Genomic DNA, 72,089 nt, shown 5'->3' on the forward strand with positions numbered 1-72,089 from the left:
CAACCCTTAGAATTGAGTCTTTTTTGTTGTTTCTTGCTGTTTTTAGTGTTTTAAGTCAGTTTTGAGTCTATAGAGTCTAGTTTAGTGTTTTTGAGTCTTATTTGTGTCTATTAGCATCCCTACTTAATCCCCAGTCTAGAATGACCCCTACTTGCTTAATACTACAATTGTCATCAATAGGGTTTAATTTGTGTGTCAAGTTAATTTTCACATCAAGCAGCAAGTCTTATCTCTGCTCCTTCCTGCAGTCTTTCTGCGAGCATCATACTGCTTGCAGCAACATGCTGCTGCTCTTAGAAACTAGGGTTTTTAGGTGACTTTTTGATGTAAATCTCCTTAAATCATGGAGTGCCTTGTAATCAGTCAAAATCCTTTTGTTTAGTCCTTAAATCAAGGAGAAAGTGGCGTGGCCCTTCTGCCTTGTGTTTTGTTTGCTGCTTTATATTGTACTTTTGCTGTAAACAAAATCATTGATTGGAAATATATCAAAACTCATTTTACCACATGGTATCAGAGCAGTGTCTTTCTTAGGCTTGACTCTGCAACCTTTTGCCGTGATTTTCCATTCTTCTCAGCCAACAATATGGCAGAAGAAAATTCAGTCAATCAAGAAGCTGAGAGCTCTCTTGCCAAACTGGCTACAAATTTCTTTGAGGTTGATATCAACCCAAATCAAAGACTCAGTTCAGATTTGCTGAATGAGTTTAATTATCTTCCTTGGTCAAGGGCAGTTACTTTGGCTTTTGGTGGAAGGGCCAAGCTCAACTTCATCAATGGAGTCATTCAAGCACCATAAATTTTGGCTCCAAATTATGATGCATGGCTGTGCAAAGATCAATTAGTTATGTCATGGTTGCTAAATTCTATGGAGAGGAAAATTGCTGAAATTTTCAACTATTCTAATTCCTCACAACAGTTGTGGAACCAAGTGAAGGAAATGTATGGCAATCAAAACAACTCGGCCCGTGTTTTTCAACTCAAGAGAGACGTTGCAGCTTTTCAACAAGAAAACAAGTCATTTGTGCAACATCTTGGCAACCTTACCACTATGTGGAATGAGTTAGATGTCTATCGACCTCACACCACAGACGCGACCGTGTTGTTAAAAAGAGCCGAGGAGGACAAAAATTTTCAACTACTAGCAAGCTTGAGCTCGGAGTATGAAGACTTGAGAAGTCACATTTTGATGACTTCAGAGCTTCCGTCTTTCTCGAGCATGTGTGCCACCATTCAACGTGAAGAGTTTAGAAGACAAGTCATGGGATAGGACACCAAAGTTGTCGCGTGAGAATCTCAAGCGTATTCCTCGAATTACCAGTCACCTGGGGTGAAGGTTTACAAAAGTAAGCGCCCCGACTTGAAGTGTGATCATTGTCTTGGAATTGGCTATCGCGGGATTGGTCATACCAAGGATCGGTGTTGGATACTTTATCCTAAGCTAAAACCAAAGTTCAACAAGAACATCAAGGGACCATACAAGGTTGCTACTAGTTCACCATACAAAGTCAGTCACATGGCAAACCTCGTAGAGTCTACTTCAAATCATGTCTCTACAAATGGGTTGTTGGATTTTACTTCAAGTCCTGTTGCTCTAATAAATGAATTTGCTTCATTTCTTCAACACAAGAAAAGGAATGGAAAGGTTAAAGAGGCTGCGGTGACTAAATCCGAGAAGCATTCTGCGATGCTTGGCAAGTTTGCGAGATTTTTAGCAGAGGCTGAAGGTGTACCACATGATGTTGTCCCATGTATTTTCCATGCTTTTTCTACTGCTCTAAATAATAGTTGTATGCATGATTGTTGGATCATTGATTCGGGTGCTACTGATCACATGACAAACCAAAGAACAAACTTGCATGAATTTTAAAATATGTCATCTCAAGTGTCTGTTGCTAACGGAAAAGGAGTCTCCATTATGGGTAGTGGAAAAATTAGGTTACTTTCGAACCAAGTTGAGTCCACTGCCCTATATGTCCTTGCCTTCCCTTTTCAACTTCTTTCTGTCGGAAAAATTACCAAAACTTTAAACTGTCTTGCAATTTTCTCACCAAAAAATGTGATTTTTCAGGACCTAGTCACCGGGAAGATGATTGGTGAAGGTTTCTTTCTTGATGGTCTCTACTATTTGCCAAGAAATGGTTCACTGTCCCAAGGCCTCCAAGTTAGTGTAGTTTCAAGTTCAAAACAGCCCCAAGATCCACATTTAAGGCACCAACGTCTAGCACATCCATCCACACCTATTTTGTCTAAGTTATTTCCTACTATGTGTCAAACTCTTATCAAGTGTGACACTTGTAATTTTTCCAATTTCGCTAGACTACCTTTTAATTCTTCCTTGTCTAGAGCTAGTAAGCCTTTTGAAATTGTACACTCGGATATTTGGGGTCCAATTAATGAATCATTTGATGGCTACAAATATTTTGTGACATTTGTTGATGATTTCACAAGAATCACTTGGTTATATCTCTTGAAATTCAAAAGTGAAGTGTTTACTATGTTCAAAGATTTTCACAATCTTGTTACTACTCATTTTGAGTTCAACCTTCAAACATTAAGGTCGGATAATGGCACCGAATACATGTCTAACAACATGACACAATATTTGAGCATGCATGGCATATTTCATCAAATAAGTTGTGTTGGGACACCCCAACAAAATGGGGTGGTTGAGAGGAAAAATAGAGACGTCCTAGAGAAGACACGTTCTCTGATGCTTCACATCAACATTCCTAAAAAGTTTTGGTCACAAGGCGTACTCACTGCCACATATTTCATAAACAGGCTTCCAAGTCGAATTTTGGGGTGTAAATCACCTTATGAAGCTCTTAAAAGTGTTTGGATGTACATGTTTTGTGCATGTTCAAACCTCTCATCGTGATAAGTTGGATCCCCGATCCATTAAGTGTGTATTTTTGGGCTACTTTTCAACTCAGAAAAGGTATAAATGCTTTAATCCTGTTACTAACAAAATTATGGTGTCTCGAGATGAAAATTTTAAGGAGTCAATTCCTTATTTTCACAAAGGAACCATAGATTCAAGTAAGGGGGAGACTTGGGAGGATTTGATTCTGTTGCCTAATCCTAGTGGGGATATTAACTTGGACTATCTCCAAGTTGATGTCGCTCATGCTCCTGCATTTGATGCCTCTCATTCTCCTAATTCTTCAAATCCCTGCCATGTGCCACAGTCCCATGACAAGGCCATAACAACATCTCCCAACCGTCAAGAGGTTGACTCACTTCCAATTAAAAGAAATCCTCCAAGAGCATGCTAACCTCCACCTAAACTGCTGGATTATGTTACCTTTGCAGCACGGCATCTAATCACTCTTGCATATCATCGCTATTCACCTTCTCATGCAGCTTTTCTCAGTGCTATCGCAAACCAACATGAACCCAGTACGTTTCAAGAAGCCAACCTTCATAACAAATGGAGACAAGCTATGGACGAGGAATTGTGAGCCCTTAACGACAACCACACTTGGAGTATTATCCTTCTCCCTTGTGGCAAGAAAGCCGTGGGCAGTAGGTGGGTCAACAAGCTCAAATTCCATTTGGATGGCTTTATTGAGCATTATAAAGCACGATTGGTGGCTCGAGGCTTTACTCAAATGTATGGGGTGGACTACAAGGAGACTTTTGCACCTGTGGCCAAGATGAATACAGTTTGGGTTCTTCTTTCTGTGGCAGTCAACCAAGGTTATATTGGACATATGCCCTGAAAGTCAATCTTTGGAAGAAACCTTTCAGGACAATGTCTGTATGTATAGATAACTCTAAAACAAGAAAAGGCAAAGTCACTCATTATGACTGCCTCAATAAACGATATACGTCCAAAATAGTGAATCCATAGACAATGGATCGATGGAAGAAGTAATCTAATGATGTTAGATTGTAGTGACCTTATTCACATAACCATAATGTCCAAAAGGTTCTTGGTCATAGGATTGTCAGAGGGACACTGACAATACATAGACCAGTACATACTATGTTCCCTTCAAATGGAATGATGGAAAGTCTCATGCCATTCGTATAGTGACACTAAGACAAGTATGTAGGTGCTCATTAAGGGAATGAGTTCATTAAACACAATCAAACGAGAGTACTTGCATGGAGGTCTACTCACATGTCAAGCAAGTAACTCTACTAGTTGGAATAATGTAAGTAATCCTTTGACCTAAGACATCATAATTGTTTTGGGGATACGTTGTTGATCATTTGATAATGAGACGTGACCACATCTCATCTTGGATATGTTCTATGCATTGTTGGGGTCAATGATTTATTCTCAAAGGCATGTGAATGATCAATAAGGGATCTCTAATCCTCGTTAAGAGAGGAATAATACTCTAAGATATGATTCGGGGATCTTCGGCCAAAGTCAATTGAATCATATAACTTGGTATAATCACATTAGGGGTTTGATATTAAGTATCCATATCCTAGTAATGTGATTGTGAGTATTGTATTAGAGAAGGATTGAATTACATTGTAATTCCAACTCCAATCAAATTCTACATTAGCTTGGGTAGCCATGATATATGGTTAGATGTCACTCATGGCTTGTGGGTTCTTCTAGATGATTAAATAAGTAGTCATCAAAGAAGAAGGAGAATTAAAAGTAACTTTTTAATTCACTAAGTGATTGGATAAATACTAATCAATTGGATTGATACCAATCACCTCCCTGCCTTGCTAATTAGATCCTAAAATGATTGTACACCGATACACTCTTATGGTGAGACAACTCAAGGATGATGGAATTAATTAATTGGATTAATTAAGTGTTATGATTAATTAGAAAGTCTATAGAAATCATATAAGCGATAAAAGATCGTTTCGGGCTTAAAGAAAAGTTCGGGTTCATTCGGGCCCATTGGGTATTTTTATTCAAGCATAGAATGACTTGAGATGATAAAAGCCCAAAGTCCAAACCCACACTAAGGGGCCGGCCATTGCTAAAGAAAGAAGAGAGAGGAGTCAATTTCTTGACTCACTTCTTTGACATTTATAAAGGAAGTTTAATGAAAAGGTTTCATTAGGGCTTTTTGTGTGAACTTTTCAACAAGAGAAAAGCAAGTCTCTCTCTCTTTACACACAGACATAGCCGGCCACCAAAGGGAGATATAGCTAATCATCTCTTCTCCTTTTGGTTATTCCAACATCCATCTCACTACACTAGTGGGTGGATCTTTAGAGGCCTTCTACTTTGGAGACTAGAGGAGAATCAAAGGAGTTCCAAATCTAACAAGGTGGAGGAGTCAAGGAGGGAGCCTAGACTCAAGGAGTTCCAAGAACAAAGAGCTTGGAGGTGGTCCATAGTTGGTCTAAAGTCTAGATCAGGAGGTATAAAACTCAATGTTCACTTTGTTCTTCAATATATTGTTAGATGCATCATATATGAACTTATGCTTCTTTAAGGGGATTTGCATGACTATAGCTTTGATAATATGTGATAATATGCAATAATATGCTTCTATTGCTTATGTATATAAATTTGGAATTGTATATACATGCTAGTCACTAGAAATCCCACTATAAATCTTATTATTTCCCTTCAGGTTGGTTCTTATTCCAAATGGACGTGAAAAACACATTCTTGCATGGGGAACTTGAAGAAGAAGTACATATACAACTACCTCTTGGACATCCTCAAGCCTCCCAAAATGGGCTTGTTTGTAAACTTCACAAAGCCATTTATGGGTTAAAACAGTCTCCTCGAGCATGGTACGCTAAGTTAAGCTCGGTTTTGGAAAAGGTAGGCTTCTCGAGAAGTAATGCATATTCATCCTTGTTTATTTGTATAGGTTCATTGGGTAAATTGGTGGTGTTAATTTACGTCGATGATCTTATCATAACTGGCAACAATATGGACGAGATTGTGTCCTTCAAATGGTCTCTTCATCAGAAGTTTGCTATCAAAGATCTTGGTAAGCTAAACTACTTTCTTGGCATTGAGATGGCAACTTCCCATAATGGACTATTTTTTAACCAAAGAAAGTACGTGTTGGATTTTCTTCAAGAGGTCAGTATGCTTGATTGTAAACCAGTCACTACTCCCTTAGATTGCAAGCTCAAGTTGGACACGGCTGGGGAACTTCTCACTAAAGTAAGTTATTATCTACAAGTAGTTGGTAACTCATTTATCTTACTATTACACGACCCGATATTACTTATGCATGCTCCCACTGTTGCACATCTTCATCCTGTTAAGAGGATACTACGGTATCTCAAGGGGTCCATTGGGCATGGTATTCTCATGAGAAATAATTTCAACCCAAATACAAGGCTATACAAATGCAGATTGGGCGGGCAATGCTCTCGATCGAAAGTCAACCATGGGTTATTATACTTTCGTGGGTGGTAATTTGGTCACTTAGAAAAGCAAAAAACAGAATGTCATTGCTCGCTTTAGTGCTGAGGTGGAATATCGGGCAATGGCTTCCACTGCGTGCGAACTTATATGGCTCAAGAGTCTTCTTTTTGATTTGGGGTTCCCTAGCAATGCACCAATGCCCCTCATATGTGACAACCAAGCCGCAATGCGCATTGCTTCCAATCCAGTCTTCCATGAGCGTACCAAGCATATTGAGGTGGATTGCCATTATGTGTGAGCTCAAGTTCAGTCTAAAGTTATTCAAACTCTCTTTACTCGTAGCCATAATCAATTGGTTGATTTTTTTACCAAGGCATTGCCAGCTACTCATTTTCAGCACTTTCTTGGCAAGCTTGGCTTCATTAATCATATGGATCCAGCTTAAGGGGGAGTCTTGAACGAAAAGCCACAGCAAGGAAACCTGCAACCACCCTAGTTTTTAGTAGCAGCAAGTCTTATCGTTGCTCCTTCCTGCAGTCTTCCTGCGAGCATCATACTGCCTGCAACAACATGCTGCCATTCTTACAACAACATGCTGCCGCTCCTAGAAACTAAGGTTTTTAGGTGACTTTTTGATGTAAATCTCCTTAATTCAAGGAGTGCCTTGTAATCAGTCAAAATCCTTTTGTTTAGTCCTTAAATCAAGGAAAATGTGGTGTGTCCCTTCTCCCTTGTATTTTGTTTGCTGCTTTATATTGTACTTTTACTATAAACACAATCATTCTTTAGAAATATATCAAAACTCATTTACCACAAGGAATAAGAAGATCCATCCAGCAAATTTTCAAGCCCCGATCGAATATCACTGGTTTGGTACGTAGAGCAGAGGTAGCTGACAATATTTAATTAAGCTTTATATAGTTATGACTTATAAATGATCATGTTTGTGCTGTCTTAATTTACACTGCTGCAAGTTTCAGCTGGTAGCAGTTTTCCACTTAGCATGGGCTCGCTTATACGTAGTTATTGATTTTCAAATTTTAGGGAAATTTTATATAAACCAATCATCAACTCAATCGAAAAAACCCTAGCTGTCTATAAGATAAAAAGCAAAGAAAATTCTCTACTGTTGTCGAACCTTGCATACGGGCCATGACCTTGGTGTTCGGTGGCAACCATTCTAAATCTGAATAACTTTCTTTCTCTTTCCTTCCTCTTAATTTGTTTTCTTTTAATTAGATTTAATTGTTGTCGTGAAACACTTATTGCGTGAGTTATTATGTAGAAAGGGAATGTAAATATGGTGTAAATATTAGAGTCATGTTTTAGGAAGGTTATATTTGTGTCCTTTATTGTTTCCTAATGTACCAAGGATTGTATGTACTTATATTGAGAATTATGGAATACATAAAAACTAAGCCGTAAATTTCTATTTGGCATTTGAGCCTAGTTACCGGAACCCTAACCAAAAAAATATCCATCTTATGCCGCTACTACAGAGAAATTGCGAAGGTTGTGCTTGTTGTCTTTGCCATGAGTATTGTTGGGATACTGCAGTGTTTCTTTTGCTGCTTCTTTGCAAGAAAATAACCATTGTCGTGTTGTTGTTCTGTGCACATGAATCACAATGGTTGGTGTCGAAGAAAACTCATGGCTGAAGTTGGAAGGTGGTTCACGTACGACCACCGACAATTCAGTTGTGAGCCCTATGGTGATACATAATGATGCTTCAAACTTACCAAATATCATGAAATTAATGGATCAAATTATCCTCTTTAGTCCAAAGTATTGGAGATGCGTACTGATGGGCATGGTAAGAAAGGGTTTGTGACAGGGAGCATCAAGGAGCCAAAGGAAGAGAGTGCGATGCTTGGGAAACTAGAAATGCAATTGTGAAATGGTGGTTGATTAATTCCATGGATCCTACCATCATGGGATTTTTCATCCATCTTCATACTACTAAAGAGGTGTGGGAGGAAGTTGCTTGGACATATTATGATGGCTCTAATATCTCTCAAATTTATGAATTGAAGGTAAAGTCTTATCGACTCCGTCATGAAGGGCGTCCTATTGGTGTGTACTTTGTTGATCTCAAGGCAGTATGGCAAGAAATGGATCAAAGAAGACCAATTAAGATAGAGTCTGCTCTTGACTTGAAGATACTTCGACAAGAGATCCAATTAGACATAGTTTATGCCTTCCTGGCAGGACTTGATGATGTAGGTACGTAGTGATATTTTGAGAACTCAACCCCTACCATATGTCGATGAGCTGTTTTATGTTATTAGGCGTGAAGCCCAACGTCAAGCTACCATGATGGGAGGAAGTAGTGTCAGCAGCCAAGGAGGAGTCCTCACACCGACAGTAGCCATAGTGTCTCGGCCCCTCCCTGCTAGCCGGCCATATGTCTCAACTCAACTTTTTGTCCTTTTACTTAGGAGAATAAAGATTATTTAAAGTGTACTTTCTGCAGTCAAACCCGTCATACTGAGGATACCTGTTTCTAAAAGCATGGAGTCCCTAAGTGGTTCCTTAAATTAAAGAAAAAATTACGTGCCAAGGCGTAAGCTGCTAATGAAGCAAGTGGAAGCCGTGCATCCGTTGCCACTACCGCACCTAGTACTAAGGAAGTCGTGCCTACCCCTAGAGATCCAAGTCAAAGTTTGTTGAATAGGACTACTCCTAGTGAATCATAGTCCAATACAGGTAGTATGGGGTGTGTTCTTTTAGCCTTTAACATGGAACATCATACAGGTTGGATTCTGGACTCTGGTGCAATAGATCATATGACGTTTGATAAAAAATTGTTTACTTGTATGACAACGACTCCTCGGAAGTGTATAGCAACAGCAAATAGCACCATGCACCGGTTGTTGGGGTTGGCATCGTGGACCTCACACCGGCCCTCTCTTTTCATCATTGCTTGCTTGTTCCATCGTTGTCTCATAATTTGTTATCTATTCCTCAACTTACTGAGCAATTAGATTGTGTTGTACTTATGTATCCACTGTTTTGTTTACTTCAGGATATTCAAACCAAGGAGATCATTGGGCGTGGCACTAAGAGAGAGGGGTTATATTATATGGATGACATTGTTCCTGGCAGAGCTAATGCAGTTTGAGCATCTTGTACCAATAATTTACAAGAAGTTTGGTTATTGCATCGTCGGTTAGGACATGCTTCGTTTGGTTATTTAAGGTGTATGTTTCCTAGTTTATTTCATGAAATAAAAGAATCAGACTTACATTGTGAAGTATGTATTCTCGTGAAGAGTCATCGCGCTTCGTTTTCTCCTAGTAAGAATAAAAGATTGCTTCCGTTTGATTTTGTGCACTCTGATGTTTGGGGTCCTTCCCCTATCAGTACTCTTTCTGGAATTAAATGGTTTGTTACTTTCATTTATGATTTCACCCATATGACTTGGATATATGTGATGAAGAACAAAAGTTACGTTAGTATGGTATTTCGGTCTTTCTCTTAAATGGTTACAACATAATATTCCTTTATTATTAAAGTTCTCTGTTCTGATAATGGAGGTGAGTATATTGGTTCCGAATTGTCTGGTTTTCTTCGGGATCAAGGAATTCTCCACCAAACTATGTGTCCCCATACTCCGCAACAAAATGGGGTGGTGAAAGAATCGTCATATCTTGGAAACTACTTGTGCCTTTCTTATTGGTGCATCCGTGCCTAAACAGTTTTGGCCTGAAGCCATTACCTATGTCGTGTATGTGATTAATTGTATGCCATCTCGAGTTGTGGACTTCCGTATACCTCTCCAAGTATTGACAGAACATGTTCCCGTAGTATCCACCAATACCTTAACGCCTCGTGTGTTTAGGTGTGTAGCGTATGTTCATATTCACAAGATTCATCGTAGAAAATCGGATCCATATGCCCTTAGGTGTGTTTTTGTTGGGTTTTCATCCCAATAAAAAAGGTATAAGTGTTATAATCCTGACAATCGCCATATGTATGTGACCATGGATGATAATTTTTTTGAATCTTTATTCTTCAATCCCATCACCTTTCGATCCCCATGGGGGAGAACACTAGTGGGGATCAGGGTGATCTTGGGTGGTTAGAAATATCAAACAATGTGATATGTGGTTCAGAGGGAGCATGTGTTGATGATGTGATAAATGGGCCTCGGCAAAAAACTGTCGAGAATGAGATAAATGGTGTTGGATAAGAAACTGCCGTGAGTATGACAGAGCATCAACTGCTACCTACCGAGATAGACACAGCAGATCAGCATGGGTCTACCGAGGAAACTGGAACAGCCCAGCTACTGCCGAACCTACATCACTCTCTCTCTCTTAAGCTCTATAGTGCCACCCAATGTGTCTTATCTGAATATCCCTGAGGTAAGTACCACTGATGCTCATGTAACTAATCCAAATAATGTTGTGAGAACATATAAGTTGCTGCCAAGGCAAAATCGTGGTGATCCTCCTAACAGGGTTTCTCCCAAAGGAAAAGTGAAGTATCTAATAGCAAATTATGTGTCATGCAAAAACCTTACACCGAAACGTGAAGCATGGGTAAATAATGTGGAAGCAATTTAAGTACTAACACGAGTTGAAAAGGCCTTGAATGATCCTAAATGGGCTGCTGCAATGGATGAAGAAATGATGGCACTACATAAGAATGATATGTGGGAGATAATAGAACTACTGAAAGAAAAAAAACCGGTTAGGTGTAGATGGGTCTTTACAATTAAGTACAAGGCCGACAAATTAATAGACACGTATAAAGCAAGGTTAGTAGCAAAAGGTTATACTCAAATGTATGGTGCTGATTACCAGGAAACTTTTTCTCCAGTAGCCAAGATGAATATAGCACGGGTTCTTATTTCTTTAGCTACAAATTTGAATGGCCACAGAAACAGTTTGATGTAAAAATTTCTTTTCTTCATGGGCATTTGGAAGAAGAAGTATATATAGACTTTCCTCTGGGGTATAATACCGGAGTATATAGGTTGCAAAAGTCACTTTATGGGCTTAAGCAATCATCTCATGCATGGTTTGGTAGATTTACTCAAGTTATGAGGAGAATTGGATATTACCAAAGTTACTCCGACCATACATTGTTTGTAAAATGGAGAAGTGGTAAAGTGACAACCTTAATTATTTATGTGGATGACATGATAATAACAGGTGATGATTCGGAAGAGATAATGAAACTGGAACAGAGCCTTGCCCCTGAATTTGAGATGAAGAATTTAGGAGATTTAAAATATTTCCTTGGAGTTGAAGTAGCTTAGTCATCTAGAGGTATTTTCTTGTCTCAACGTAAATATGTTTTGGATTTATTAAAGGAGACATGCATGCTTAGATGTAAACATGTGGACACTCCTATTATAGAAAAGCATTATTTAGGGATTTATCTAGATAAGAAGCCGGTCGACAAAGGTAGATATCAGAGACTGGTAGGGAGACTAATTTATTTATCTCACACTCGTCCGGATATTGCCTATGCAGTGAGTGTGATTAGTCAGTTTATGCACTCACCAAGTGTGGATCATATGGTGGCAATGATGACGATTTTGGCGTATTTAAAGCTTGCCCTGGGAAAAGGGATTTTGTATAAACACCATAGACATATGAGGATTGAGGGAATTACTGATGCTGATTGGGCAGGTGATGTGACTGATAGATGGTCGACATCCGAATATTTTACATCCGTTAGAGGTAATTTGGTTACTTGGTGAAGCAAGAAACAGAAGGTGGTGACACGGTCTTCTGCCGAAGCCGAGTATAGGGGTATGACATATGGTGTGTGTGAGATTCTTTGGCTACGGAAGTTGCTTTAGGGTCTTGGTTTTAAACAAGATGAGGCAATGAAATTGTATAGTGATAATAAGTCGGCAAGAGGGATAACCGAGAATCCAGTGCAGCATGATAGGACTAAGTATGTGGAGGTTGATCGACATTTCATTAAAGAGAAGATTGTGTCAATTTCGTTTGTGAATCAAAAGAGCAACTTGCAGATGTTCTTACTCATGTTGTTTGTAGTAGAAGTTTTGATGACTCACTTATCAAGTTTGGCATGTGTGATATCTATGCACCAACTTGAGGGAGAGTATTGCGTGAGTTATTATGTAGAAAGGGAACGTAAATATTAGAGTCATGTTTTAGGAAGGTTATATTTGTGTCCTTTATTGTTTCCTTATGTAACAAGGATTGTATGTACTTATATTGAGAATTATAGAATACATAAAACTTAAGCCATAAATTTCTATTCACTATAGTCATTGGGATAAATAGTTTATATCTTTTGGCCCATGTACATAGCCAAAACAATATTTTAGCTGCAGCTGACACAACTGATATGGATTTGGAGTTGCATGTCGTGGAAATTATTGGATTGATTCAGGTTAGGGTTTTGGCTAGTATGACACTACGAGTTTAGTCAATATGACACTAGGACTCTCTTCAAGATTGTTGTGTTACTTCCAACTGCAAATACAAGGTTAGTAACTCATTGGACCTTTAGAAATTTCTAGCTTTGAGGAAACTCCAACTAAACCATGAAAGCAACAAAATGAATGTGATTTTTGTATTTTAAACAAAAATAACTTAAAGGGCAAGAAAGATATAACAACGTATGATATATTGATTTAGAAATAATGGAGATCGGACTAGGGATTTTGAATTCACCATTATAAAGTCAATTCCTTGTTTATTAAGTTAATATGTATTCAACTATTAACCTATTTTCAAAGTCATTTTACATATATATGATCAACCATAGGATGTGTGGTTTTGATCATATTCTCCTAATCTACAACCTAATTGGGATGTACAACTTCAATTTCAAATTAAGAATCAATAGCATGCAAGTAAACTTCAATAACCAAAGAACATACACATCAGGATGTTTGCATAGCATTATTTTCATTCATTCACATATCCACCATGATTGAGCATGATGTGTATGGTAGCAAAAAATCCTCCGTCTTCAGGCTAGATGAATTTGTACCTACAAAAAGATTAAACACCTTTGATAAAAAAATAAAAAATAAAAAAACACCAAAGCCAAGCGCCAAGGAGTAGGGTGGGAGGAGGATTAAGAGTTTAAGGCTTAGCTGCTTAACAAATGCTTACCAAAATTTGGTGCAGAATGTGGTACTTATAAAGAGAGTCCGCCACATGTGTACGGATTTTCATGTCATGTTTCAACGTCTAGTTGGCCAAGGTGTGTCATCTGTTGGATGAGGAAGAGAATTATCCTGAAGATATTATTAATTAAATCAATAATATCTTGGGATTATGTCTTGGTATCCTTGCAAATTTGATTGTGATTCCTTGCTTGATTAAGTTGGTCTTCAATAAGAAAAGATTAAAATAGGGATTAGTTATTATTCATATCTTTAATTCCTTCGAATTTTCTCCTTGCCATTAGTAGAGAAGCTTGGAGAAGTTGTACTCAGCACTTCTCAAGGGTTGAGTTGTGTGTGGAATGAATGTGAATCTTGCCAATTTTTTTAGAGCATTCTCGTCACTTATGAATAAAAGTCCATGTATTAGTTCCAAAATTTTGTGTATTATTTTTGGTTCCACAAATGCCCCCACACATGATGTGATGTGGGTAAGAGGTGCAAGAAGTGAAGAAGTCCAAGTTGAATAGGCCTACCAAACATTGGTTCTTCGACTGCATTGGATTTTGAGCTTGACTTATAGTAAAAGTTTTTTGGGAGATGGAGTCCAATTGGCTACAGAATTTAATTTTTTCTAAGAGATGGAGTCCAATTGGCTACATAATTTATTTAACTCTACCTTAAGTAGAAGATTAAATAAACCTAGATAACAGTTATTTTTTAAACAAGAAAGACAGAAAATAAGAGGATTTGTGAACCCTCCCCCAATTTTATTCTTTGCTTGCCTTGTGAAGAGTTAATCATCGTCGTCGTCGTTGTTCTTGTGCCTCCAAGTTAAGAAGTAGAAAAACATTATCTTCTTCATGTTGTTATGGCGGAGCAGCCTAGGATGAGTGGGTTAGGGCCCACGTGAATTACATAGTAACAAAGATTGCATACTGATGGAGATTAGTGCGGCCAGCTGGAGCCTAAGAAAAGAGACGTTAGGGTTAGGGGTGGCCAAACGGGTCCTGGACCCGCGGTCGGGGCGGATCCTTGCGGTTCGGGGTGGGTACGGGGTAGGTCTAAAAATTATAAATACAAAACGAGGCAGGCCGGGCCGGTTCCTTGTAAATAATGGGGCGGGCTGGTTCTAAAAATTAGAGAAAACTGGTACCTTGCCTGGACCGTTCATTCCAACTGATTAAATCTCTACCGTTCATTCCTACTGATTAACCTTTCTCACTTATTCTCAGAGTCAGACCTAATTTACTCAACCCTCCCTTCTCATTCTCTTTCTTATTCTCAGACTCCACTCCGAGTCTCCTCCTCTGGTCCTCCCTCGATCTCTCATCTCTCTCTATCTCGAAGACTTGATCTCCTCTCTCCCGATCTCTCTCTCCCATAGTCTTTCTCACTCTCTCCCATCTCACTCGCCCTAAACGCAGCTTAACGGGTCCTGGACCCAGCCATCAACACCACTTCATAACCGCCTTTTAAACCACCTTGTTCCATGGAGAAGCTGTGCCGTTAGTCGCAGCCGTTGAGTCGTAACTGTCGCATCATCGTAAATCAATGGCCATGGAAAAACTAAGCGGAGACAGCGGACACTAGACAATAGACTAGAACTCATCATTGTCGTCGGTGAGGAAGACAACGTTGTCCTAGCCGTCTTGGATCCGTGAGGAAGACGACGTTCCCAAGCTCCTACTTCTCTTCTTCTCAGCATGTAATTTCATTTTTGTATTGAATTCGAATTTGGGGATTTAGGAATTAGGGATTCAGTTAATTTGCTTGAAAAATTCATAAAAATGTTTGGGATTTAGCTTAATTAGGTATTCAATTTAATTTTATTTTTTGATGAATTCGAAGTTTTATATGAAGATTTTTTTTTATTTATTAATTTGTTATATTTGGGGATTTAGGTTGGGGCGTGAGAATGCTTGAAAAATATTGGATTTTTTTTTTCTGGGAAGCCTGGCCTTTGATCTCCTGCATAACCCAGATCAGAAGGGTTGCAGTTGCAAATCTAATTAACTGGGAGTTAATTAATTAATTTACTTCCATTTATAGAGAGAGGAAGTAGAAGATGAATTGCATGTTTTGGAAATTTGTGGTTTGTTGATCGCTGAGATGTGGCAAGCAGACGGTGGCGATGCCTTTACACAGCGGACTTTGCGATGAAAAATTGGGGTCACGGGTTGATGGTAGTATGCCTAAAATCGGGAAAAAAAAAAGTAGTTGGACCCATGGACCCGGCCCAAACCGGCCCGTTTGGAACGGGCTAGGTTAAGTCCGGTTCCTAAACTCAAAATACTTATACCCAGCCCGACCTGCCTCGTTACATTTTAAAACGAGTAGGGCCAGGTTCCTCCAAATTTGGGCCCAGCCCTAGTTAAGGTGGTTGGAGCTGCGAACTGAAGACTAGAGTAGGCCAAGTGTCGCGAGAGAGATTAATGAGTCATATGGCATGTTGGGTTCCAGTGGTTCTAAGCTTGTGGACCTAGTGTGTTGGGCCGCTAGTGATGGTAGATTGGGCCTGGCACCAGTTACGGTTGGGAGTACGGAGCAGAAGTAGGCACGGTTGGGAGCTATGAACAGTAGTCAGTGCAACTAGGAGTCGTGGGAGAATCGTTGGATGGAGACACAAAAGAGGAGCGGGTTAAAGCTACGAGAGAGGCGTGGGGCCTTACTAGTAGGTTAACTTGCTTGCTAGACCTTCAGTAGAGAAGAAATAAAGGACTTTCTCTGCTATTTCCAAAAAGCTTGTTATCGAGCTATCTCCTTCAAAAGATAAAAAGGGAAGCTGATGAGCTTGTGAAACCCATTAATCTGAAAGAAGCTGAAGTCTAAGAAGATTGTTTAGTGAGAGAATTTTGTGCTTCCCCCAACATCTGGGTTCAGAGATAGAATGAAGTCTCTATCTATGGCTAAGTCTAGATTGACTTTTGGAAGGCTCACTACTATGAAAAGCGGGAAGGAAAGTTTGTCACTTGGGAAAGTGGATTTAGTTGCTCAATAGAAGTTAAAGCTCGATCCTTCTACTGTTGACAACTTTGTGCTGCTTGCCAAGAAATAGGAAACTGCTTGAGTTTGATTTGTAAACTACTGTAGATGTAGTTGTTGAGGGTGAAGTTGTCGAGATTAGAGCTGCTAAAGATGAAGTGGTGGAAGTGTAAGCTGCTGAGTGGGAAGTGGCTGCTAGACAAAGGGTGGTTGCTGGAGGCAAGGTGGCTGATGAAAAGCCAAGATCTTCCAAGCTACTAATGAGTAGTCTACATTATTCAATTAACTTACATGTTCTGAAAGTTATTAAAATGTTTTCTTCACTTTACTCCATCTTCGTGAAAGTTTATTGATTTTCTAAAAGTTATTATAATGTTTTCTTCACTTTACTTCATCTTCGTTATTCAATTAACTTGCATGTTCTAGAAACTTTGCTTACTTAAAGCATCTTGCAAAAATTTTAACCATAGAATTACAAACTATTCACGTGACTTTTAGGCGTTCCTAGCAGGTGTGTCTAGGCCGTGAGTTTTTTCTTGCTGGACCATTGAGCTGTTGAGTTCATCGTGTGTTGCTACACCCTAACCGTGTGATGTTGGCGCTACCAAAATGGTCGTTGACTTGATTGCTAGAACCAAATTTCCCTTGACCTTAAAACACAAGTAACTTCTTCATTACAAGTTCGATTTACGTTTCACTTGCACTCACGCTTTCAGAGTGTCAGGTACTACAAGAATATGGCAATAAAGGAGTTAAAATATTAAAATGAGCTCAAATGTCCACGTAGGATTTCCACTTAGCCCAGGAATATTTTTGTAACTTCACAACTTTCGGGAAAATAAACTACAATAAAATTAGGGATAAGTCATAACATTAGTCGCTACAGTCTTCGTACCATTTCAAGATACTCGCCCTTTATGAAGCCGCTTGTGAGTGTACATGGTTAAGGGTCGTCGAGTATATTCGAAGCACTTGTGGATTGTCATATGTCGTTAATGTTCTTGTAATGATATTGAGGATAATTTCGCATGTGTACACCATATTCAAAAAGAATATATCAAGAGAGACCATACCAAGCACATTGCACCTAAGTTTTTCTCTCATCAGCAACAAGAGCATCAAAAGATTCAACTCTAGCGAATTCGTTCCCACAACAACCTCGCCGATCTCTTTACCAAGTAATTACTAAAGTCCAGTTAGCTTGTCTAAGGTATTGGAATGCATAAACTATCCAAATTACTCCGCTTGTAGTATAATTAAGGAGTTTTGTCGAACTTAGGGAGAATATCTGGTAGATACCTAGTTGACCTTAATGTACTCTTTTTCTCTTAGTTTAGGAGCATTTGATCCACTAGGTTCTGCTAACCTGACAAGGCTTTAACGAGGCACCTATCCTTGACTGGACATACCCTGAGGTGAGCGTTCTTTGCTAGTTTTTTCTTCAAGTATCGACTTTGCACTTCTCACCTTTTGCTCCGAGATTTTGGATTTTGTCCTGCTTTGGGTTTTACCATTGTCAGGGTTTTGTTAGTTTATGTTTCCTTAATGTCTTTAATTTAGATTTGCATCTATAATGGCCTATATTGTTTGAAGACTTCAACAATCATCTAAGAAGACATGATGTGACTACTTTTTAAATTTTACACATTTAAGGGAGAGTATGGTAGCTAATATCATATAGGAGTGTGGTTGTGTAAATCTAGAAGTAGGATTTTGATAGGATTTGGGAATCCAATCCCTTTATGATTTGTATTAGGCCACAAGAAAAAAAAAATGCAATTACAAACCAATTGAGCTCCCTTCCTGCTGTCCCTCTCATACCCTCACTCTCTAAATTTTCCTTCAATAGAATAAGTATTTTTCTAAAAGTAAGAAAGTAATGTATTATACAAAACGATATCGGGATTAATAAAATTTAGTTTTGGAGAGTGTTACTCTAATTTGAGTGCATGTAAGGAGCACACTATCACATACAACTTGGTGTTGCACGAGTTTAAAAAAAAAAAAGCAAGTAGAGGTAACTTATAGAGAGAGGAGAGATATTTTAGTTAACTGGAATATTGTGTCATAATATAAGTGGAGGTATGCTGAAATATTTTGTTCACTTATATTATGACATGTAGTATATTGACAGAAAAAGAAGGTCAACACGTGTACCAAACATGTTTAATCATGTCTGAAACCTAACCCCATATATGTAACGTGTCTTTGTAATTAACAAAGGCCAGCACAACATCCACTTTAACTACTTTATGGCTGGTTGGGTGGCTGATAAGGTCATATTTATACATATTTTACATCAAAATCACTTGTCTTTTAATTTCAAGCTATTTACTTCTTTTTTTCTTTTTTTGGTAGGATTTTTCAAGCAAAGAAAAGAAAAGAGAGTCAGACCCAAAAAGTTGAAAGAAAATGAAGGAGGGCAACAAGAAAGAAACAGACAAGCAAAGACATCACTCTCTTCTTTCGGTTGTACTTTCTTAAACTTATGTCTCTCTTTTGGTTAAATTAGAAATTATGTATAACTAAATTTCTAGCAGTTGGGGGCTGTTTTGAAGCCCCAAATATGATTGCAAGTTTGTTATGACACTTTGTTGAATCTCTTGTATGAATGAAAGAAAATTGGTTCACACCTATGTCAGTGATGAATTCTTTATGTGTTTTATATGAATGCATACTTAGTAAGCATATCTAGGATTCTAATGCTATGACTATGTGTGTGCTTGCCCTTACAAAATGAGGGCCTACATTTGTTCTAGAGTAGTACTTGTAAATTAAGATTAACATGTGAACTAATTTATAGGATAAGTAAGACAATACTAGTACTTACGATGCCTAGTGATGGCTCAAACTCTTTTAATGCTTAATGATTTCTACTTGTTAAATCTATGAACACGCCACTCTAGAGCATGCTAGGAACTACGTTAAGTTGAAAACATCATTCTCTTAACATACTACATAAGAAAGAGTAATAGGTTATGTTCAAACATTGAGACAATCTAAGCATCTTCATCAGGTACAAAGGAATTTGAATGAAACATAATATGTTTGCATGATTATTTGGTGGTGAATAGCAATTCCCCTAGCTTGTTTTTCGTAACGTGTGAACTAAAATATGTTTTCATTATTTTATTTGTCTTGTTTTTTGTTGGATTTAATTAAAATACCAAACAACTCATACATCCCGAAAATTTTGTGTGAGTATACCTATGTGTGTCTTGTGTAATAATATAAAAATTTGTTGAATTTAGATTAGTGTAAGTTAGTTTAATAATTAGTTTTTAGTGACTGGTCAGTAGGAATAGTAGCCCCATTTTTTGTGATATTTGTAGTAGTTAGGTTAGACAATCTTCTGCAGGAAAGACCCTTGCACTCTGTTGGATGAGAAAACTTAAGATTCCTAAGGAATTTTAAAATGATGGAAATTGAAATGACGGAATTTTATTTTCTAGAATTTGTGAATTTTCTTGTTTGGTTAACCTAAAAGAAAAATATAATTTGAATACAAACTTTGTTATTTTTAAACTGTCACTCATAGAAATTGGGAAATGACACATATTTACATGAAATTTAAACTTGGAAATTGGAGGTCCCAAATTCCAAGTGTTTTCTTTCATGTAGAAATTCTAAATTTTATGTTTATGAATCCATATCAATTTATGAATATTGACTTCTGTAAAAAATTCTTGTCACAGCCCGTCTCGAAATATCTATTCTAGACGGCTTGAGATTACTTATTTACCCTGGACGTTTTGTGTGGTTATGTGGGTGAAGTTTTATTTGGACCAATTCAAAGATTTTCCAAAGTTTTTGGAACACTTAGGACTTAAAAGAGTTGTTTTGTGTATTGGAAGACCAAGTAAGACCAACACACCCACACACACTTACCCAACCTTTCTCCCTACACTCTCTCTCCTCTCCCTTTCAATTTTTCTGCAACATCTGTACAAGTGTACGGACAAATCTCGAACCCTCTCTTTCAGACGTGGATCGAGCTTGTAGACACCATCATCATCTTCATCTCATCATCACGAACCCATCCAAACCATTTTTAGGATGTGAGAGCTTCGGGATCGTGAGAACCAAGAATCCATAATGGAGGTATTGTTCATGCACACGTGAATGTGGAGTTTTTGGGAGATTTCAAGCTTATAGGGAGCTTAAGGACCTCTCCACGAAGCTTGGAGAAGAAAAATAGCATGATTTGGAATCAGGAAGTCAAGATCGATGCATTTGAAGTTTGGTCGGATTATCGAAGGTTCTCTGGCAAATTTTCATGGATTTTAGGTGTCAAATCAGGTATAGTTGTGTTATACTCGTCCTAAGCTTCAAATTGGTGCAAGTTTTACTAATTTTGGTTAAGAATTGGACGAGATATGAAGGTTTTCGTGTTTTTCCAGTTTCCGGCGAACGGCGACGGCGACGGTAACCAGCGAGACTAACTGGAGAAAAAGATAGAATATTCTGTCAAAGTTGACGGAATATTCTAACGCCGTTAGGTAGAATTAACGGTTCCTGTTACTTTTTAACGGAATATTCCTAACAGGGTTAAGGGATTCCGTTAGGGTCCCTGCGCGTGGCCACGCGTGTTGCCGTGCCCTTGCCGGCGCGTGGGACGTCCAAAAATTATTTTTAAAATATGGGGATATTCGTAAGGTTGTGTAGATCACGTTGGTATATTCAAACATCCCATTTGAGCAATGTATGATAAGTTATTAGCTAGTATTGGTTATGTGCTTTAAATTAACGCTTTTATAGTTGTTTCGCATATAAGGGAGACTTATCCCGATGACGAGCGCAGTCAAGGGCGACTCGGGGGCTATGACCCTTCGACATACTAGTGATTGGGCTTTTGGTTTTCAGTATATGCTTATATACTTGATATTTTCCCAGAAAATGCATTGAATGAGTTATGATTTAAATTTAAGTCCCAGGTGAGTTCATGAATTGTGCATGTGAATAACGGTTGTGACTAATTGAGAAACATTGAGCTCATAATCCTGCACCCCGGTGTTAGTGATTTAGCCAGAGATATGGCACATGCCTGTATATAATGTCACCTCCCGCACCATATGCTCACATTGGATCCAATTTAAGTGCACAGTCTTGTTGTACAAACCATTATAGGTGGTTCCGACTCGTAGGTGACTAGCGATTTATCGCACAATTATTATGAGAGCATAACATAGGGCATAACTATATTACACTCAGTCTTGTCATGCAAACCTTTACTGTGGTTCTGACTCGTGTGCAGTGTAGTGCCGTATAGGTCACTTGTAGTGACTCTGGTTAGATTGATTAATGAGCTATGACTTCAGCCGTATAGACTTTTACGGGGGTTCCGACTAATATGTTATTTCCCATGAATTTAATTTCACCTGAGCTACTTATTCTGCTTTATATTTTGGCATGGCATACTTGTGTTTATGGATATGTTAAACATGATTTGAATATATATACATACATATGTTTATATTCTATTTCTGGGAAAATTATACATATTTTACGGCGAGGGGTTAAAGCGGTTTGAAAAGCTTTATTTTTGCCCACTCACACTTTCTGTTTTGCACCCCTCCATGTTTTAGGTAGACTTGCTGTTGGTGGCATTTGAGGATCTCGGTGGTTCTGACAAAATATAATATTAGTAGGACCTCTTATGGTACGGTATAACTAGTACTTGTCCTACTGGACTGCACCTAGACTTTCTATGCTCTGATTAGGTGTATTTACACTTGTATCTCATTCCTAGCACTTTCTGCTTATTAGTGCACATTAGTAGCTTCCGGTTTTTAATTATTCATATATTTATTATCCTTATTGCTTCTGCACTGTGCACATGGCTACGTCAGCCTCACGTGACAGCCAGCATGCCCTGATCCGGGTCGGGGTGTGTCAATTCTAGTCTATTTTCCCCATCCAAACATAGTGTTATTCTCATATGCTTCAATTGACAAATTTTATGTAAATAAAGAAAATTTAGGATATTTGTATGCTATTTTGTAGTGTGATTTTTATCCAGTCACTGGCTGGGTCACTCACTCTATTTTTTTCATCAAATAAAAAATAGGAGAATTAGAATCCCTTGCATTTTTTATCAATACTTTTTAGATCAAGCATTGGTTCCTTTTGGAAGATTTGATTAAGAGGCTTTGACTAATTGCCAAATCGATATTTTCTATTTTTAAAATTACATGGCATCAGTTTAAAGGCATCTTCACTTCACCTTACAACTAATTGCCTCCAATCTAGGAAATTTAATTTCCCCAATCCTTTGAACTCGCAAGTTTTTAATGACTCTTTCTATAAAATAAAATAAAAAAGTAATTTAATTAAAGTAATTTCTCATTATTAGTAAAAAAAAAAAAACAAGTAATTTTTTTTTTAAAAAAGCAATATAGGGGTGGGGAGTAGGCTAGGCCTTACAATGGACTTGCCATAATAATGTAGTTCAACTTTGTCATTGACGAGAATCAAACCTAAGACCTCTCACTTACAAGTGAAAATGAATACTATTAGACCATAATATTAAGTGGTAAGAAAACAAGTAACTAAAACGATGGTTTAAAAATAAACACACCAAAAATTCATATGTACCATAAACCAAATGTATTCATATTATAGGTAACCAAACGTACCGTTATAATCAAACATACCTGACAACAAATTTTTTAACATTCTATAATTTATTAAAATATGTATTTCAATAAACAATTAAAAAATTGAAATCACCATAATAACAAATGCATAAAAATACGAGGAAAAAAGGAGAATTGTTGTGGCTTATTTTAGTTTGCCAAGGGAGAGAAAGAGGCGCGTCAGAGAGAGAGATTAGAGAGAGATGTGTTTGTAGGGTTGTGTAGAGGATGTGTTATTCCCCCTACACAATACCTTTATTTATAGTAATAAGGGAGGGAAGAATCCTAATAAGGAAGAATAACTAGTATCAAATCTAACCTACGATTTACACAATCACAGTTTAATACAATGTTTATAACACTCCCCCTTGAGTGTGTAAATACTCAAGTAGATTCGGCATCATGTAGAGTTGAGGAAGTCGACTCGTCGGCATTGATTTTAGGAACACGCTAGTCTCAAAGTAAAGTAGGAACTTACTTATGAAACTAAGTCTCACAAAAAACCTAATGGCTATGGTAAAACCCGAGTAGGGACAAAACCCATAGTCTAAGGAAAAGTGCGTGAGAAAGTGCAAAGTCAAATGAAATGATTACGGGACGTCATCAGGGATATCATCAACCCAAGGTGGGTGCCTTGTCAAATTCTCGTTAGGTAGCACAAACCCAAAGGAAAAAAGTGCTCTTAATCGTAGGGAAAAATAGTACATTAAGATCAAGCAAGTATACTTTAGGATGCTCCCATTGAGTTTGACATAATTCCAAAGAGAACTAACAATGTTACAATTCAGAAAGTTTATGCATACTTATTTCTTGAACAAGCTTCTAAAATGTTGCCTTCGGTAGTGATTTGGTAAAGAGGTCTGCAAGGTTGTCTTGTGAACGGATTTACATGACTTCAATCTTCTAATGCTCTTGCTGTTGATGTGAGAATAAGAAGAACTTCGATGCAATGAGTTTGATGTTGTCTCCTTTGATGTAACCCTTCTTGAGTTGTTCGATGCATACTAAGATATCTTCATAGATCAAGATATCTTCATAGATCGTCATTGGGACATCAACGACGGGGTAAAGATCGCAAGAGCTTCAACTATGGCCCACAACTGCTCTCAACCAGAAGCATTCCAAAATGGCTTCATGTCAGGCGAGTATTTTAGCATGGTTAGATTAAGTGGCAACTAAGGTCTGTTTAGTTGATCTCCAAGATATTGTGGTGCCTTTAACGGTAAAATGTAACCCGTTTGAGAGTGCGCCTTGTGTGGGTCAAATAAGTAACCTACGTTGGCATAACCAACAAGGCGGGAATCAACTCGAGAACCGTGGGGGGTTGCGGCATCACTTGAGGATTCGTAGGGATAAAACAGGCCCATATCCATAGTACCCTTAAGGTAATGGAAGATGTGTTTAACACCAGTCCAGTGTATGTGTGTTGGTGCATTACTGTATCTTGCCAAAAGATTAACAGCGAATGAGATGTTGGGCCTAGTGCATTGAGCTAAGTACAATAAACATCTATCGCACTTAGATAAGAAACTTCGGGTTCCAAAATCTCTTTTTCATCCTCCTTCGGATGGAAGGGATCTTGTTTTGCATATAACAATCGAACAACCATATGAGTACTCGAGTGCTTCACTTTATCCACATTAAAGCGGTGCAACACCTTCTGGGTGTAGTTTGATTAATGTACTAAGATTTCATCAGAATGGTGCTCTATCTCGAGGCCGAGATAGTATCAAGTTTTTCCAAGATCTTTCATCTCAAATTCCAACTTTAGGTGTGCGGCAATTCTCTCAAGCTCTTCAAGAGTTTTGATGAGGTTCATGTCGCCGACATAAACTGCAAGGGCATAGTTCATTGTTCACATATCCTGGACTAATCAAATACTCAATCAAACGGTTATACCGCATTCTTCTAGATAGCTTCAAACCGTAAAGTGAATGCCTCAGCCGAATTAAGAGCATGTTCCAAGGTCTGGAACTATTTGATCCAGTCAAAGTAAGTCCTTCAAGAATTTTCATATAAATTTCCTTATCAATATCCCTATAGACATACCCCAGTTACTAAGTCCATAAGCTGCATACTTAGTTTTTCAGAAACTACCAAACTGATAAGGTAGCGAAAAGTAATCACATCCATAACAGGTGAATAGGTTTTGTCATAGTCAATCTTGAGGTGTTGTGAGAAGCCTTACGCAACAAGAAGAGCTTTGTAATGCACAATTTCATTCTTCTCATTATGCTTCTGAACAAAAACACACAACTAACGGGCTTCACGTGTGGAGGAGTAAGAGCTACAGGTCCAAACACCTTACGTTTCGCAAGCGAATCAAGTTCAACTTGGATTGCTTGTTTCCAGTTTGACCAATCAGTTATACGTCAACATTCATCAATGGAACACAGTTCAATGTCATCATTCAACATGATCTCTGTAGCTACTGCATATGTTAATGCATCGTTAATTATCATCTCATTTCTACACCAAACATCATCAAAGCAAACGTAATGGACTAAAATCTCTTAATTCTCAGGAGGTGGTTTGATCTCTTCAAGGACACTTCCGTAATCTAGAGTTTCCTCATGAGTTAGATAGAATGAGTAGGCGACAGTCGGATTCACAGTAGGCTCAACAGCTTGTGTCATGGGTTTCCTCTTCCAGGGGTGTGAATCTTTTGAACCAAGAGGTCTACCACGCTTTTGTGTAGAGGTAGAGGATTTGCTAGCTGCTAATGTACGTGCTTCGTCTAAGGTGTCCCAATCGATCATGCCAAAGTGTAATTTCGTGCGCAGTCTCTGAGGTAAGGCTGACCACATAGTGGCTCTCTATAAGGCGTATGGTTGTAGTTTACAAACCATTCGGGATACACTCTATCTTCTCTAGAATACGCTTCTGGCCATATTCGTAGGAAATGATGCACAGAAATTCAACTTCGTTTTCTACATAGGTTTCAACGTGGTAGCTATTGTCTAATTATTGTCTCGAATATCTTTAATGTTCCAAAACATGAAGAATAAAGTGCCTCTTGAATGGTCAAAATAGTGCCATTGGACAACATTATACAGGCCTTTTCGTATCATTTGATCAAGTTGGATGGACCTGAAAAGGTTATCAGAGGTGCATTCTTAGGTACGAAGTTAGTCAAATAGATGCGTTCACGCAAAATAGTGTGTACGGTTACACTATCTGCCAGACAACTAACTTTGCCATTACCCATACCTAGAATAAAATTAATTAAACCAATCACATGCATAAAAGTTCAAAAACTTAAATCCATTCAATTAATTTTTTTTTAGAAAAGTTTATGAACTTCAGGTTCATAGTACCTACAAACAAACGCATATATATACAAAAATATGCAACAAATAATACAAGTAGGTCTTCGAGGCCTATGATTATACTTGAAGTAATTATTTGGTGGAAAAATTAAAACCCATAAGGCCTAAAAAAATAGGCAATATAATCGGTGGTCCAAAGCATTGGACCAAAGCCTTAGTGGGCTTTAAAAAATTGTGAAAATGAATGGGATCCAATCCCAAAAAAATGGGTTGGAATGGTCACAACCCTAGAGTCAGGAAGCAAGCCCAAAACTAGGTAAGATACAGCAGCCTAATAGAGGTAGCAATCGTGTGCTTCGCAGGCATGGATGCACTAGTGTATGGCTGTGATTAGGTGTGGAGCGGTGTATGTTGGAAATATGCCCTGAAAGTCAATCTTTGGAAGAAACCTTTCAGGACAAATGAATCGATGTATAGATGACTCTTATACATCAAATGGCAAAGATACTAATTAGGACTATCTCAATAAACGATATATGTCCTAAATAATGAATCCATGGACAATGGATTAATTGAAGAAGTAATCTAATGATGTTAGACTACATAGACCTTCTTCACATAACCATTATGTCCAAAAAGGTTCCTGGTCATTGGATTGTCGGAGGGAAACTGACAATGCTTAGACCGGTACATACTGTGTCCGCTTCAAATGGAAGAATGGAAAGTCTCATCCCATTTGTGTAGTGACACTAAGACAAGTATGTTGGTGCTCATTAAGGGAATGAGTTCACTGAACACAATCGAACGAGAGTACTTGCATGGAGGTCTACTCATATGTCAAGCAAGTAACTCTAATGGTTGGAATAATGTAAGTAGTCCTTTGACCTGAGGCATCGTCGTTGTCTTGTGGCTAAGTACTTAATCTTTGATTATGTCAAAGTCACCCCATTCGTGGGTGTCCACGGCATAATTGGGGTTAAGCCACTTAGTCATGAAGGCAAGTGAATGCGCAACAAGGAATCTCTAATCCTCGATAAGAGAGAAAGAATACTCTAAGATATGATTCGGGAACCTTCGGCCGAAGTACCGAGCGTAATAAAGGAAAGCATTCCTATACGACTCAATAGAATCATATAAGAAGAAATAATCACATTAGGGGTTTGACATAATATATCCATACCCTAGTAATGTGATTGAGAGTATTGTTTTAGAGAATGATCGAATTACATTGTAATTCCAACTGAATAGGTTCTCCGAACAACTTCTACATTAGCTTGGGTAGCTATGACATATGGTTAGATGTCACTCATAGCTTGTGAGTTCTTCTAGATGATTAAATGTAGTCATCAAAGAAGAAAGGTGAATTAAAAGGAAGTTTTAATTCACTAAGTGATTGGATTAAATATAATCAATTGGATTGATGTCAATCACCTCACTGCCTTGCTAATTAGAACCTAAAATAATTGTACACCGATACACTCTTGTAGTGAGTAATTAATGGATAATGGAAATAATTAATTGGATTAATTAAGTGTTGTGATTAATTTAGAAAGTCTAAAGAAATCATAAAAGCGATAAAAGATCGTTTTGGGCTTAAAGAAACGTTCGGGTTTAATTGGGTCCATTGGGCCTAAACCCATTGGGCTTTTATTCAAGCATTGGATGACTAGAAATAAATAAAAGCCCAAAGCCCAAACCAACACAAAGGGGCCGGCCATTTAAAGTGGAGAGGGAGAGATATTAAGTCAATTTGTTGACTAGGTTTCTTTTTGTCTATATAAGGAACTTTATAGAGATTTATTCCTTAGGGTTTTTGTGTGTTTTAAAACAACAAAGAGGCAAAAGAAACATCTCTCTAAAACACCAAAGGCCGGCCACCTTGAGGGTGATTTAGCTAACAATCTTTCACCCTTTTGGTTATTCCTCCATCCATCTCACTACACTAGTGGGTGTGGATATTTAGAGGTCTTCTCCTTTGGAGACTAAAGGAGAACCTTGGAGCACTCTTACTAACAAAGTGGAGGAGGCAAGGAGGGAGGCTAGGCTCAAGGACTTCAAGGAGCAAAGGGCTTGGAGGTGGTCAATCCTTGGTCTAAAATCAAGATCAAGAGGTATAGATCTATACCTTCACTTAGTTCTTAACTTGAATGTTTTAGATGCATTATATATAAACCTATGAACCTTGAAGGGGATTTGCATGACTATAGCTTTGATATTATTTGATAACATGCTTCCGTTGCTTATGTATATAAATTTTGAATTGTATATGCATGCTAGTCATTTCGAAATCCCATGTGTAAAACTCATAGATTTCCCTTTAGTGCAGAGGAGCACCACAACCATATGGGGCAGTGATCATGTGCTTCACAATGCATTGAGACACCATAGGTCACGCGAACCGAGCCAAAGCAATGGACCACTTCAAGTGAGCCCAAAGGAAGAAGAAAAAAAATTGTTCTTTTTTTTTTTCATGTTGAGAAGAAACCAAGGCCTAACTGGGCTCGGCTTTTAGTCCAAGAACACCCCATCTTCGCTAGGTATGGTTACCAGGGAAAAAGGCTGGCGCCGCTGCTTCAAGTGGCCGTGTTCTAGTCAAATAACATGGAGCGAGTCATGGGTTTGACGTGGAACCTCGATGATGTGACGGAGAAAGAAAATCTCGATATCCATAAACAAAAAACCCTCGGATTTGAATTGGGGTTTTCAAAATCCGTGGAGATTCATATGAATCTCGGCCAAAATCATGGTTGGCGACGATTCCAAGTCGACGACGACTACAGGTCGTCATAAATGGCAATCGTTATGGCTGAGCATGGTTGCGAGCCATACATGTGACGTCGTGAAAGGCGTCGAGATTTTGGGCAGGTGGACGATGTCAACATGACGTAATGGGTCTAGGTTCCAAAGGCTTGGAGCTTCTGGCTTCGGCTTGGGCTCGGAAGTCAGGGCGCAACTCAAGGCCAGTGCTCAGTGTGGGTTTTAGAACCCTAATTTTCAATTTTTTTTTCTTTCAATTCAATTCAATTGAATTCATGCATAATCAAACTATACAATTAATGCATGGAACAGATATTTGATTCAATTCATGGCAATATCAATTCACATAATTCAACAATTATGAATATAATGCATACACAAGTTATGTAAAATCTAAAATTTGAAAAACATAAAGTTGGGTCATGCATTATGGTGAATGTTCATGCTATCAGAACTGTAAAAATATCGAGATAAAAACTATTGTTTTGGAAAAAACCTAATTGCATGATGATATTGATGAACTGGTTTGATGCAGAAAATTCTTTCTTCAATTTCGGTTTTCCATCTCCAAAGCTTGTATCACATTCAACACAAAAAAAATTAAATTAAATATATAAAAGTATATGAATCAATATAATTAATTAAGAATAATTGAAACGTAACAGTCCTCTGATTCAAGACGAATAATTTTCACGTAAAATTCCTAAGCGCAGCGGTAAAAGCGTGTTGATAACATGTTGTGGCTTATTTTAATCTGACAAGGGGGAGAGTGGCTTATTTTAATCTGACAAGGGGGAGAGAGGCGCAGGAGAGAGAGTAGGGAGAGAGATGTATTTGTGGGGTTGTATAAATGATGTGTTATTCTTCCTATGATGTCTTTATTTATAGCAAGGAATACAAGTCGTAATAAGAAGGAAAACTAGTATTAAATCTAATCTAGAATTTACACAATCACACTTTAATACAATGTTTATAACAAGAATGATAAAATGAAATAAAATTGAGCACCAAAATTGTAGGGAAAATATTTAATTAAAAAACAAAGTGTCTATATCAAAACCAACCTAAAAAGAATAATACATAAGGAAAACTAACGAAAAGTAAAAAAAAAAACTTCCCTTTTAATGAAAAACCATTTTTAAAGGTATAGTGAATAGTACCAGAGAAATGTATAAATGTGGTTTTTCGTTAAAAGTGAACAGCATCGAAAGTGTTTTGTTAAAACTCCCAAATACATACCACCGTCAAAATAGGAAATTTGGAAAACTAGCCAAAATTTGAACCATGAATAGAATTTTAACCAACCCTTATAATTTATTATAATTCTAACCAAAATTTGACATGAAAATACGACAATGCCCTTTCTTAACTAAAATAATTACAAAACCATATTTTCTCTTTGTTCAGTTTCCCTAAAAATAACTTCAGGCCTAAATTAATAACAACCTCTCTAAGCAGCATGGATTTAGGGAAAGGCCCAGTGGCCTCATCCGGTTTCGATGCAAAGCTATGATTTTCTTCCTTCTTCTCAACAACGAGTAGCCATTTGAAAATTTCAAGCTCCAATTTTGGTTTTTGGAGGAGGACCTATTTGTGCTGACAGGTTTTAAAGCCGTTGGAGTGAGAGAAGCTGCAAAGTAATGTAAGAGTAACCCCATTAAAGCAGTTTTGAAACTTCTAATGTCAAATGCCTAAAAGGGAAGGTATTTTTATAAGGAAAACTAATGAAAAAGGTTTGAAAACTTTGAGTTTTAACGATAAGGACAAAATAAAGGATAAAGTGAATAGTACCAAGATTGACTTTTTAGTGTAAAAATGTGGTTTTTCGTTAAAATGAACAGTACCGTAAGCTTTTCGTTAAAGTTCCCATTTTTCTAAGGGAAAAAACTGCATAGTTTTGTACTTATTTTAGTTAAAAAGGGTATATTAGTAGTTTTGTGTTAAATTTTGGTTAGAATGATAATAAATTATAAAAATTGATTAAAACTTTATCGAGTCAAATTTTGGTTAGTTTTCCAAATTTTCCGTCAAAACAGAAGCAAAAGGCTCTTAATTTCAGATCGATTAACCAGGAAAAAAAACTCAGTGAAATGGAGGTGTACGGGCAGCAAGTGGTTCTGTTAACTGGGTGCTCGGAAGGGGGGATAGGTCACGCGCTGGCACGTGCGTTCGCCGCAGAGGGTTGCGTGGTGGTGGCGACGAGCAGGTCAGTGAGATCGATGGCGGATCTTGAAGGGGACTCGCGATTTTATTTGCAAGAGTTGGACGTGGTTTCCGAGGAGAGCGTGGAGAGGGTGGTGTCGAATGTGTTAGAGAAGTATGGCCGAATTGATGTGGTGGTTAACAACGCTGGGGTTCATTGTGTTGGTCCACTCGCTGAGGTCCCTCTCTCTGCTCTCCAACACACTTTTAACACCAATGTTTTCGGTACTCTCTCTTCCAACTTGTCACTCGTCACTTCTGCCCTTGTGATCGATCTTTGATTTATACTTGCTGATTGTCTCTCCTCTTCGTTCATGTATTGTCATATCATTCTTGGTTTCCTTTTGTATTGGGGTAATGTAAACTCGGTAAGTGATGTCTGCACACCTGTTTTTTCCTCTTGTTTACTTTTGTCACTTGATTTTATTTGGATTTATTCAATTCAAATGTCAAAAATTAACAGGTTATGCACCGGTTGAAACGAGGTGTGTAGAAATCACTTTCCTGTGAACTAGTTTATGGATGGATAATTACATTGGTTTTCGCTCAAATTGTGTAAGAGGGAGTGCAAATGTCACTCCTAGATAATACGGAGATGAATGAAAGATGACATGCATGACATCAATCTTGGGTCCATGTAAGCCAAAAAAACAACGGTTAACTTGACGGTTCGACTGATTAAGACGGTAAATGTTGAACGAACTAGTAACTTCAAGGGTTGTAAGTTTTTGTATGCCATGGACCAAATGTTACATGCTCTTAACCTTGAGAAAGACTTCTCATGGCACGGAACGCCATGGTTCTTGTGTACCCGTGCCATGGAAGTTTTGGAGCGGTGCAAAGTACAATTAACCCTTCTTCTAATTATGTGAGAAGTAGAAGAAAAAGGTAGTCGGTGTCATGTGTTAGCATGGAGCTGAAATGGATACATGAATTTATGTGGCTACCAATATTATGTATATCTGTTTTCTTCATCTTGTTTCTCCATTAGTCCAGGTTCCTTTAAGCGTAACAGAACTGCAATCATAGTTATGCATCTTCTGAAATCTCATCTTCTTAACTGTTGCGAGTGCATATATTCAAAGGAAAGGGATTGCAATCATCTATTAGTGTCAATACAACGGTGTCATCGTGCTCCAGACTCCTGTAAAAGTCGCATTGGATCATTCTTTCAACAACATTCATCTTCTTTTGACTTTTGTATGCAATGCAACAGCTTGTAAACTTAGATATGCTGATTTCGGAATATGCATTGCCTCCGACAAACTGCAAATTATATATCACGACTCAGGAAGATCACGTTGCTAATCTTAATGATAATAAAGATTAGTCATTAGTCATTCCATTCTTGATCAAGGTTGTGCAGATGGATAGCATGTGTGCTTTTAGTAAACATGATGTTATGCTATTGCTTAGGTTCCATGAGGTTGATACAAGCTGTTATCCCCCACATGGCATCAAGAAGAAAAGGAAAGATTGTAAATGTTGGAAGTGTTACTGTTGCGGCGCCAACACCGTGGGCTGGTGCTTACACAGCATCCAAAGCTGCTCTTCATGCACTCAGTGATTCTTTAAGGTTTGTGTTTTGTGTTTTGTGTTATGCTCGGTAATGAAGTTTTGTTTACAAACCTCGTACTAGCAACAAAATAGTTCCTAGTTAATGAAACGTTTTGATTTTTCTGGGATTTCATCTGAAGATATCATCTGTTTGTGGGGAATAATGTTAAGATATGTAGTTGAACTTCTCTGCGAAATCTTCCCAGTCGACCTACACGTTGGCCACATGAATTTGTCCAATTTTGCACACTGCTTTGTCGTCTTAATATTGTTTTATTTCGCCAGTTTATGGTTCTAACCATCCTCAAAATATCAATGTTTACTAGATTGGAACTGAGGCCCTTTGGAATCAGTGTGATCACGGTTGTACCTGGAGGAATTAGATCAAACATCGGACGTACTGCTTTGGCCAGCTACAACCAGATGCCCGAATGGAAATTATACAAGCCTTTCGAAGCAGCAATCCGCGCCAGAGCCACTAGCTCACAAGGTCCTAAATCAACCCCATCAGACGAGTTTGCAAAGAAGACTGTGGCTGCCATTCTGCAGAAGAATCCGCCGGCTTGGTTCTCCTACGGTCACCTCGCCACCATTTTCGCCATCTTATATCATCTGCCACTCTTCGTTAAAGATTTTGTATGGAGGAAAGCAATGAAATGTTGACTTGTTACTTTTTTTTCTCTTTGTTCATATATCTACACTACGTGTCTGCGATCTCCTATACACATTGTAAAGACACTTCGTATGAGATTTTCTTTTGGTTACAATAACTACCCAAGATTATTGTAAGAAAACCTACAATTATAAGTTTATGTCAGATCCGCAAGGGGGGAAATTGAGAGATGAAACGCGACACCAAAATGAATAAACAAAAATTTGATCTCACTACAGAATGCTTTTCCTCAAATTTCACTTTGGTTATACTGCCTACCTAAATTATTTAAACCTCACATTTGTTACACTGTCTACCTAAGTTATCAAACTCACTGAGAGTGATGAGGATGAGCATAATACACCATTCCGGGTGGCTGCTGAAGTGGCCGGAAACTAGGAGCGGGTGGAGGCGGCTGAGTTAAGGGTATCAGTTGCTGCTGGCTATTTTGTACAGGCTGCTGATTCATTTGCAGTGGCTGCTGAGCCAAAGGCACCATTGGACTCACCATATGAGGTGGGGGAGGTGGTGGCCCTAGAGGCAAATGTGGAATGCTACCATAACCATACGGGCTCATGACCCCTCCTGACGGCTGTAAATATTGTTGAGATGGCGGGTTTGGAAGCATGTGAAATTGACCTTGAGATGTTGGGGCTTGATTCTGCAGTTGGGGAACCAACGCTGATTGGTATGAATGGTTTGGCTGCACAGAAGGCGCTTGTGATGACATAAAAACATTGGCATCTGAAACTGGCACTGACCTCTCAGGTTTGGATATTGAATTGGTGCCCGGCATAGACGTGGAGGGCTTTGTCAGACCAGCATTCTTCGCTTCTTCAGCAGCAAATGTTGAAAGAACAGAAGTCATAATCAATTGAGAAGAACTTGATGCAGCAAGCTTGTCTGCAACCAAAGCTGCAATGGCTGCAGCTGATTTCCTAGGTGTTTGTCCGCCTATAGAATTTCCATCAGTTGAAGGACTGGTCGCACTTGATGGTTTAAACACATAATCTTCATCATTGAGCCGCTTCCGCATGTTGGTGGCTTCTTCTGCCTGTGCCTGTGCCACCTACAGTCATCAAAACATAACATATCAACTTCGGAGTCAGGGGATACCTTGCACTATTGTCATAATAATAAAGCTAACTAATGGTGTTCCAGCTATCTATACCAACTGCAATCAACCACTAATGACAGAGAAAGACTCATGTTCTATATACTTTGACACAATACGACAAAAACCATGTGTAAAATAATTTCAACATCAAATAAACTGAGGCGACAAGATAGTATGCTTTAAGGAATTACTACACCAGCATGTCAACTGTTTTAATATACTGGATGATTTGCATGACCTCATAATCACAACCATGGTTCTGAAAACTAGCCTGATATCAGTGCAAAGCGAACTTTCAAGAATGGGAATTGAATGCATCCACTACCACAAAGGTCATTGAAAACTTGACATGACGCAATCGGACCTGGCCAGCTATAAACGGGCTACATTTGGGTGATTTCCAAGTCCAACGGAATTGACGGCCAGGTAGTAAGAAATAGACTACGAAATTAGATAGAGGGGATTAGATATGCATTTCATGAGTATTGCAAAGGCATGTGAGAGGGATTTGAAAATGACTACTTGGAAGGAATCATTTACAAATCCCTCATACATGCCTTTGTAATTCGCATGGTGCATTTCTAATCCCCTCTTACATTTTGTAGTCCATTCCTTGCTAGCTTGGCCTCAACCCCTTGAAACTTGAAAACCCCTCACCCAAACATAGCCTACATGTTGCGCCCATGAACAGCTAAACAGGTTATGACTTGGAGTACACAACAACAAAACGGGTTATGAATTGGAGTACACGACCACAAAGTTCTTTCTCAGAACAGCATCAAGAGCAATGAGAGAGCAGGCCATCATTACACAAAAAAGTCCTAATGTCAAAATTCTTCTCCGTAGTTGATTGCTCTAGAGAGATTTGGTGTTTCTCATATTTTACAAGAAATGCTTACTTATAAATTTGATCATATTAGAGCTCGCCAAGAAATACTTGGTCCTACAATCATTGGAGGAACGATACCTAAACCTGAGGATGCTCCAGAATCAGTTCAATTGCTCACTCGAGAACTACGATAACTCTTCAAGTCGTTTAAGATTGAAGGCAAGCCATGTACTAGAAAAGAAAAATCAAGGCAAGCCACTGTAATGGAAAGATGAAAGCCCATTAGAATGTCACTTTCTTGCTTTAGGAAGTGTGGCAGTAAAACATTTGGTCCAGATTATCTCGGAGAATTCCAGAGATCAAAACTCACACCAACCAAATGAACAGTTCCAAAAGAAAGAAAATGATGAGAGGTTCTATCCTGTTTTCATTTCCGTCTTCTCAGAACTTCCACCTGCCTGTGGAAGAGGACAGTAACTCGTTGTATTCATTATTTTGGGTGCTATGCAGCTCATAAATGAGTCCTACACATCCACCCATTTATATTACCTCTTAATTGCACTTGAATGATCAACCGATTCAGGTCCATGACCTCAATTGGGTCTAGGAAATTTAGCTGCCGCTTCATGTAACAGTTCTGGTGGTCAAGTGGAAGCTACCTTATGACATAAGAGGTTTTCTAGCATTCTAAAACATGAAAATAAAATGTCCCACAGATCCATCAAACAATCTCCCAAGAAATACTATACAAGCAAAAGCAATATTCTACACTAGCGCAGTGGATTGAAGAGGAAGGCCCCTAACCACTAAGGTAATCCACGACTAGCCCAAGAAATACTATAGAATCATGATCAAATGGTGAAATTTATAATATGCTAACATTCCCTTCTCTTAAAACTTTTCTTTTGTGGTCTGACATCTCTTAAAAACTTAATAGATGAAAAGCAGAAAATCCAACTTTTTAAAAAATATAATTATTAGAGGGCATACCTGCATATGAGTTCGAACGTTCTCCAGTTCAGATTCCTGAAAAGAGAAATGATTCTACGAAGTCAGCAAAAGCATACACCATGAAACAAAGTGTCTTGTTTAAGGAGCACTACATTCTTGCTTATTTGCATGCTGAATTGAAAACATACTCAATAATTAAAGAAAATGATAGTATGATTGGATACCTGTTCATGCAGAGCTTCTTGTAATTGAGATACAAGTGCTACTCTACTTGTTTCAACTAATTTAAGTTTATCGATACACTGCTTCAAAATATTTTCTTCCTCCTCTACTTCTTTTGCTAAAGTTTTCCACTTTGGATCTTTTGCTGAAGATAAAAGAAAATATGCATCAGAAACAACAATCTTAAAAATCAAGGCAAGATTCCATTAAAAGGATGTAATTTGGAAACAGCTGACAATATATACTGTCAATTACTCTAGTTAATATCATAAATGTTCACTGTATAGAATTGTTAGTTTACCATTAGTACAGGCAATGTCAACATCTTTCTCCAACTTCCTTACACGGTGAGCTGCAGACTTGCATTTACTCATCTCAGTATCTTCAGTGGGATGTTCACTGATCACCAAGTGAAATGCGGATACAATCTTCTCAGCCGGGCCTCCAATAGAAAGTTTCTATTTTCCAAATAACATGAAGTTAGAAATCTTTCAACAATTACAAATGTACGAGCAAAAAATTGAGCAAAGATTTATTTAAACAGGGATGGTAGTCCAAAAGAAATAAAATGAAGCAAAATGAGAAAAGTAAGAGCAGGCCCTTTTTCTCACCGTTCTGATAGAGCGTGAGTCTCTTTTTACAATTCTGACTGAACGTGAGCGCTTTTTGCCACTGAGTTCCAATGGTGGAGGCAGTTCTTCCCCAAGCATTAGTTCTTTGAGGCTCCTGGTACGAGACCCAAATACTCGTCTCTCTTCCCAAATACCAACCTATCAATTTTGTAAGCGACAACAAAGTTAAGCCATTCTGCTTTACATCTTAAAAGAGAATAATAACCAGTTGGTCAAATATTCTTAAATTGGTTCACATAATTAAAATTGCATTCCTTAGGCCAGGTAAAGAGGAAGGGAAGAAGATTTAAAAGAGAATACTGACCAAACCCAATACCCAACTCCAAATTCCAGAACTTGAATTTTCAATTACAGTTACAGGTCATGCTGTTGGTGTCTGGGTTGGTTATATGAAACAAAATCAAAGGAGGGTCTTACTAATCTAGATACAACTTTCTTTCCATGATCATCGCCTTGCTCGTGAACAACTTTGAGAGCGGCTGGAAGAACCTTCCAAAACTCAGCAACAAATTCGTTTCCTTTCCGCTTACTGTTCTGCAGGATGTCATTTGCAAGATACAAGAGAGGAACTTTCTGAACCATCTGTGCACTATGGAATTGTTTATCCCATGTTTCAACAACCAGTTCTGCTTTGCTCCGGTGAAATATGCACCAATGCGACAAAGCTTATTACAAGGTCAAGGCAACGCAGACATTAAGCATCACTTCCTCAGAATTCATACAAGATAACAACAAATATACACCTGGATATTGTTCTAACTCATCCTTAAAAAAAAAATTACAAAAAGAAAAGTGCTATAATCAAATCAACAGTATCTACATTCGCAACTCATTTCATCCTTGCTGCTGAAGCATCACCCCACCAATCTTGAGAGGCAAGTTAATGATACCGATAGGGTTAACTGAATGGTGTTGTGTGCCTACTTTGTCTAACTATCAAACCATGTCGTTGAACCACTAAACAAATTGAGAGTGGAGTAGCAATAAATTTGGGAAATTAACCTTTATTCGTTTATAGCAGCAACTCAGAATTTAGTTTCAGCTATTGTTTACATTTCGAACTTTAGCAAACTCCGTCAAAAGAGAGATAACTCAAAGTGTAACCCTATCAAGCAAGCATAACCGAAACAGAAAACCAGAAAAGCCAAACTACCAACTCCAGAGATATGTTAATTCATCAGTAAGGTCAAATAACAAGAAAGTCTCATTCAGAGAAAATTAAAAGGGCATTGCGAAATCCGCGAATGAAATAAATAAAAGAAAAAAAGGATACTTTCAATGCATTGCTGGGTGCTGTTGAGCTTGGAGAGCTTGTCTGCAAGTATCTGCTCACTGAATACACTATTCATATCCTATTCCAGCAATGCACTTTCACCACCCACCCCTCCAACAATTTATACAAAACAAAACGCCCCAAAAATCATTCGAAAACAACAAAACTCTTCGCAGAAAATTCAGAATACCCCACAAATTTTTCAACTTTAACCCTAAATTCGATGACGAAAGAGCTCTAGTTAGCGAAAGGCAGCAAGAGGATTGGAACAAATGTAGAGGAAGAAAGAATCAGAGTTGAGAAATGTTGCACTGGGGAATACGACTACGTCGAGCAAAATTATAGAATGCCAAATTTTTATGGGAGGTTAAGGCGGGATTGATTTATAAAGAGAAGAATTGCTGAATTTGCAAAACCCTAGAAACGGTTTTCGATTTTTTAGTTGCCGGTCCCAAGCCAAGAGAAACGTTTCAAAGACAGAGTTGAAGATAAAAAAAGGTCGTTTTTTTTTTCCTTTTATTTATTTATTTTTAATGGGGTGTTAGTGAGTTATAGGGACATTTGGCGCAATATTTTGACTTTTTGTTGAGGGAAAAAGTGAGGTTTTGTCTGAAGGGGTGTGCTATCTACACATTCTTTTTTACTTTTCACATACCTTCTGAGTTTTATGTCGTCGGAAATGAATTAAAGAATATCAAATGACAAAAATTAATGAGGAGTGTGTGAGAAGTAAAATAGAGTGTATGAATATCACACCCCTTGTCTGAAACACACACAACTAAAAATAGATATGCAAACAACTCACTCATCCCCATCGATTCTCTTTCTCTTAACAACTAACTATTTAACCTACTAATGTTATCGTTTTTGTAAACACAACATTAATTTCACCGAAATTTCGATGTCTACAGTTTTATTAAAAAAAAGAAAAAAAAAAGAAAAGCGAATCTCTAAGTTGCCAATCACGCTACAATTTAATGATATTCTTTTTCAATTTAAGTGAGAGGATTTAAGTTCAAATATTATAGATGCAAAGTTCGATACCAATTTGTTGCCTCACCCTTTAGTATAAATATATTTTTGTATCAAAAGAAAATCTCCGAATTACCCATTTTAAATGAGGACAAAATATTGGAAAATCAAATAATTTTTTACTCAAAAAAAAAAAAAAAATAGAACAACACATAAGGCTAAACAGTTTTTGGTCTACTGTCACATCTTGGCCTAGGTCCACCACATCCCGAGCCCGTTCCACCACCGTAGCATGATATTGTCCGCTTTGGACTTACCATTCCCCCACGGTTTTGTTTTTGGGAACTCACGAGTAACTTCCGAGTGGGTCACCTATCCTGGGAGTGCTATGGCCTATTTCTCGCTTAACTTCGGAGTTCCTACGAAACCCGAAGCCAGTGAGCTCCCAAAAAGCCTCGTGCTAGATAGGGATGGGAATATACATTTAAGGATCACTCCACCGGACGATGTGGAATGTTACAATCCACCCCCCGTAGGGGCCTGACGTCCTGGTCGGCACACTTCCTGGCAGAGATTGGCTTTGATACCATTCTTGTCACATCTCGGCCTGGGTCCACCACATCCCAGGACTGTTCCACCACCGTAGCACGATATTGTCCACTTTGGGCTTACCATTCCAATACCAACTAACACACCCCGACCCGGAATATCCACTGGGACTCCGAATCGAGATGTGCTAGCCGACACCTGAAATGTGACGAAGCCATAAAGTGTGATGATGTGGAAAAATTGTGAATAAATTTAAACCTAATAGTGCCTAAATACCAGAGTGCACTGGTGAGTGGGAATAAACCCATTGTATATGTGATGTTAGAGCATAAGTAAGTACAGAATAGTGAATTAGGAATCATACCCTAGAAATAATTTCCAGTATTAAGGATCACCACGAACCTTCGACGATAAGAAATCTCAGCTAAGTAGACCTGAAGGGTTCTTGTCACATCTCGGCCCAGGTCCACCACATCCCGAGCCCGTTCCACCAGCGTAGCACGATATTGTTTACTTTGGGCTTATCATTCCCTCACGGTTTTGTTTTTGGGAACTCACGAGCAACTTCCCAATGGGTCACCCATCCTGGGAGTGCTATGGCCTCCTTCTCGCTTAACTTCGGAGTTCCTACGGAACTCGAAGCCAGTGAGCTTCCAAAAAACCTCGTGCTAGTTAGGGATGGGAATATACATTTAAGGATCACTCCTTTGGGTGATGTGGGATGTTACATCTACCCCTTTACAACAGAAAAAAAAAGGCAAAGGTATGCAAAAATTGAGTTTCATTGGCAAAATGGCACAAATTGAGTTTCACAAGATATTAAAGTTGAGTTTCAAGGTGAAGCCTAAAAGAAGTTAATGTTTCACTTTAAAAAACCAATTATCAATAGGAATAAAAGACCCAAAATCACTTTAAGGGAGCTATATTCACATTAGGATTTGAAAGAATTTGAAAATATTTTCTTAAGTGATAAATTGCATGAGATTGTGGAGACTTTTGCAAAGACTAAAATATAAGAATTTTTGAATATTTTAGTATAAGATTTTGAAATATTTTCTTGAAAATAAACAGCTAATACAATTGATCGGGCAACTATTAAACATATTTAGGCAAGTTTTATTCACAGTCGGGCAAATTTGTTCACCGATCGTCCAAATGCTAGTATATGTAGAAAGTGTTTGTGAAAGAGAACTTACTACAAGGAATCAGGGAATCGATACTACAAGTAATGTAGCAGAGCAATACAAAAGGAATTTGTAAGAGTAGGCTTGTAGAGCTTTAATGTCTTTTTGTATATTGAGTTGAGTCTTCTTCTTCTATCTTTTTGTTGCCTTTCATAAAACCACCTTCTACTTATGGAGTAAGCTTTTCCCTCTCAGTTTATTCCTTCATATCCAAGTTGTTGATGTGATTACTGTCAAAGGATAATTTTCCTCTTGCTAACTCGAGCTTTTATCCGCTCAAAACTACAAGTTCACCACTGTAAAGTATTTTTCCTTCTTTCTTTTTGCTACCTTTTATAAAACCACCTCATACTTCTAGAGTAAGCTTTTCCCTCTCGGTTCATTCCCTCAAATCCAAGTTGTTGTTGTAATTGATGTCAGAGGATAAGTTTCCTCTTGCTAACTCGAGCTTTTATCATCTCAAAACGACAAGTTTGCCGCTGAAAAATGCTATTTCTTCTATAAAAATGACTGAGCAACCTTCTTTCTATGTGAAAGAGGGTTTTTTGCCACTCACAATGACATGTCATAAAGTGTTTTTCAAAAACTGGGCTTGGCACTATTCAAATAAACACCCAATAAACTTTTACACTTAAATCTAGTGTTTTTTGGCTAGGAGTTGGACAGGCCCATTGTTTGATTTTAGCCCAAACAAGAATGACTAGCACATCTAGAAAATTCTTATTCAGCCAAGTACATTGAAGTGCAACCTTTAATTCTGTTTGATGAATCTACTAGCAAGGTGACATCTAATATATTAGAGATGCAAAGTTTAGTTTTGCAGCGCCTGATGTCTTTATGTTCCGGATTCCAATGTTATTATTCCCTATGTCCCTCATGCCACTTGTCCTTCAATTTCTTCCATAGAAAGTAGTTACTTTTGTAGTGCTAACTGCTAATAAGCAGCTTGTTATAACCTGTACCTTAAAATAATGTATTTTATTCCCGAAAAGTATGCAATAATCAAAATGCCCCTAGTGTGGATGTCTTGAATAAATGTGGACCTCTAAGTTTAATTTCAATTTATCGTATTTTCTTATTTTATTAAATTAGTTTTTATACTCCCAATTGTGCGGGCGAAAGTTTAATCGGATTAAGAGTTACGAAAGTTGAGTTGTGATTTTTGGAAGTTGGAGGGCAAAACTGTAATTTCCTTGAAAATTTTAAAGTTGGTTCTCACTCTACTCTCGTTCACTCTCTCTTCCTCCTTCCCAATTATGTAACACCTCTCTTTCACTAAGTCATGACTCTCTCACTCTCTTAAGCTCCGAGCACCACCACCCAACTTCGACCAAAACTCGACCCCAAACTAAATCACCATAACCTGATGAACTTAATGATGGCCTTGTATGTGGGAATCAGAGTCCAGGAGTAGGAGAAGTCGAGTCACCAAGACTCTCTGGTGAGTTTGAGTTGGGACTCGATGTCATGGAGGTGAGTTTGGGTAGGTAAAGTATACCTAAGGGCGTGAGACAACTCTTTCTAAGGAACTCGGCAAAATAGCCTTATAACTACCAAAAACACAAGTCTCTGCAAAGTTGTAAGACCATGTATGGGGCCGATGCTTGTCTAGTGTTGAAAGGTTAAGGAAGTTGGTGACCTGATGATAGGCGAATGGCCATCGGCGTTAACTATAATAGACGCAACGATGATTACAGTTAGAGATGATAGAATCTCCAACAGAGAAGGTATATTCTATCACATTCTCGGTTCACACACTCGCCCACATATGGCCACCTGCAACGGCATACTCGTCGTCTGCGGCGACAAGTATGGTGACAGGTCTGCCAATGACAGCGGTGCGTACACCGGCACATAATGTCACTGAGGCAGCACGTAGGGACTCAAGACTTGGCCTTAGGTTATTTGATATCCCAAATCATGCGTGTACTCCATTTTTACGAATTCGGAGTTGTTTATCACGTTTGAATTAGAGAACTTTAGGACTTACTTAGATGAGTACTAAAGATATGGTTTTCAAGTGCAAGCTTGAGTAGCCTAGACAAAGGCAAGGCGTCTGTTGAAGAGACGCACTCAAAATTTTTATGAGTGGATCCCTTTAAACTGTTTTGATAAGCTTATCTATTTTAATTTAGTCTTGGATGAGACTAAAATAGGGAATGGTGAGATGACCATTTAATTGATTTATTTATATTGGTGATTTATTTCATCACATGGTCTCTTATATATCGAGTATAGCTAACTACGGCCGTAGGATATTTGCTTGTTATTATATATTTCTAGTAAAGGCTACATGTACAAGTAAATGCTACTAATTTATTTAGCATGCTAGCAATGCACATGTAGATGCCTATGTCCACTTGCATGTTATAGCCAAACTAGTAGATGCTAGTGGGGGTGGGTTCAAAAACACGAAAAATGAAAAAAACTGGACCAAACATCGAAAAACCGAAAACAAAAAAAAACAGAACCGAACATTATTGGTTCAGTTTCGGTTTTGGAGGTTCGAAAACTGAACCGAATCCTTTTACATTTTATGAATGTATGCCCATGATGTTTCTTTTGTGAAACTGTGTTGCCAAGTTTGAAACTAACCTAGGGCTTTTTCAAGGAACATACTTGGTTCAATTAGGGAGGATATTTCATTGGTTATAGAGGAAAGTTTTGCAAGGCTTTGGAACATGGAAGAACTTCTCTATTTGTTTGCTTTTTGAATGGATACGATGATCATTTTTCTTTGCAATTAAGTTGTTGATAGAATAGGATTAGTTTATATGATCTTTTATATAAACCGAACTGAACCGAACTGAAGTTTCAGTTCGGTTTAGGACTCAACAAAAAATCAAATCGAATAAACTGAACCCACCCCTAGATGCTAGTATTATTTATTGAAATGCTCAAATATGATTTCAAATTGATGATTGAATGTGATGTTCTTACCTATGTATTGTAATAGATACTTGTTTGTACCATACTTGACCAATCCCGAAACTACTGAGCACCAGTCAACGTTATACCGTCAAGGACCCAGAAGAGTTTCCCTCCAACCAGGAGGCCAATCACAGCGCGACACATGTCGACATCAGATGCCAATCATAGCGCGACACGTGTCAACATCAGAAGTCAATCACAACACGACACGTGTCAATGTCAGAATGAAACTAGAAACTCTCTTCTATAAATAGAGATCATTCTCTCACAATATTTCCTAATGTCATTTGTACTAAATGATTCACTAGTACTCACTAAAGGAGAGCTTGAACGTATGTACTTGTGTAAACCCTTCACAATTAATGAGAACTTCTCTACTCTGTGGACATAGCCAATCTGGGTGAACCACGTACATCTTATGTTTGCTTCCCTGTCTCTATCCATTTACATACTTATCCACACTAGTGACCAGAGCAATCTAGCGAAGGTCACAAACTTAACATTTTTTGTTGTACCAAAGTCCTCGCTGATTTTGTGCATCAACATTTGGCGCCGTCTGTGGGAACGACACTTCTTCCCACTCTTTTCAGCTTTGTTAAAGTGGTTTCCACCATTCGTACACTTTCTTTTGACCAGGCATCCCTTTCCAACATGGGGAGTGAAGAAAGCCACAGCACGCATAATGACACCCCTCTTGTACTTGGTGCGAGGCAACGAAAGAATGAAGGAAAGAAGGTTGCTCTTCAAGCTAAAGTCGATGAGCTAGAAGCTTAGAACAACAAGATATCAATGAAGAATGAGGTCTTTTAGGAGCAATATGAGAAAGCTCTTTGAGACGCTCCACGAAACTAGGCATACTCAAACACACGAGCTCGTTACCCCTGTGGACATCAACCATCATCTAGGTGCCCCCCAACACGGAGGGTCACCTTCCTTCGACATAGGTATCCCTGATGAGAAGCGAGCTAATCATCAGAACATTGATCAACATGAGACTTCTCTCAACCTAGCTGCTTCGACTCGAAGCAGGAGAAGTAGAGGAAGACACCTTCTTACAGAAGGAGTGGAAGGATCGAAAACCGTCTTTTATGATTGTCGAGATTTCCTAAAGCAACGTCGAGACAATCCCATCCATGTAAGCCCGAAGATCAATGACCCAAGGGTCTCTGAAAAACTCGGTCCCCTCCCATGTCCCAGGCCGGCTACCAATTTGGGGAAGGGGTAACAAGTCCTGGAGAAACACAAAGGTATAGGGGACTCAGAGATGTTCCGACAAACATACCTTGGAAGTTAGTACGGTGAGTCTAGGGAAAAATCACATGCTCTTGATCAAACCTTCATACTTCCAAGAGGAGATGGAGATTTACGAAATAAAGCTCCAGTGGTACATGACTCCACTCAGGACCCTTTTGTCCTACAGCTTCTTAAGGAAGTAAATAAGTTGAAGGCCGAACGACAAGCTGAGACACCTGATTGGAACCAACCTAGGCCTGGCCCTCTTACAAGGAGGATCCTCGACACCCTCATCCAAGCAAAGACAAAGGAGAAGCTTGGCTTGCAACTCTATATTGGAAAGAATGACCCGATTGAAAACCTTAACCTTTTTTAGTCCACCATGGCATACCAGATGCACATCGAAAAAGAACAATGTCTTCTCTTCCCCTCTACCCTCTCTGGTGGAGCTCTAATCTAGTATTGCCGTCTTCTACCTGAGACGATAGACTCATTTGAGGAATTGAGGAAACTGTTTGTTTCTCAACACATTTTCTAAACTGATCGCTTGCACTCTGCGGATGACTTGTACACTATTCGCCAAAAGCCAGACGAGTCATTATGCATGTATGATGGCCGCTTCAGCCATAAGTATTCCAGTTGTGCCAAGGCCGACGACAAGACTGCCCTGAAAGCCTTCATGGCAGGCTTACGTGACTATTTCTTTAAGTACATGATCAATGCCAACACTTGAAAGACTTACTCTGAGGTGATGGCCCAGGCTTATAAGCATGCCTCCACCGAGGCAAGGACATATCAAGGGAAACCCCCCACAGCCACCCCTTATCAGCAAGTAGGGAGTGGAAGCCAGATCCAACCAAATGAGAAGACCTCGACCTTCCAAACGGCAACGGTGCCTCCTCTTGCCTTACTTAATACTTCGCCAAGTCAACAGACATATCAATCTCAGGGCAAAAGGAAAGATTTTCATCCTCACCATCTCATTTTAGTAAAAGGCAGTCAACACAGTGGGCCAAGCACGTGTCAGGACATGCCCTACCCCGAGGTATGAGACATACACACCTTTGAACGCCACATGCGTGGCCATTTACCCCAGCATAGCACACCTGATACCGAAGACAATGCCGAGGCAGCCGAGTTACAAGCCCACGAAGAACATGGGCACATTTTGCTGCTACCACGAGCATAACGGCCATGACGGCGACAATTGTATCACGCTTCATGATCATATTGAAGCTTTGGCACGTGAAGGAAACCCTGTAACTAACGCCAGGTAAATGTGATATATTCCATAAGTGGTGGCACACCCATATCTAAATCTTCCAACAGGGCCATGAAAAATAATGAACAAGCTTTAAGGTCTGGCTACCAAGTGTTTCACGTGGAAGACATCAGGGGAGGCAAGTATCAAAAGCCTAACTGGGATCTAATATGTTTCTACCCTGAGGAAGAAAGAGGTATCATCTACCTTCACAACGACCCACTGATCATGGAAGCTCACATAGCCAACTTTGAAGTACGACGAATCCTGGTAAACATGGGGGTTTCGGTCAATATCATATTTGTTGAAGCTTTCAAGGCATTTAATATAGCTGAACACTTGCTTGATTGCTCGATTTCTCCTCTGATAAGCTTCTCCGTTGATATCGTGCAACCTTTGGGGAGCATACACTTACCTTTCACCATTGGTACAGGCCCTTACACAGCTACCATTACCATTAACTTCCTGGTGGTTGATTGTCCAACGACATACAATGTTATCTTGGGACGCACAGACATCAATGATCTCAAGGTCATGTATCCACACATATGTTGTTGATGAAATTTCCAACCCCCTATGGCAATGGTTACATCAGAGGAGATCAACTTAGTATACGATCATGTTACAACACTTCAATCAAGCAACATCACCTGCATGTGCCCAAGGAAACAATTTCTATACATGACCAAGTCATAAAGACCAGCTCAAACGAAGCCAACTTGGATCTTCACGGTGGCAACAGTCAACCCGACAATCCTTGAGATGACTCTTTCACCCAGCAAGCACAACCCGCTGAAGAGTTGGAGAAGGTCTATATCTCAAAAGATTATCCGGATCTCATGGTGAAGATTAGCACCACCTTGTCACCAACCATTCGGTTAGCATTGATCTCTTTTTTGCAAGAGAACATTGAGGTCTTCGCCTGGTCATACGAGGACATGCTAGGCATCTCTCCCGATATCATCTGTCATTGGTTAAGTATTGATCCCAAGACTAAGCAGTGAAACAGAAGTGAAGATCCTATGACGCTGAACGGTACGAGGTACTGAAGGTAGAAGTTGAAAAACTCAAAGGCATAGGTTTCGTTCGCGAAGTCAATTATCCAACGTGGGTAGCAAATGTTGTCCTTGTTAAAAAGAATCCAACCAAGGAAAGTCTCCTGCTCCAAAATGTCCTATGGAGAATGTATGTCGATTACACTGACCTAAACAAAGGATGCCCGAATGATAGCTTTCCTCTTCCTCTCATAGACAGACTTATAAACTCTACGGCAGGGTGTGAACTCCTCAGCTTCATGGATGCTTACTTAGGATACAACCAAATACTCATGAACCCTCTAAACCAAGAACACACAGCCTTCGCTACTGACAGGGGACTATATTGCTATAAAGTTATGCCCTTCGGCCTAAAGAATGCAGGAGCGACTTATCAGAGACTGGTCAATTCAATGTTCGCCGAACAGATTGGGAAGAGCATGGAAGTTTACGTTGATGATATGTTAATCAAGAGCAAACATGCTGACCAATACATCACCAACCTATCTGAAACTTTCACCATTCTGAAGAGGTATCGAATGAGGTTGAACCCCAACAAATGTGCCTTCGACGTAGGCTCTGGCAAATTCTTAGGGTTCATGATAAGCCAACGAGGCATTGAGGCTAATCCCAAGAAGATCAAAGCAATCCTCGATGAAGGAACCGGTAACTTCAAAAAACATCCAGAGCTTTACTGGTAAGGTGGCAGCCTTAACTAGGTTCATTTCTAAGGCCACAGACATATGTGCTCCTTTCTTCAAAGCATTTAAGGGAAGTAAGAAGTACATTACATGGACTGATGAATATGCTGAGGCATTCAAGAACCTCAAAGACTACATGAGTAAAGCCCCTATGCTTTCCAAACCTGAGGTTGGTGACACTTTCATTATCTATCTGTCGGTATCGACTTCAGCAGTAAGTTCCGTTCTCATCCGAAAAGATGGTAATGTCGAACGGCCTGTCTACTACGCTAGTAAGGCCTTACAAGATGCGGAGACACGATACTCCAACATTGAGAAATTGGCTCTAGCATTGGTCATGTCTGCTCGAAAACTTCGCCCTTACTTCCAAGCACACTCCATCATCGTGCTTACCAATCTTCCTCTTTGACAGATACTCCAAAGTCCTGACACTTCCGGGTGAATGATCAAATGGGCGATAGCATTGGGTGAGTTTGACATCTCCTAACAACCAAAGCCAGCTGAGTAGGGCCAAGGAATGGTAGACTTCATCGCCGACTTCACATATCTTGTTGACATTGTTTCTACGCCTAAAGAAGTGGTTTCATTACCCTCGGAAGCTTAGAAAATAGAACCAACAGACCCAGCATGGAGTCTATATGTTGATGGCTCGTCCAACCAATAGGGTTGTGGAGCAAGACTAGTCCTTACGACCCTTGACAAAGTGGCGATGGAGTATGCTCTTCGTTTCAAATTCAAGGCGTCGAACAATGAGGCATAATATGAAGCCTTTCTAGCAGGCTTACGTTTGGCCAAACACCTTAGGGTTAAACGAATTGATATCTTCAGTGACTCCTAATTGGTGGTTAACTAGGTCACCAACAACTTTGACGCTAAGGATAGCTTCATGGCAACATATCTGGCACAAACACAATTGTTGCTTAAGCACTTCCACTACCAGATCACCCAAATTCCTCGAGCGGCAAACAGTCATGTAGATGTTTTGGATTACCTCAAGCGGCAAATAGTCCTCAGCGGTGGAAGACAAGATTGGGAGAAAAATTCAAGTCGAATTGTTGGTAGCACCAAGCACCATGGCTGCGGAAGTGTGCAACTTACAACAGGGGGATAGTTGGATTACCCCGATTTATAGATTCCTTTCTCATGGCACCCTTCCAAATGACAAAGTCCAAGCTAAGCAGATTCGATACAAGGCTACCTGTTACTTGATCATTAATGACAAACTCTACAAGCGGGGTTTTAACCTACCATACCTAAGATGCCTTACGCCCGCAGAGGCGGAAACTGTCCTTCAGAAAATACATGAAAGAGTCTGCGGAGATCATGCTGGATCTCGATCCTTAGCACACAAGGCTTTTCGCCAAGGATATTACTAGCCAACACTCCACCAAGATGCCATCAGAATATCCCATTCATGTGATAAATATGAACGCTACGCAACTATTCCTCACTCCCCTCCCGAACCGCTCACTCCTATGAACAGCCTTTGGCCCTTCGCCCAATAGGGACTTGATTTGAACCGCCCAATGCCTACAGGGAAGGGCAAAGTTCGCTATGCAATCGTTGCAGTTGACTACTTCACAAACTGGGCCGAAGTAGAACCCTTGGCAACCATTACTGAGGCAAAAATAGAAGACTTCGTATGGAAGAACATCCTTTACAGATTCAGCATTCCCAATGCGATTGTCATTGACAACAGGTGACAGTTCGACAACAATAAGTTCAAGATGTTCTGCTCTAAGTTCAACATCAACTTATGGTTTGCCTCCCCAGCTCATCCCCAGTCTAATGGACAAGTTGAAGCCATCAACAAAATAATCAAGTGAACCTTGAAAACTAGCTTGGACAAGGCTAAAGGTTGTTGGCCAGAATTTGTACCCCAAGTTCTTTGGTCATACCGCACTTCGTATCGGACATCAACAGGAGAAACCCCATTCTCACTTGCCTTTGGTACAGAGGCAGTAGTCCCAATTAAGCTTCAGTAAGCAACGTTTCAAGTCCAGAACTACGTGTAAAGCGAAAATGACAAATAACTTACCCTCAACTTAGATCTAGTCGAAGAACACAGAAACCAGGCTCACTTGAGGAATGTCGCCTACAAGCAGCGCATCTCCAACTACTATGACTCAAGGGTCAAACCTCGTTCTTTCAAAGTAGGGGACTGGGTATTGAAGAAAAGATTACTCTGCGACAGAGTCCCGAATGAAGGAACACTTAGTCCAAACTGGGATGGACCGTTTGAAGTTGTTGGCATCAGTCACCCTGGCTCCTATAAGCTTAGAAACTCCGATGGTAAGACCCTTGGCCATCCATGGAACACTGATCACTTGAAGTACTACTACAAGTAAACTCACATTGTATAAGTGTTAAGCTTCAGCCGTTCAGCATCTTACGTAACGAAGACTATTTGGCATGAATTCAATAAAGAGGTGATTTAGACAACTTGATCTTAATCCTCTTACATTCCTAGCAATGAAACACTCGGGGTTCAAAGCTTTAACATAAATGCTTCCAACATGAAACAAAGTCTAAGTATATGCCAACAAGACTATACAAATAAAAGAACAGCTTCACAGTATATTCGTTTAATCGTACATTCCAACACATTCATACATAAGCCAACTGTGTTTTGAAAGGGTTCAACATACTTTGTGTCATTCGACATTTGCTACAATGTGCCTAGACACCTTGCCCTTATTCTCACCAACCAGGTGATGAAATGTGAAGAAGGAACTCATCTTCATGCCACTAACCAGGTGATGAAATGTACAACCCGTACTCTCTTTTATGCCACCAACCAGGTGATGAAATGTACAACCCATACTCTAATATCATTTGGCAACTTGCCACTCATGCCACCAATCAGGTGAAGAAAGAACTCATCTTCATGCCACCAACCAGGTGATGAAATGTACAACCCGTACTCTTCTTCATGCCACCAGCCAGGTGATGAAATGTACAACCCATACTCTAATATCATTTTGCAACTTGCCATTCATGCCACCAACCAGGTAAAGAAGGAACTCATCCTCGTACCACCAACCAGGTGATGCAATGTGATGAAAACAACTCACCATTCATTCCACCTACTAGAAGACAAGTGGTACAACTTGTACATGTGAACTCCTAGCATTCACAAATAATAAAAAACCCTCAAGCTTGACAACTCAACTAGGGGAGCACTTATGCCCAACAAGAGTTATAGTCACCAACAAAGTCTTATTGCAAGCCAACAACAACTTCAGTGTGTGGCATACGAAGATCAAGCTATTCAGCCCTCTTGCATCTGCTTCAGACATTTCCCCTCTGTAACAATGTAAACACTACAACTCGTAGAAAGCTTCACACTCTTGATCAAGATAATGTGAAGTAAAAACAATTTATGGTGTCCACAAGAGCTTCATCAAAGGAGTTCAACCACAATTCTCAAAGCTTCACACACTCTTGATCAAGACAGTGTGAAGCAAAACCAATTTATAGTGACAACAAGAGCTTCATCAATAGAGGGCAACCACAATTCTGAAAAGCTTCACACACTCTTGATACAGTGTGAAGCAAAACCAATTTACAATGCCAACAAGAGCTTCATCAATGAAGGGCAACCACAATTCTCAAAAGCTTCACACACTCTTGAACAAGACGGTGTGAAGCAAAACCAATTTATGGTGCCAACAAGAGCTTCATCAATGGAGGCAACCACAATTCTCAAAATCTTCACACATTCTTGATCAAGACGGTGTGAAGCAAAACCAGTTTATGGTGCCAACAAGAGCTTCATCAAAGGAGTTCAACCATAATTCTTGAAAGCTTCACACACTCTTGATCAAGACAGTGTGAAGCAAAACCAATTTATGGTGCCAACAAGAGCTTCATCAATGGAGGGCAACCACAATTCTCAAAAGCTTCACACACTCTTGATCAAGACAGTGTGAAGCAAAACCAATTTATTATGCCAACAAGAGCTTCATCAAAGGAGTTCAACCACAATTCTCAAAAGCTTCACACACTCTTGATCAAGACAGTGTGAAGCAAAACCAATTTATGGTGCCAACAAAAGCTTCATCAATGGAGGGCAACCATAATTCTCAAAAGCTTCACACACTCTTGATCAAGATAGTGTGAAGCAAAACCAATTTATGGTGCCAACAAAAGCTTCATCAATGGAGGGCAACCATAATTCTCAAAGCTTCACACACTCTTGATCAAGACAGTGTGAAGCAAAACCAATTTATTGTGCCAACAAAAGCTTCATCAATAGAGGGCAACTACAATTCTCAAACCTTCGAAGCAAATTCAAGACTGTTCAAAGCAAATTCAATTTATATGGTTCATCCAAACCTTCGACTACTACAAGGTGTGGCTTGCATCACAATCTCTTGCTCAACAGTGTGGAAGCAAAATTTGTATATGTTGTCTCTCCCACATTTTCAAATTTCTAGTTTCCCAGAAGAAAAAAAAAAGGGAAATTCAACAAAGCTTCATCAATGGAGGAGAACATTAAATTCTAAAAAGCTTCACACTATCTTGATCAAGATAGTGTGAAGAAAAATCAATTCGTGATACCAAACAAAGCTTCACCACTAAAGCTTCACCAACAAAAGCTTCATCAATGGAGGACAACTACAAATTCTCAAAAGCTTCACATTATCTTGATCAAGATAGTGTGAAGCAAAATTAATTCATGGTACGCAACAAAAGCTTCACCCACCACAAAAACTTCATTTACAAAAGCTTCACTCATAAAAGCTTCACCAACAAAAGCTTCACCCACAAAAGCTTCACCCACCACAAAAGCTTCACCCACAAAAGCTTTACTTACCAAAAAAGCATCACCTACAAAAGCTTCACCCATAAAAGCTTCACCAACAAAAGCTTCACCCACAAAAGCTTCACCCACAAAAGCTTCCCCCACCATAAAAGCTTCACCCACAAAAGCGCTCCACCCACAACAACTTCCTCCACCATAAAAGCTTCACCAACAAAAGCTTCACCCACCCACAAAAGCTTCACCAACAAAAGCTTCACACTATCTTGATCAAGATAGTGTAAAGCAAAATCAATTCATGGTACCCTACAAAGCTTCAACCTCAAAGCTTCACCTACAAAACTTCACCTATAAAACTTTAAAAAAAAAAAAATATATATATATATATATATATATTTCGGAAATTCGAAAATTCGAAAATTCGAAAATTCAAAAAAAAAAAAATTGCCTAGGCTTCCTATTTTTTGGGCCTAACAACTTTCATAACAAATATATATATGAAGGAGGAGTTTTGGGCTACCACTTAGAAAGGAAAATGGTGAAGTTTTGTTACTTTGGAAACTTGGCTACTAGCAAGACACCTCCTTCGTTAACTCCCTCAACCGGAGACTTGGGGGACTCCTACCATATGCTACTGCACTTTGATACTCGGAAGTCTCACGACCACTCAGTGACTTCGATTTTTTCAAGTCTCCAACCGAGAAGTTTTCCTCACTCGGGAAATTAAGGGAGCACTACCTCAACCTACATGCTTCACTCACAAAGCTTCAACATACAGGCTTTAACAAAAGGAAAAACTCAAAGAACTTAGTGAAGAAGGCCTTGGTGTATTTAACACAATACGTTGAAATGAAGCAAAGCTTGTTTATTGATATCTCCGATAAGTTACAAATATGTACATATACATGAATCAAAATAAACAAACAAGAAGGAGCCTTCACAAAGGTTGCTCAGCAGAAGTCTCAGCAGTCGGCAGAGCCCCAGAAAGAGAAGGCACCAAAGGGTGATTATTCGGGGCCTCAGTACTAGGTAGAACCCCAGAAGGAGGAGGCACCGAAGGTTGATCATTTGGAGCTTCATTACGCGGTACAGCCCTAGAAGACAAAAGCAATAAATGCCTTTGGAACAAACCCACAAACCTCTGATGATCAAGTAAAATCTGACCATCAGATTCCTGCAGCTGGTCGAGCTTCCTCTTCATGTTTGTAGCATAGTCATGTGCGAGCCTGTGCAACTATTTATTCTCATGCTTGAGCCCTCTGATCTCCTGTTTAAGACTTATCACTTCAGCCGCCAATGATTCAACTTGGCGGGTTCGAGCAAATAAGCATTGGGCCATATTAGACACAGAACCTACACACTGAACACTGAGAGCTAAAGAATCCTTAACAGCCAACTCATCAGACCTTTTGGAAAGCAGTCTGTTATCTTTGAAAGTGAGAAGGTTCCTGGCCACCACCACAGCGGTCATATCATTCTTCATCACAGAGTCCCCAACGGTAAGAGGACCAGTAGGGGATAAAAAGGATGGGCCCCATATGTTGTCTTGAGAAGGCATGGCTGCCTCTTCACCAAAGTTCAAGTCAAAATGATGGTCAGATAGGCCAAACATTCTCAGAAATGATGAAGGAGAAATGAGGTGCAATAAATCTCTGAAGTAAGGGGAAAATTCCTACAAGTAATAACTCTCTGAATGTACTTCTTGCACATAATTGGTGCCCTTATAAAAGAAAGGGCAACAGGGTCGTTGGTTCAAAAATTGAAGAGGCACCACTCTTCGGATTCCGAAAAGGCACCATTTTCCACACGCAACATCAGCTCCTCGGGTACCACAGATAAATTTGCCAAAAATCTTTGACAAAGTTTAAACACATAAATTTTGAAGGTCCAGCTACCCAACTGTTACCCACAAAGGTAAAGGAACAACACCACTGCTTGATAACTAGAAAGTCTCAATGTGTGTCAACCTCCGTGCTCTGTGGCAAGGCAAACTGGCAAAAATGCCAAACCTTTACTCACATTCAAGAAAACACTCCCAACAAGATTGCTTGCTCAAAAATCGAAGAGGCACCGCTCTCCAAATCTTGAGAGCCAGACTCCCAATAGGATTACGTGCTAAAAAATTGAAGAAGCACCGCCCTCCGAATCTCGAGAGCCAGACTCCCAACAGGATTACTTTCTCAAAAATCGAAGAGACAATGCTCTCTGAATCTCAAGAGTCAGACTCCCAACATGATTGCTTTCTTAAAAATCGAAGAGGCATCTGTTGACCCTAGAAACTACAAAGCCTGCGTGGCGCGCAGGCCGAGTAATCTATAAGCTAACTACGTCCTTCGGTGATTGCGGGGCGTGCCAACTCGTCGGCCGAGCTCGGCCGAGGAGTAAATTTGTTGATGCTGCGTTGGGTGCGCGGCTGACTTCTGCGTCTTGCGATTGCGGCCGAGAAAGGAACACGTCTCGGCCTCTTGGGTTCTCGAACCTGAAGACAAGGTTGCTATTTTTACGAAGTTCAATATCAAATTCGGCTTTCAACGTGCCGAATGTAGTCGCTTGTAACACCTCACTTCGCCGAGAAGGCTGATGAGATGACCTCGACCAATAAGGATTCGGAAATCCTTCTCGACCAAGACTTGGATAGGTAATCAATCGTTCTCATCGCAGTGCTGTTGATGCCAACGGAAGATACTGCGAGACCGACTGATTCTACGGTGACAGAGCTATCTATGCCGACTTAAGATATCACCGGTTGCTTCCACAGTGCTGTTGATGCCAACGGAAGATGTGTCAGCGAAAAAGGAAAAAGAAAAATCACAAGTTGTGAGAGTTTGCGCAGGGCAATTTTGTATTGATTTGCAGGGGCTTCCTTAATGCACAGCTTCCCCTATTTATAGCACTAGTCCTCGAGCCCGAGTTACAATCCTATTCGGACTAGGTTTCCCTCTCTGGATCAACATCACCTCGACCAATCCTATCTCCACTAGGACTACGAATCTAGTCCTTAACTGAGCCGGATTCGCTTTCTGGATTACTGATCCCGTCGAGAGTCCCTATTGTACTAGGACTCGGCTTGCGTTCTGATTTAACCGACCTAGGCTTGGAAGCCCATGAGCTGAACGATCCATGGCCCTTTCGCCGCACGGCCTCCTGGGCCGAGAGTGATCCTACCCTCGGCCCAAACTATTATTTTAGGCCCAAACATTGCCCCCTCGCTTCTGAGGTCCTCGGCCTGAATTCTTTGGCTGAGTTTCGGCCTTGAAGAAGCGAACCTACCACTCAGAACCGTAATGCTAGAGTTCCAAGGCGCATTTATTGAACATGATTGCACGATCTTGATCCTGCTAACCAAACTCGCCACGTGGCGTCCCCCAACACGGCCAACCCTAATGATGACGTCTAAGGCGTGCGGCTGCCTGAACCGTCAACTTAACCACTACCTCAATTCGCGAGCCACTACCTCAATCCGTGAGTCCACCTGTTATCGTGCAGGCGTCGAAACGTCTTCCGGCATTAATTTCGCCGTCACACGCCATCGTGCGCCCCCAAAACCTAAAACCTTCGGTTTTCTCAACTGCATTTCCTAAATGTTCATCATGATCAACGATTCTTTCGGTTGATTTTGCCTTTTGTTTTGAATTTCAAACGATTACCATTCCTGCCAAAAGCCTATAAATACTGAAAATCTCTCATTCGCACTTTACGCTCCCAAAACTTTCTGAAAACTCTTGCTTTTATTCTCCAGCACATTTCTTTTTCCAGGTCTTCGTCTTCAAATCCCCCAACCCAGAAAACCCTTTTACGCCGTGCTTCCTTCTTACAATGGCGTCCTTCATCTCCAAGCTTTCCAGGGAATGTGACCAGCATCAGAAGATTCTTGATCGGAGCTCGATCAAGACTATACGGTTTGAAAGTGACATGAGCACCGTCCACCAAATCTTGGGTCCTCTCTTCAAGGCTACAATACCGCCGACCATTACTGGTCTTCTCCAGGAGCACTGCCTAACACCCTTGCTACAAGGGTTTGAATGGTCGAGATGGGATGCGGTGAAACCCCAAGGCTCCTGGCCCTCGACGACCACATCCTGGGCAGCCTGGGTTGTTCGAAAGGAACGGCTCTTCGGCGAGCAATGGAAAGCCCTCGGTATCTACGACGCTATCCTCCTCTCGTCAATGGATGTCGTTCTCGACAAGGAGCTTCTCCTAGCCGCCTTGTGCTTCTGGTGCTCGGCCACCAACACCCTGGTTCTTCCTCTTGGTCCCATCGGTCCCACCATCCTTGATGTCACCGCCATTCTGGGGACTTCAGCAACCGGGATCCCTATCGACGCGGCCCTCTCTGGGCACCCGTCGAATATTGATCTGAAGACGCTTTTGGATTGACGAGCCTTCGAGGCCTTGAACCGTGACGGTCAAATCCCGTCGAAAGAAGACATCCAGAAGCTCCACAAGAACTTCTTTAATTACAATACCCTCTATCTTCACTTCGCCGGCCGAGGAGAGGAGGACCTGCGAGAGGGAGAGCATGAAGCCTTCCTATTTTATTGGTACAACAAGTACATTTGTTGTACCAAGTCAAACAAATGCTTGGTCGAGAATATGCCGGTAGCCGAGGCCCTGGCCAGTGGTCACGTCCTGGCACTGAGCTCCAACATTCTCGCCCATCTCTTCCGCTGCTTGGCCGAGGCGACCTTCCACAAAATCGATCCACACCAGAATGGTCCCCTCTGGGTCTTCCAACTCTGGTTACAAGTTTACTTCGCCTCCCTTCGGCCGGCCATAGCTGACTTCTCACCAACGGAGGCGCTTGGACCTCAGCTGGCCTCTCGACCGACGCCTCCCCATCAAGCCGAAGAGGTATTTCGGTACCTCTTCGCTCTCGACGACTTCTCCAACGACGAGTTCCTCATATGTCATCGTCGAGACTATCCTTCCTCCATCAGGCTGCCTACCTCTACGTGGGGCGCGGAGGAGGACGCCGATCTTCGTCAGACCTGGGGGTCGTTTGTGCTTGCTCGCGACCTCCCTCTCGGCTGTGATGGGAAACGGTCGGGTTGGGAAGTATATCATCCGAACTTCCTTGCCCGACAGCTCGGCTATCTTCAGGGCTGCCCCGTCCCCCTTCTCTCCTCCCGAACAGTCCTAAGCCGTGGACGTGAACCTCGTTCCTCGGAGAAGGAATGTAAAACTACCGCGAGGGAGTTCTAAGAGTACTGCCAAAAATTCCGTCTTCGACCGGCCACCCCAGAAACACATTGCACTGACACCTTCGGTGAGTGGTGGGAAAATTACACCCAGGAGTTCTTTGGTGCTCCGGTCGAAGAGGTGCTGAACAAACTCTTCGGTGACCGACCTAAGAAGGCCTCGGCCCCCCAAACTCAAGGTAATTGTTCATTTCTCCTCTTTTCCTTCAACCTTGCATATTGATTTGCCTTACTGAATTGTTTTTATCTTCTTAGGTAGTCGGCCTTCGAGAAAAGCGGAGGCTGTTGCCGCGGCCACGGTCGAGAAGAAATCGGCCGTGGTTAAAAGGGATAAGGCTGCTGGTCGGGCCGTGCTGACCAAACGCCCTCGCCAAGAGGCCGAGCTGGTCGTCGAACCTCCGTCGCCTGCCAAGCGGGTAAAACAGCTGGCAAAGAAGGGTGCACGGGAGATCCACGTCATCTCCAGTCAAACTACAGGGGCGACGACTCCCAGTGTTTCCCCTTCTCCTGCCGTTGTTCAACCCTCGGTCGAGAAACAGCCCGCCCCGGCCGCAGCGACAGTTCGAACGCTGCCTATCTCTGGGACTGGTACACCAGTTGTGCCTCATTCCGTCGAGGAAACACCCGTTCCAAAAAAGGTGGTTTCTGCGACCGAGGGAACAGCCCCTGGAAATCCAAAACCCTCGGTCTTCATTTTGGAAGAGAGTGAGGGGAGCGACGAGGTCCCGCTGGCAGATCGTCCTCACTCTCGTCGGCAACCTCTCCCAAGGTCCGAGATGGTGGTTCAAGCCGGCCCCTCTACGGCTGATCGTGGCAAGCGTCCGGTCGAGGAACCGACGACTGTGGCCGAACCCCTCGCTCCTTCTCAGGACCAGGATGTCCCTGCCTCCTCCGAAACGGCTGTTCCGGTCGGCCCATCTGCAGCCGACCGTGGCAAACGCCCGCTCGAGGAACCCGAGGCAACGGCGAAATCGCCCGTTCATCCTCAAGACCAGGGCTTCCATATTCCTCCACAGGAGGTTACCTCGGCCTTCGTAAGTACCTTCGACCATCTTTCCTTGATTGCTTTTTTGCTATAGAATTCTAAACGAGGAAAATAATAAATGTCAGGTGCCTGTACATTCTTTTCACCGATAATTCTATGCGCCGAAGGGCGTTATCTATATTTCTTGGCCGCCTCAGTGGCCATCAAACGTAGATAACCTCCATCGGCCGCGTGAACTGAGAAGCAACCTGAGACACTGGGCTCGGCCATTGAGTTCTTTGGGTTCGAGCAACGATCCTGGAGACATGGCCGAGGTCTCCTCTCGACAGGTTAAAAAACGAAACCTTCTTGCTATTCTTGTCATGACTTCTTTTAAACTTAACCTGATTTGTATGTGCAGGATTCATGGGAGGTCGAATTCAAAGCCCTCCTCTCCAGCACAACTGCAGAGTCTGGTCTTTCGTTCGCTACAACCGAAGCTGCCGATCCAAGCGCCCTAACCCAGTTGCGAGAAGTCCTGTCGCTCTCAACATCGCAAGTACTTGAGCGCAACGGTCTTGATCTGCTTGGCGTATGTCTGAACGACCTTGGAGCCGACGGTCGCCTGAGCGGAGATGCCATAGTTCGGGCATCGTCTGCCTTGGAGCGTGTTCGGGAGACATTTAGTATCTTCCAGACCGCTCTAAAGGCCGAACAGGACCTGCAAGCTGCCACGGCCATCCAAGACACCCTTCGCCTGAAAATCGACGATCTACAGGCGAAAGGAGAAGCGTTAGCCGAGCTCGACCATCAGATGGCCGAACTAGCAAAACGTCGGTCGGCCATTGCTTCCGAGCTTGCTAAAGACTTTGAGTCAGGTGGCAAGGATCGCCTAACTGAGTATGCGGCAACCAAAAAATGGGTCGAGCGGCTGAAGCTGGACAAAAAGAATCGACAGGCCGAAGTTATCATGGCCGACGTGCGGTGGTTGGAATTGAAGGCCCTGCTCAGCACTCTTCTACCCTCTTCTCCTTGAATGATTTTGAATGTAAACCAATCGACCTACCCATTTTGTAAATGCTTATCAATCTTAATGGACTGGTTTTCTATTCCCGCATTTCCCATGTGACCGGATAGTATTTCTTCAAAAACTTCCCATTGATCGGTAATCTGTGAACTACACCGGTTCGGTCTTTAAGATGATACGCCCCTTTTCCGTATACTTTATGCACAATGAACGGTCCTTCCCAATTCGGCGACCACTTGCCGAACCTAGGATCTTTTAGTCCTACGGGCAACACCGTTTGCCACACTAATTCACCTTCACCGAATGTTTTCCGTCGCACCTTTTGATTGTATGCTCATTCGGCAATCCGTTTCTGTGCCACCAGTAAGTTATAAGCGTCAAGTCGCACTTCTTCCAAATCTTCTAATTCTTGTCTCATGGACTGACTGTATTCGGCGCTAAACAAACTACTTTGTTCAATTAATCGCAACGAATTTATGCTTAACTCGACTGGTAACATTGCATCGTGTCCGTAGGTTAATGCGTATGGGGTTGTCGCGGTCGCCGACCGGGGCGTCGTTCGGTATGCCCATAATGCCTCGTTCAACTTCAAATGCCACATGCCAGGCCTTTCTTTTATTATTTTTTCGAGGATGCCGATCAACACTTTATTACTTGCTTCGGCCTGTCCATTCGCCTATGGGTAATACGGTGTAGACTGTTCGAGCCAAATTTTCAAATTTGCCGTATACTCTTTAAACCTCTCAGCTGTGAAGATTGTTCCATTGTCAGTTATGATCGTTTCTGGTACGCCAAATCTAGTCACGATGTGTTCCTCCACGAAGTCGCAAACTTCTTTAGATGTTAGTTTGGCATATGATTTCGCCTCGACCCACTTAGTAAAGTAATCGGTTGCGACTATTATCCATGCGTGCTTAGCGGCTCCCGAAGATGGCGTGATTTTGCCGATTACATCCATGGCCCAACCTCTAAACGGCCATGGCTTTATGACCGAATGCAATGATTCGGCCGGGACCCTTTGTATAGGCCCGTGGATTTGGCACTGTATGCATCCTCGTGCAAACTCGATACAATCCTTTAGTATCCTTGGCCAAAAATAACCATGTCGTCGAAGTAGCCATCGCATTTTCCGTCCAGATTGATGAGCTCCGCAAACCCCTTCATGGACTTCCGAGATCGCCTGAGCACCCTCTTGGGGACTGAGACATAACAGTAGCAATCCATCCTCCCCTTTTCGGTATAACTCGTTTTGGTACGTGACATAGTTCGTAGCGTGGACTCGTGTCTTGCGACTATGTTTTCCGTTGGGATTGTCAAGGTACTGCATAATGGGTTTTCTCCAATCATCTGGTGTTGTCCCGACGGTGCAAACCTCTATAGTATCTTGTCGGTCTAACAACGAAGGTAAAGACCTGACTCGAGTGCGTATTACATCGTCGCGACGGAGGATTTGCTGGTTGACCAAGGCCGGGTATAATTTCCGTAACACCGGTATTTCTCGGCCTAGCTTGCCCCCCAGGAGTTGTGCACCAGAGGCAATTTGAGCCAACTCATCTGCGTCGGTATTATGGATCCGGGAAACATGTGCGAACGTAATACCGTCGAATGACTCGGCCAAATAGCTGGCAACCATATGGTAGGGTGCCAGGGTACAACTCATGCAGCGAAAAGACCCATTAAGTTGGTTAATCACAAGCTCCGAGTCGCCGAGGACGAGGGCACGAGTGGCCCGCAAGTCATGAAGGAGGCCGAGGCCGATGATTAAGGCTTCATATTTGGCCTGATTATTGGTGCAGTCAAAATCCAACTTAAGCGAAAAATACCAACGATCGTGATTAGGAGATTGAATGACAACTCCAACGCCGGCCGAGGATGAAGTACTGGACCCGTCGAAATACATCGTCCAATAGTTGTCGCGTGTCTCAACCATGCCGATTTCGACATCAGTGTCCCCAAAACCATATGGGGAAGGATGGTGAGCCAGGAAATCGGCCAATGCTTGGCCTTTGACAACTTTCTGAGGCACGTATTGCAGGCTAAACTCGGACAACGCCATCGTCCACTTCCCAATTCTCCCTTTTACGATCGGCCGGGTAAGCATGTACCGGATGACGTCGGTCTGGGCAATGACTTGTGTGACCGACGGAAGCATGTAATGCCAGAGTTTGGAGGCGGCGAAGAACACGGCAAGATAGAGCTTCTCCACGGCGGAATAATTGATCTCCGGTGGATTAAGATTTCGACTGAGGTAAAAAATAGCCTGCTCTCGCCCAGCATCATTGTCTTGGGCAAGGAGGCAGCCGATGGACTCTTCAGCCGCCGAAATATATAGTTTGAGGGGTTTACCACGCCGAGGTGGAACAAGAACAGGCGGCGTTGAGAGGGAGACTTTGATTTGTGTAAACGCCGCCTGATGCTCGGTCGTCCACGCAAATGTATCCGAGTCCTTAAGTTTCAAAAGCGTGGAAAACGCTTTCATTTTTCCTGCCGAGTTAGCTATAAATCGGCGGAGAAAATTTATCTTGCCGAGTAAGGACTGCAGCTGTTTCTTCGTAGTCGGTGGTGGAGCACTGATGATTGCACGTGCTTTATTTTCGTCCACTTCAATCCCACGGTGATGTACTAGGAAACCGAGAAAATTACCGGCCGACACACCGAATGCACATTTGGCAGGATTCATTTTGAGATTGTGTTGACGCATACGAAGGAAAGCCTGTCGGAGATCATCCACATGAGTTCGCCGTTGTTTGGATTTAATCACAACATCGTCAATATAGACTTCGACGGTAGTCCCAATTAAGTCATGAAATATGGTGTTCATCGCCCGTTGGTATGTGGCGCCAGCATTTTTGAGGCCGAATGGCATAACAACCCATTCGTAAGTGCCGAGTGCCCCCAGGCAGCGGAAAGCAGTTTTGTGCACATCGGCTTCAGCAATGAAAATTTGGTTGTACCCGGCGTGTCCATCCATAAAGGATAAGATAGCATGATTCGCCGTGGCATCGATTAAAAGATCTGAGATCGGCATTGTGTACTCATCTTTGGGAGTTGCCAGATTCAGATTCCTGAAATCGATGCAGATGTGCAGTGCACCATTCTTTTTTAAAACAGGAACGATATTCGCCAACCATTCCACATATCGAGCTGTCCGAATGAACCCGGCTTTCAAAAGTCGAACCAGTTCGTCCTTGATGCCGAGTTGTACTTCAGTCGAGAATCAACGAGGTGGTTGCCGGAAAGGTTTGCATCCGGGCTTAATACGTAATTCATGTTCGACAAGAGTGCGATCCAAGCCGGGCATTTCATGGTATCTCCAAGCAAAACAATCTTTGAACTCTGTAAGCAAGGCACGAAGTTCGTCCTTCATTTGTTGGGGAAGTAACGCACTAATAAACAAAGGCCGTGGATCATCGGCCGTCCCAACATTAATCTCTTCCAAGGGGTCCTTAACTTGGGGCCGATGATCTTCGAGTTCGGTCGGGGCGGCTCTAATTTTATCAAGAGACAAGACAGGACCATTATCTCCTTCAGCAAGGAACTCAACGAGATTAACGCCCGAATTTGGTTGTTTAGATATAGTATACCAATGGGCCAGCAGTCGTTCCATAGTAGATGAAACCGCGGCCCTGCGTGTTTCCCGATCGGTGTCAAACATTAGCTTCGGGGAGGAAATTGGCTAATCCGAGTCTCGCCGAATCCTGCTGAACAGTCTCGGCGCCAACCTCGATAGCTTTCTGAACCGAAATCCGAGTCGGCCGTCCCTCTTCATTGAAGCCTTGCAATGTTATGTAGCCGACGTGGTCATCATAGTACCGTGCTTGGATCATATTAGCTTCGAAGGGTTGGCTATCGGCCGGGTGAACAGTGACCGAGCTGCCGTCCCAAAATACAAGCACTTGATACAATGATGAAGGAATACAGCTGGTTTGATGAATCCAGTCTCGACCGAGCAGTGCATTATACTCGGTTTTGGAATCAACCACGAAAAAGGCGGTCATGTGAGTGCGACCAGCAATGTTTACAGTTAACGGAAGTACGCCTTTGGTTTGGGATTTGTCGCCGACGAAACTACTCATTGTGATCCCTGACGGAATAAGTTCGTCATTCGAGCGATGTAAGGCTTTCATGATGCTCAGAGGCATGATATTGACGGTAGCTCCACAGTCGACGAAAACTTTAGAAACTGGATACCCCTCGATATGGGCCGTCACATACAAAGGCTTTAAATGGCGAAGTTTGGCCGATGATGAACGAGGGAACAATTCGGCCAAAGCCGCCTTTAGACTATCATCTTTTGTCGTTGACTCAACTTCAGCGACAGATACAAAATCAACATGGTCGGCTTCTTCGGCGACTACGTCACCATCGAGGAAATTTGGTTGGGTAGTGCTTGATTGAAAATCGGCGGGTAACACATGGACCATACTGATTTCCATATTATCCAGGACTGACGGGCCCATTGGGTTAGGACCCTCCTCACTAGCGTCATCTCTTGTCTGGTCGGCAACCGCGGACTCTGTTGCTGTCAAGGTTGGACAACGAGACTCTTCTGTTCCTTCTTCGATGGTTTGATCCTGTGGTGCTGTTTCGGCAACTTGTTGACTCTGTGTACCTACCTCATGTGAGGTTGAGATCGACAGTGTGCTCGGGGTTAGGACCTGCTCCTGGTAGTGTAGCCGGGCATTCTTAGTGTCGAGATAAGCATCCAGACGTGCAACACGTGCTGTTTCATCGGTCGTAAGGCCGAAGAGCGAAACAGCCGAGAATACTTCGAAGTGATATCGCAAATACTGAAGGTCCTCCATTGAGAAAGGAAGGTCGGCTGCATCAATATCAGTGTATGGGTCGACTTCAAATCCAAAGACACGAGCTTCTCGTATGTGCTGGAACCTTGCTTTCAATCCTGGGTCTGAGGTTTTCTGGATGATTCGCTCGGCATCAGGACAAGTCAGGACTAGATCAATGGTGTCCTGGCATGCCTTTGGCAAGCCATACAAATCATTGGCCTAATGTTTCTTATGGAATTCTCGCATGTACTCCAAAGACTCCCCAAGGAACGGGGGATGCAAATTCCTTCGAATTTTGACCAAAGGTTCTTGTATAGCTGGCGGGGATAATTTGCTTTCGGCCTCTTGCCTGAAATGTTCAAGGCGTGCCTTCATTTCCCCTGGTCGAATGAGAAGTTTGATCCGTTTATCAGCTTCTTCAAACATGGTCTCGACATCTTGATCGACCAGCCGTTTCCCCTGAGCCAACTCTATCATAATTGCTGGAGGTGGTCGCTCATCATCAGTGGCAACTGTGTCCTTCGGCCGCCACTTAGGGGCCGAAGTTTCTTGGGCTGCTCGTCAGCGAGCCATGCAATCTATCCGTTGATGCCGGCGTTTCTGAGATTTGGACAACGCGGTGTAGACGCCCTTCGAAGAATGGTATGTATACCAACGTTGATCTCTAGGCTCGGGAGGCTTGAAGGTCTTTTGGCTCCGCAATGATTCTGAACTGCTAGAATTACGCTTATAGTAATCATCATCATAGAATGAAGCATCAAAATCGAGGCGCCGCCTGACCAGGGGTGTCTCGTCCATCCGTACTTTAGGACTGAGCCTCTCAAAAACCCCGTGATGTTGGCCTTCATTGGCTACCTTTTGCCGAGTTGCGGCCACAGGTTGCGAAGAGGGCTTCTCCTCTGGTTCACTGTCGATCTTCGCTCTACATTTCCTGCACAAAACCGCTGTCCCACTGTCTTCATCGGTGCTATAATCCATCATAGGTTTGACAATAGCGGGCCCCGTTAAAGCCGTTGGTGGTTTGTTTGAACGAAAATTGGCCATGAACCTTGGCCGAAAATTCTGATTCCGCGGGCGTTGCGTCTCAACCACTTCGGCCTTGCCTTTCCCTTTGTCCTTGGGTAGATACGCGTCGACCATATTTACTGTTGCCGTGGGGAACGGATCAGTATCAACACTCATCCTCTTCTCGGGAAACTTTAGTTTGCCATTATCAATCCAACTTTGGACGTTATCACGAAATACAACGCAATTGTTTGTCGTATGTTTGCTCGAATTGTGGTATTTGCAATACACCTTTCCTTTAAGCTCTTCGGCCTTAGGAATGTTATGACCAGGCCGAAGCTTAATGATTCTTGCTGATAACAGTTGGTCAAAAATTGCGTCAGCCTTGGTAATATCAAAAGTATAAACCTTTGACGGTTTCAATGTTCATTCAGTGGCCGAGCGACTTTTGGCTTCTCTAGAATCAACCTGAGTCAATGCCTTGCAAACGTATGGCTTATCTGTCACTATCTCAGCTGCATCCACACTAACGCATTCATCCTCGGTTGATGCATAATTGACAGTAGGGTTCTTGTAAATCGTTCCCCGAGTTGGAGTCTTCGAAGTCTTTTCCTCGCGGAGCAAATAATCATACTGCTCGACATGTTGGGCTAATTCGTACATATCCCGAAAATTTGCCCCCAAGAATTTCTTTTTGTATTCGACGTCAAGGCCGTTCAAAGCAAGCCTGACAAATTCAACTTCGGGTAAAGGCACTCGGCACCAATTCCTAGCCGATTTGAACCTGGTAAGATAATCCATTGGTGACTCATCAGATGCTTGAGCCATCCGTGCTAATGAAGAGACTGACATCTCCATCCCCGGCCGATAAAACTGTTCGTGGAATTTCTCGACCAACTCCTCCCAGTTTTGGACGGAATTAGGAGGGAGATTGATGTACCAGGCAAATGCCGAGCCGGTCAATGAAAAGTTGAACAGCCGTAACTTATGGAAATCACTATTAACATCTCCGCATTGCGCGGTGAAACGAGCCACGTGCTCCAACGAAGACAGGGACGATTCACCGGTAAAAAGACTAAAATCTGGGATCTTGAAACCCTTCGGGTATCCAAACGTTTCCACGTAAGCTGGGTACGGATGAATAAACTTGGGAAACTTCAGCCCTTTCTTCATGGCCGAGTCGATCATCCGCTGAACTTCGGTCATATCAACAGGTGTTGCTTCGATCCTCTGGTCGGTTTCGTCTGACCTACTATTAGACCCTCCTCCTTTTTCCAAGTTAATTGGTTTGAGCGGAGCAGGAATAGGCTCGGCCGGTACAATCGGTACCGGGTTGTTTCCTGGTGGACAATGTTGGAGAAGATTGAAAGGCCTGCTGCCACCAACTTTACTAACCAGCATTTCGAGCAGCCTAGTTTGTCGATCATTGGAACTGAGTATCGCGTCATGCAGCTTGTCAATGCCTCGACTGAACGTCTGCTCGACTGACCGAGACTGCTCGTCTAGTCGTTTTCGGAGAAACGACCTCGTTGGTGGGTCAGATCCTTCACCACCATCCTCGTCACACTCCTCTACTATCCCTTCATTGAGAACGCATGTGTTTCTGTTAGGGATTTCTAAACCACGGAGTTGACCGCCGAGATTAACTTCTCTCTCTCGGCGAGTCGCGCTCGTGGACTCAGGTGTCACAGCGCTAAGGGGATTCTGCGCCTGCGGCACACTTTGTCCCAGGCTTTGATTCGGCAAATCGGTTGTCGACTTTCCCATAGTTGTTTTCTTTTTTACCGATCGTGTTTTAATTGGCATGAACTTCGTAGTTTAGCACTGGGTCCCACTGGGCGTGCCAAAATGTTGACCCTAGAAACTACAAAGCCTATGTGGCGCGCAGGCCGAGTAATCTATAAGCTAACTACGTCCTTCGGTGATTGCGGGGCGTGCCAACTCATCGGCCGAGCTCGGCCGAGGAGTAAATTTGTTGATGCTGCGTTGGGTGTGCGGCTGACTTCTGCGTCTTGCGATTGCGGCCGAGAAAGGAACACGTCTCGGCCTCTTGGGTTCTCGAACCTGAAGACAAGGTTGCTATTTTTACGAAGTTCAATATCAAATTCGGCTTTCAACGTGCCGAATGTAGTCGCTTGTAACACCTCACTTCGCCGAGAAGGCTGATGAGATGACCTCGACCAATAAGGATTCGGAAATCCTTCTCGACCAAGACTTGGATAGGTAATCAATCGTTCTCGCCGCAGTGCTGTTGATGCCAACGGAAGATACTGCGAGACCGACTGATTCTACGGTGACAGAGCTATCTATGCCGACTTAAGATATCACCGGTTGCTTCCACAGTGCTGTTGATGCCAACGGAAGATGTGTCAGCGAAAAAGGAAAAAGAAAAATCACAAGTTGTGAGAGTTTGCGCAGGGCAATTTTGTATTGATTTGCAGGGGCTTCCTTAATGCACAGCTTCCCCTATTTATAGCGCTGGTCCTCGAGCCCGAGTTACAATCCTATTCGGACTAGGTTTCCCTCTCTGGATCAACATCACCTCGACCAATCCTATCTCCACTAGGACTACGAATCTAGTCCTTAACTGAGCCGGATTCGCTTTCTGGATTACTAATCCCGTCGAGAGTCCCTATTGTACTAGGACTCGGCTTGCGTTCTGATTTAACCGACCTAGGCTTGGAAGCCCATGAGCTGAACGATCCATGGCCCTTTCGCCGCACGGCCTCCCGGGCCGAGAGTGATCCTACCCTCGGCCCAAACTATTATTTTGGGCCCAAACAGCATCGTTCTCCGAATCTCGAGAGCCAGATCCCAAACAGGATTGCTTGTTCGAAAACCGAAGAGGCATCGCTCTCCGAACTTCGAGAGCCAAATTTCCTTGGATAAAGCTTGTCTGCAATCTTCACACGCAACATCAGCTTTCCAGATACCATAAACCACTTTTTCAAAGTGCTCTAACAAAGTTAAAACACATGAAGCTTGCAGTTCCCATTACATTGCTATGACCATGAAGGGTAATGGACTAGCACTACTACTTATTGTTAGGGAGACTCCTATATATGTCGACCTCCATCTTCCACAGCCAAGCAGACCTGTAAATAAAAAAAAATGCTCAACTTTTCTTCACATCCGAGAGGGCACTCTCAGCAGAGTTTCTCGAAATACTCAGCTTCTTTTCCCTCTAATAATACCTCTGCAAACAAGCCACACCAGAGCAAGAGTATCTCATATCATCGAGTTAAAAGCAAGAGTATCCCATATCATGCTTTTTCCCTGTCTTTTCCTTTGGCCTTGTTCTTACCTGCAAGACAAGGAGAAAAAGAGCAATCAGTCAGCACTTGGAATCAAGCTTCCAGTCAGGAACTGACTGCCTGGAACCCCTTGCCTGATTACTTACCTGGCATTACTCTCGAGTACTCATCTTCAACATCTTATGCTTCCAAAAAAGATATCACATCTGTCCGAGGAATAGATAGGGCAAGTGAGAAGGATACAAGAATGCATGTGGAGACAAGCGTAACAGAACGCGTGCCGATACATCCACTACTTTGTCAACATCAAAAATATCTCATATCATTAGGGTCGAACTTACTCTAGATTTGATGGACTTGTTTTGACCCTCAAATTCTTGAGTCGGCCTTATACTCTAGAGGAAACCAGAAAACCCTCTAGCCCAGTTCAAGAATAAGTCTGTGGAAAGTTACTTCTTCAAAAACAAAAGTATCTCATATCATATCTTCTCCATTTGCTTCTCCTTATCCTTGTTGCTGTTTACGACACAAGGAGAATGAGAACAATCGACCGGAAGCCAAAGTCGAGCCTCCGATCCAGGTTGTTTGCTTGGAAGTCTGATTGCTTACCTTGTCTGTTACCTCCTTCGACAAATCTCCTAGCTCAGCGACTTGGGGGACTCCTACTTTAGGGTTTGTATCACACTTGACCAAGCCCGAAACAACAAGTAAGCTTCAAGTGAAATTGATACATTACCTTGTGCATCTTCATCGGTTAAAGATACCACCCCTGGATGGAGGAAAAGTACTTCCAGAGAAGATGCCACATCTACATATGAGACAGATAAGACAAGTGAAAATGATACCATACTTCAGTACTTAGAAGTTTCGTGATTACTCAATGGCTTAGATCTTGCAAGTCCCCAACTGAGGAGCTTCCCTCACTCGGGAACTTAGGGGAGCACTATTTGTACCATACTTGACCAATCCCGAAACTACTGAGCACCGGTCAACGTTATACCGTTAAGGACCCATAAGAGTTTCCCTCCAACCAAGAGGCCAATCACAGCGCGACACGTGTCGATATCAGAAGCCAACATAGCGCGACACGTGTCAACATCAAAAGCCAATCATAACACGACAAGTGTCAATGTCAGAATGAAACTACAAACTCTTTTCTATAAATAGAGATCATTCTTTCACAATATTTCCTAATGTCATTTGTACTAAATCATTCACTAGTACTCACTAAATGAGAGCTTGGACCTCTGTACTTGTGTAAACCCTTCACAATTAATGAGAACTCCTCTACTCCGTGGACGTAGCCAATCTAGGTGAACCACGTACATCTTGTGTTTGCTTCCCTGTCTCTATCCATTTACATATTTATCCACACTAGTGACCAAAGCAATCTAGATAAGGTCACAAACTTAACACTTTCCGTTGTACCAAAGTCCTCACTGAGTTTGTGCATCAACAATACTAGTATGTACTTTTAAACTATATGAGTTTTCCAAAACGGGGGTTATTATGTTCAAAATGATTTTGACTATATAAATGATTATGATCCGCTCACACTTTATTTATTTTTATTTATTTTTTGTCAAGGTGAAACTTTTATAAACAGCAAACCCAAATTTACAAGCAAACCAAAGGCCTAACTTACACCTATAAACAACCAAAAAAGGGCCTAAAACAATAGAAAAACAAAAAGAGGGCCTAACAACAATGAAGCCAAAAAAACATCACAACAGCTAAGAAGCTTCCATTGTAATCTACACCGACAAAATTCCAGGCCAGGCAACTGAATCGCCTCTTCAGACACCACCTTCAACCCCAAACAGCTACCAGAGCATAACCATAAACAAGAGATATTCGGCAACTAAGAAGGATAAGCCAACTACTAGTAGGAAGCTTGTGGAAACCCACAAGCAACACTGCCGGAAACAGCAGACAGCAAGGAGAACGTGGTGGTGTTGGTAACACTCGAGTTGGTGAAAACACCAAAACTCTACACACGAACTCAATGGGAAATATGGTTGAAGATTAGACCAAGGAAAATTTGGGAAGAGGTATACCGACAGGAGTTGAAAAACACGACAGTCTGGTGTGAAAAATGGCGAGAAACATCAGTAGAGGCAAGGGAAAAAAAGGAAAAGAGAGGAAAGATGACACGACAACTGAACCCGATCAAAGCTAAAGCTGGTGCCACCAAAGAATCTGAGATTGGAAAGTTTCACACAACTAGTGAGAATGGCTCTTAGTCTAGAGAGAAAAGCTCTCACTTTGGAAAGAATAAGAAACATCTGATCACACTTTGTTTTTCGCCCCTTTAAGACCTAGTGAGATCAAGGCAACATTTGTGACGAGCGAGCTTGGCAATAGTGCAGTCTTCCTACAAAGTATGGTGATTCCTTATGTATGTGTCTGTTTATCTAGTTATAATAATACATGATTATACTTTCGATTATGCACACAACACATCATTTATGATAACTATTGTATTTACTGTTATGCTCTCAATTGATGTGATAATAATGGGGTTGAACCCCTAGTGTGTCTCAAAGTAAGGATGTAGTTGTAGTGACTTGCAAAACAATTTTAGTATTCAATAAGAATGAGCTTTTCAATTCAAATTTATTCACATCTTTAATTTATTACCTATGGTTTCGTCTTCATTTTGGTGATGTTATGTTATCAATTCGATGATGGCCAATACATCTCTACCCCATATTTGATTGCTATC

At 41.2% G+C, this 72,089-nt stretch overlaps 3 protein-coding genes across 4 annotated transcripts; 1 reads left to right on the forward strand and 2 right to left on the reverse strand.

Moving 5' to 3' along the window:
- The first annotated feature begins 31,017 nt into the window (after window positions 1-31,017).
- LOC103437610 (short-chain dehydrogenase RED1) lies at window positions 31,018-33,708 on the forward strand. The gene is made up of 3 exons (XM_029104262.2): window positions 31,018-31,491; window positions 32,683-32,842; window positions 33,150-33,708. Exons 1-3 carry the CDS (start codon window positions 31,155-31,157, stop codon window positions 33,484-33,486), a joined length of 834 nt encoding a protein of 277 aa, XP_028960095.2. The 5' UTR covers window positions 31,018-31,154; the 3' UTR covers window positions 33,487-33,708.
- On the reverse strand, window positions 33,659-39,021 carry LOC103437611 (uncharacterized). Of its 2 annotated transcripts, none has more exons than XM_008376093.4 (7): window positions 38,500-39,021; window positions 37,644-37,891; window positions 37,206-37,364; window positions 36,896-37,052; window positions 36,597-36,739; window positions 36,412-36,447; window positions 33,659-34,544 (listed from the first exon to the last, which is right to left on the reverse strand). In XM_008376093.4, exons 1-7 carry the CDS (start codon window positions 38,573-38,575, stop codon window positions 33,807-33,809), a joined length of 1,557 nt encoding a protein of 518 aa, XP_008374315.2. In that variant the 5' UTR covers window positions 38,576-39,021; the 3' UTR covers window positions 33,659-33,806. The 2 variants fall into 2 exon arrangements, with proteins under 2 accessions (XP_008374315.2, XP_017188479.2); XM_017332990.3 differs by having other exon boundaries at window positions 37,531-37,891; window positions 38,500-38,952.
- Window positions 39,022-60,994: 21,973 nt separating this feature from the next.
- LOC139195304 (uncharacterized) lies at window positions 60,995-63,139 on the reverse strand. The gene has a single exon (XM_070820630.1). It carries the CDS (start codon window positions 63,137-63,139, stop codon window positions 60,995-60,997), a length of 2,145 nt encoding a protein of 714 aa, XP_070676731.1.
- Between the last annotated feature and the right edge of the window lie 8,950 nt (window positions 63,140-72,089).

This window comes from Malus domestica, chromosome 01 (genome assembly GCF_042453785.1).
Source record: "Malus domestica chromosome 01, GDT2T_hap1".
In the NCBI taxonomy this organism is placed as follows: Eukaryota; Viridiplantae; Streptophyta; class Magnoliopsida; order Rosales; family Rosaceae; genus Malus; species Malus domestica.

Bases quoted from the DNA above. Each gene is read 5' to 3' on its own strand.
- LOC139195304 (XM_070820630.1), bottom strand. From the start codon at position 63,139: ATGAACACCATATTTCATGACTTAATTGGGACTACCGTCGAAGTCTAT.
- LOC103437610 (XM_029104262.2), top strand. From the start codon at position 31,155: ATGGAGGTGTACGGGCAGCAAGTGGTTCTGTTAACTGGGTGCTCGGAA. The intron at 31,492-32,682 runs GTACTCTCTCTT...GCTATTGCTTAG, and splicing joins TTTTAACACCAATGTTTTCG to GTTCCATGAGGTTGATACAA. The intron at 32,843-33,149 runs GTTTGTGTTTTG...AATGTTTACTAG, and splicing joins GCACTCAGTGATTCTTTAAG to ATTGGAACTGAGGCCCTTTG.
- LOC103437611 (XM_008376093.4), bottom strand. From the start codon at position 38,575: ATGAATAGTGTATTCAGTGAGCAGATACTTGCAGACAAGCTCTCCAAG. The intron at 36,740-36,895 runs GTAAACTAACAA...TTTTATCTTCAG, and splicing joins TGACATTGCCTGTACTAATG to CAAAAGATCCAAAGTGGAAA. The intron at 36,448-36,596 runs GTATCCAATCAT...TTCTCTTTTCAG, and splicing joins AAGAAGCTCTGCATGAACAG to GAATCTGAACTGGAGAACGT.